Genomic DNA, 72,089 nt, shown 5'->3' with positions numbered 1-72,089 from the left:
TTGTTAACTTTTATGCATATTGATATTTTTTTATGAAATTAAATCATTGACTGATGTAAATATGTATGTTGTTATTTATCTTCATTTGTGTATGTTTGCCTCACAACAGAAACGTATACGTCTCTGCTCACAAGTAAGATTTATTATTCCCAGCCCCTATAGCTACTCAATGAAGTTTACAGAGGATGAATAAATGGAATGGTCTCGCCCTCCATTCCCATTAAGAAAAAGTGTTGGGTCCATTTCTGGGTACATCTAGGTAATACATGCATAATGATGGCATCAATGACACAGCTATAGGGACACTAACTAATGTGTGTAGATGCTGGATTTGACTTACATTTTAGACTCCAGTGACTTCCTTCTACATTGTACATCAGTGCACATTAAGAAAAGTTGTGTAAGTCCATATCTCGGTAACAAAAACTATTATATGGGTAAAACTTTAATTAATGATGGAGGTAGGGTTGCTCTCCTGAATGCATGATGAGGATGCTTAAGCTGACCTTTCATTAAACACTTCAGTGCCTTTCTTTTATTTTAAATATAAATGTAACAGGAAAGAGAATAGTGTGCTTCTACCGGGGATCAAACCCTTGATCTCCAGGTTGCTAGTTGCTACTCTACCACTGAGCTAAAGGGAAATTCCCTCTAGCTCGAAGCTAGGAGGCGACCTTAATCCTATGTACAATTGAACCCTGCCACGTACACTACTCCAACCTTTTAAAATGTGTTCGGACACCTGCGCAACCTATGTTCTAAAATATAACTCCCTGTCACTACAGGAAGAGCCACAGACACCATTTGTAACAAGAAAGAGAATAGTGTGCTTCCACCGGGGATCGAACTCTCGATCTCCAGGTTCCTAGTCGGACGCTCTACCACTGAGCTAAAGGAAAATTCGCTTTAGTTTGAAGCTAGAAGGCGACCTTAATCCTATGTACAATTGAACCCTGCCACATAAATAAACTTTAACCTTAAAAGGGAATTGCATATCTGGGTAATTGTAAATGCTGCATAAATGTTCAGTGTTGCAAACTAAATATATTTGTCATTATATTAGAGCAATTAAAGGTTATTTATTTGATTTGAATTATTCTGTTAGAAATATATGACCATTCACAATTGTATAATTAATACTACAGAATTAAGTCTGTGAATTTACTAAATTTTGACATGGACTTGTCTATGAAGCAGTGGATATTGATGACAGCACGTTTTTGTTGGGTTTGAAAGTATGTATGATTTTGTTTTGAACATTCTTATCAAAAACTCCTGTTTCATTGGTATGGACAAAAACACATAATGGTTTACTCTGATTGACTCTAAAAATAACTTGTTAAGTGGAGGAAGTTGGTTCATATTCTTCTCTTATCTTTCACCTATGGTAATCTTGCCCAAAAAGCCACTTCAAACTCTTCTCCAAACTTAAGCTAAAACGTATATATAAGAATAAGACATGCACAGTACAGGTGATAAAGAATTAATTGTAATTGGGGTGGTGGTGGGGTGAGATTGTCATATAGGGTGTAATTAAGAGATTGTTATTAATTACATATAGTTACTGCAACATTTTACCTACATAGATGTATGAATACATTATCTTATGATACAATTCCTTTTGCTTATTTTTTTTTCACTTTTGTTTTTAAATGTGTGTATTGGAGTGGGGAAGAAAAGCTCTACGCTCTGTCAATATTAGACTCGCATTAAGTTTATGTGATTATTTTCTGGACTTGAGCAAGTCTAATTGTTCTTCTTGTACGCCTTAAAATGTTTCTCGCACTGTCCCAGTCTACATCAATATTGACGGCGTCATTAATATGTTCTTGAACATATATTTAATTTATGCAGTAATGAATATAAGAACCTTAAAAATACAATAGTCAAAACGTAAACAAATAACGACATTGCGTCCGTACGGTGATCCGGATGCGGTTGGGGAGCGGTCCGTGTATATTTAAGACGATCGCAGCGCAGCTTGTCGTCATAATGAGGAAACCTCTCGTATTTCAACTGCTGGCTTACTCGTTTACTATTTGACTAGCTAGCTATTTCTGAATTAAAAGTTTGTTTCGAATTTCTGTTTTTACAAAAATGACGAATCACGTAAGTCTGGAATGGATTGAATACTACAAGCTAACACGAAATCGCGATCGGTAAAACTAGCATAGCATGGAATGAAAACTAGCAAAGCATGGAACGAACACGTAATAGATTTGTAAACGAGTACAACAACACAAATGTACATAGAATGGAAAAAGACACTTATCAACTAGGGAATTATATAATTAATACAAATGAACATAGAATTAGATTCCAAACCAGAAGTAACTAATTCTATAACTTATCAACTAGGGAAATAATACAAATGTACATAGAATTAGATTCAAAACCAGAAGTAACTAATTATATAACTTATCAACTAGGGAAATAATACAAATGTACATAGAATTAGATTCAAAACCAGAAGTAACTAATTCTATAAAAAAAAAATTATGGCGGTGATCCCCTTCCATAGATATCATAACTGCATGTGGTAGTGACTCTTATAAAAAAAAAATCCAAATACATTATAACATTTCATTATTTATTGAAGTAAAACGCGAGTAAATATATGAGTATTGTATGATATACTGCTTTGTTAATGATGTTTGATTTACAAATACTCCATCATTTTGTTCAAAGGCATTCAAACTGTCATCGTTATTAAGGATCCCTGTACCACTGACTATAAAACACGGGAGAATTCCACTGTTAGTTTCTGACCATACCGTATCCTCCCTTAGATTCTTATTTGTGTATAACTGTATTGCGACTAGGAAGTAAGAACCACTGACCAGGTACCAGTAGGTGTGTTGGTTGAAGCGTGCAGTAGTATAGTTACTGGAGGTCCAGGGTTCGAATCCTGATCTGGTTCCATTGTCACTCAGAACACTGTTAATAATTCTTTTAGTTTAGTTCTTTTTGATATGTTCAATTTTTAGATAAAAATCTGCAAGGTATGATTTTATTTTCAGAAATGTTTAAATCATGAGTACGATTTTGGGCAGTGGTACAGGGTTCCTTAAAACATTTTACTCAATTGTGTCAAACAATTTATTAATTACTTTAACACATTCAATACGAAGATGAAAAAGACGTGTGAAGGATGATTTCAAATGTACATTGTTCGAATCTCTTAAAATCGTGTGAATTTCTTTGGTAAGGCGTTGGAGGCAATCTCGGATCTGTGTGATGTTTTGATTTTTACACATCTCTAGGAAGACTGTGGTGTATTCACAGATGAGAGACGCCTCCAGATATACGCCGATCATACTCGTAAGGAATGGGTGGGTTTTATCCGTTACACAGGTGTGCTGGTGTGACTCGGGCAATTCAAAGTTTTCCAGTTCTGCACCGATCCCTGCATCCTGACGTCGTTTATATGACCTCAGTGTTCTACACATACCTCGAATAGTAGACGACATAACCTTCACCTTGGAAGGGTTGCGCCAAGAGCGAATCATCACGGCGCGTTTGTACCAGTCAGGTTGGTCATTATTGGAGCAGCCATTGATGCGTTGGACAATCTTCTCTTTTTTTGCTCGATAATTATCACCATCAGTACTATACATATCACCCTTGTAACAACGAGTCCGTGGATGAGAGTCACATGTTTTGAGACATCCCCAACAGAAATTAGTGCCGCATATGCATGACATGGTAAAACAACCACCTTCCTTTTCAATGAAAGTTTTGCAGACAGGGCAGCGCTTTCCGCGGACGGTAAACGTGAAAACTTTTTCAGTTTTGGCGTCTTTGTCAATATGTCCGTGTTCCTTTAATTTCTCCAAGTACTTGTCGTGGTCTCTACATGACAGTGGCCAATGAACTGGTTGTAAGCAATCGAAACAAAACGCTGTTCCGCACTCGCAAGTGACATTCATGATTTGTCCGATTTCCTTGTTTTTATATCTAATAACACGTCCACACTTTTTATTTGGGCACCACTTGGAGCTAGCTTCTTTGTCAGTCTCCTTGTCAATTAGACGTTGGAATACTTTTTTCACTATTTGTATATTTGATGTTGTAAGCAAGATGTCGTAATCAACAGTAGATTGGCATTTATATTCTGGGCATGTGATTCGCCTTGTGCTGCAACCGGCTGTCGTGATCACATGATCGTTCCAACAACTATCACAAAACCAATGTCCACAGGTCTGTAGGGCGGTCGCTGGACTATCAAGAATGGATTCAAAACAAATAGAACAAGTATCAGGTGGAAGTGACTCAAAGTCAACATTTACCATCGATGTATCATGTTTCTTTCTGTTTTCTTTCAGTATGTCTCTGATGGTGATGTTTTCTGGGGAAACAGATGTAATCTCTGTGGTATACAATTTCAAAATATTGTGGTTTGTTTTAGCTGGTATGGTTTTGGGCGACGGTATATCCTTAGAAACAAAGTTGCCACAGAGGATAGTTGCGATATAGGATATAGCCCCCTGAATTATTTCTTCAATTCCAAATACACCCTTTTCAGGAAGAGTGTTTAATTTGAGGCACGATTGCGTTGTTTTCATGTTGATGGAGACTTTGAATGAGTCCATGTCTGTACTGTCGAGACTTCCAAACATATCGTAAGCAAAGACTAAGACTGCTGAGAGTTCAACTATATTCATATCTCTATTTTGGAAAGCTTTAAATTTCAAAATTGTGCTTGTTACTTTCTCGGTAATGTCAATGACGAATTTACGTGGGAAGCAGCGACATTCGATATAATTTTCACCAAACACTTCCTGAAGATGTCCCGTTAGCACTTCTGTTTTTGGTATGAAGATAGTGATATGTCTTGGTATTGAAGTAGTTAAGGAAGGGCGTGTCATTGAATGACCCCCTGTCGCTCCATTCTCCATCTCTCGTTCTTCTGCAGGTGGATGTTTGTTGTATTGTTTTCTCAGAGCATCTGTACTTTTAGACGAGATCAGTTCTCTACAGAGTAATTCTTGCATGTCGTTAGAATGAAACAGGATGTCGCCGACGCACAACGTATTTGGACGTGGTTTGTAAGCGTCCTCGTCAGGATCTATATCATCGTCTTCATTCTCGGAATAGTCAAATTCATCCTGGCACTCATCCATTGCCATATCCATGAACATCTTCGTTCTCTGTGTCCTTGTTCTGTTTTTCAGACGATTTGATTCTTTGTGGAAAGTTTCGCTCGTGTCATCATCACCCTGTGTCGATGTGTAATCGAGGTATTTAGAATAACGTGCGAGTGAGCTCGTCGTCGGACACAGAGTTATAATCTCTACTGTAGGAGCTGATGTCTTACATTCGAGGCTATTCAAATCAAAGTAAGTTTTCTTAGGTGAAACCTTTCTCGGAAAGCCATCATTTGAATGGAACCGTGTGTATTTGATTTTGCGTTTCAGCTTATGACATTCGACAAGGTCAACTTTGAAATTTTCATCACTGTTGTTTAATTCGTGTTTCAGAATCTGAGGTACCAGCCATCGTCCTTTCTTGTTGAGAGAGTACGCGACATTGTTTCTGTTCAACCCAAGGTCATCCAAGACAGCTGGGTTGAGGTTATACGTTGATAGGCGTACCAGATTGACTGTCGTCTGTACAGGTGGCTGCCCCTATTAAATAGAAAGATCAGTAAAAACGTTGCCGAAACAAAATAAAGATGCACCGAGATATACAATTATATTTAAATATTTATTCATTTATTTTATATATATTATTGTTACGTTTTCCTATTGATAACATATATCTATTCAGTGTAAGTAAACAACATTTCCAGAAAGCAAACGATGTATTTAAAACTTTCAAATGTATTGACAATGGAGTTTTTTAACATGCATCTTAATCCAATTCATAAGACCAAGACGACGAAGGAGAACTTAACATGTTTTTTTTCTAGATAAGTGTTACATTTGTTGTCCTGATTTGTTTGAAACATTCATGGGCGATATGGTCTATATACCTTCATTGAAGTATGACGGATATGTAATTAACATCAGGTAGTTTTTGAAAACATATATACCAGGCATTAAGTAGAGTGGTCTTTTCTTACTCTCACTCGTGTAAGTGAGTGTAAGAAACGACAATTTTCGGCAGAGAACGACAAGGTTCTAGCCCTAAACTGTTATCATATTTTATAAAATGGAGTTACTGCCCTTCCAATTACATGCTGAATAAGGCAGTGGTAGATTGCTATTGAAATCGGAGAACATGATTGAACACGTTTCAGTTAAAATATAATTCAATCCACATAGGCATGTTTTGGAAATTGGCACTTATTTCGACAAGAGTATAATATGCAATTCCAAAAGTCAATTGTGTTGATCATATCTGAACATATCAGAATTACAGATGATTGCAATGAAAGTAGGGAGTCCAATATGAAAAGATACAAATGCTGGTGAGGTTTTTCTTCATTCTTCACAGAATAAGATGTAATATGTATAAAGGGATTGTACCTAAACCTTCGTGTTAAGTACTTTACACAATGACAACTTAAAACCATATGAAATATGTTTTATAAATGATATGAGACAGCCTTAATTGCTATTTTAGCTCGATCTATTCGTCAATGTTTTTACAACAAAGTGGCGATTTAATCGTACCTTAACAGTAGCCCCCAACATCAATCAACAAAATGTTATTAATTAAAAGTATCATACAAGTATAAATATATATATATATACATAGGAAACGTTGATTTTGAATAAATACAACTGTGAAAATAACATGGAAATCCCACGTTATACTAGTAAAACAAGTAGGGATAGCCACTTCAAGGAAACCCCTATACACTGTGTTAAATGTATAGCCAAACAACCTAGTATAAATAGCTCTCGTATAGATCAGCTGACAAGCTTTGCTGAACCTTTTCGTTGTCACACAAAACTAACCTTGTATTACATGTTCTAAGAGTATTTCCGGAACTGACATGACACCTGTCTTCCTTGTCCACCATGTTGAGTATAGTAGGTATTGTAGATGTACTCGTGCACATTGATTGATTGATTGATTGATAGGTTTAACGTCCGCTTAACTACCGGATGTATCGGTTATCTAGCAGACGATATACTCGTGCACAGCAGACGATCTCTATATAAACACCGTCTTGTGTTTACATCTGGTGGTGCAATACCCGATTGCGGCGTTTTCATTGGTTGATAATGTTGTATTAAACTATTTTTAGAATCACTTAGAATCCTATACGAGTTCAGTATTCTGTCTTCGCTGGTCCAAAACAATGTAATGTACTATATTTAGAATCACTGAGAATTTACCTATACAGTGTATATAATTACAGAAGCAGTATTCTTTTCAATTCAAAAGGAAGAAACTGAGCACATGAGTCCATATATTACTATCAATGGCGAATTTGTCTTAATGATAAAGTATGGATTATTTATTTGAAAATTATATACATTTAATTTTTCAGACAGGTAATATCTGCAGATGTGCGGTATTGTGTAATATTTTCTCATCATAGCAGTCTGTACTTTAGAACATTATTATTTAGTTCAAGCAGAACGGTATTTACCTGTACTTTTGAACAGTAATATTTAGTTAAAGCACAACGCTATTAATCCCCCTACGATAAATTAATACGTAATCTCTCAATGAACGGAGTCTAATGATTTGTTTTATTTACAGTTTATTCAAGGTGTAATATAAATTTTGTTAATAGTTTTTAAAGTGTACGTATTTACCTATAGTTTTCATTTAAAGTAGTTTCAACGACTTGTTTGTGTATGTCCGGTTTTTTTTTTTATTTGTAAGAGACAGGATATTGAATTATATATAACAGCTATTATGATAAATATCATTTGCAGGTCTGCTTTACATACCTGTCAAAATAAACGGGATTCCATTTCCCCATGATGCTCCAATTTAAAAGTAGGAAAAGTTCATTATGAAACTTCAGGGTGAATGAGTTAACCCAGTAAAATAATGTCCACCCATTGTATTACCGCTTCAACAGGTGTACTTCTGTTTCACACATCAGTGGTGAAATGTTTTAGCAAGTGCCACAACGTTTCCCATAACGTTTCACTTAGCATTTCACGTATTTTACTATGGTTCACTCAGGGTTCTAATATTTCACACAGTGCACATATGTTTGAGTCCTTGCATTGATTGTTCACCTTATTTAGTAATATTGCACCTAGTGTTTTAGTATATAACTCATTGTACTTATATTTTACCACGTGTATTAATGTTTTACCCAGTGTACTTATATTTCACTCAGCGTATTAATGTTTTATCCAGTGTACTAATATTTCACCAAGCGTATTAATATTTTACCCGGTGTTCTTTCAGTGTATTGGTGTTTTTACATCAGTGTATAAATAGTTCACTCTTTTGCCTATGTTTCACCCGCGTGGTAACTAATATTTCACCCGGCCTGTTAATGTTTTACACAGTGTACTTATAGTTCATCCTACGTATATATGTTTCAAACAGTGAACTAACATTTTACCAAGTGTAATAATGTTTCAGTCAGTTTAATCTTTTATCAAGTGATATAACGTTTCACGTGTTCTACTTATATTTCATTCAGCGTATTAATGTGTTAAAGGTGTGATTATGTTGCGCCTGTGTATTAATATTTCACCTGTGTGTCTTTTGTTTCATTACTAATGTTCTTATTACCAAATGTACAATTTTTTCACTCTGTGGGCTTACGTTTAACGTGTGTTACTAGTGAACTAATGTTTCATTTGATGTAAGAGCGTTCAATCAAGTGTAAATATATTCCTCCCGGGGGATTGAAATATTCACTGAATATCTTTTAAGTGACAGTGTTTTAGTTTTTCATTCAGTTTACAAATAGTTGACCGAATATAAATTTTGTATTGACGTTTTTACTATGCTTACTTATTTTTCATCATGTATACGACTAGTTTATTCGTTTTAGTATTGTTTAATTTATCGTACAGCAGAACGGGATATGTCCAATAAATCGTTTGTAGCTGATACTTCCATTAGACTTTGCTGTCTTCATTGGTATAAATCTTCGTTAAACGGTATCACAAACCAACAAATAAATGATTGCCATGCGTTATAATCACCGACACACTTGACTGAATACCTGTTCAATTTATTCCTCTGAAAGAAATGTAACGTCGATTGGTTTATTTTATTTATACTTTTGTATAGTTATGTAATAATGTATAGTATCGTTAGTTAATTTTGTAAAGCTGCTATTCTTTATTTATAGTTGTTAAGCTAATAGTGTCTACTTGATATTGATAGGTGTTGTTTAGTCAGTGGTGATAAAATACTGTTGTGTAGTTAATATTGTTTAGTGTTGTTAAGTTATAGTTTGTTAGTTAACTATGTTAAATGTTGATTGTTGATATTTTTGTGTATTTAGAGTTAAATTATAATTAATTTGTTTAACCTTATTATGTTGATTTTAATTTCTGCTGTTAAAGTTATAGTTATTATTAGATATTTATTGGTGAAGTTTAGTCAGTATGAACATACAGGTATTTAGTTAATGTTGTTTAGTTGATATCATTTTGTTACTGTTTTTAGGTAATATTATCAAGTTGATACTGTTTGGTGGTTTTAGTCAATATTAAGTTACTATTGTTTAGTGTTGTTTAGTTGGTGTTCTTTACTAATTTCTGTATTCTGTACTACACAGGTAAAATAGCAACGTACGGATGTTTACAAACAGACGTATTAAGGTTGTCTCCGTTTCTATACGTAATACAAACGCTTTACGTGCGTTTTACAGATGTACATCATGTAATTCACCACGGACGTACAATGGACGTAGCTATTTTACCTGTGTCGGTAGACATGTTCATGATTCACGTTTAAGTTTTATCAATGTCACGTATAATGATTCTCCTTGGTACTGCTTGTTCCAACCAGTTTACGATGTTTAAATCTTGAGTCGGTCGCTAATTGTAAACGTGACTTTCATATACACCACTGCATATACAAAATGCGATTAAATGTATTTCGCCAATGCATGTCACGGTCGACAGGTATACAAAAGGATTGTCCATAGTAACACAGTTTATTTTAGGAAATCATTGACGGTATATGTAATTTAGCTTGATCTGTTGTCACATATACATACACAATTTCGTCAGGTGTCCTCGTACTCTCGTTACCGGTATACGTGTACTCTATCTCTGGTAGCCAAGTATCAACGATACAAACACACATGTAATAACTGTTGTCACTTATAAATATAGAGTTTCATCAAGTGCTTTCTTGCTCTAGGTATCAATCTCTGGGATCAAAGATACAAATACGTGATGGATATCATAAACATCGTTTACTCTTTACCATTTATCTCCCCACCGATAACGTTAATTGCGAATGTGTGTTATGCTTTTATTTGTAACGTAATGAGCTATTATCCGATTTCCTTTCTTTCTATTTGGTTTATGTTGTGTGGGCGGTGCATAATCAAAAATAAAGAGCGGTAATCTAATTTATAGATTTTGCATTTTGAAGTTTAATTAACCATGTGGATGAATTCCCAGTCAACTGTATAAAAAGTACTTGCGTGTTGTATAAATATTTGTTGTAAACGAGCCATGTTTGTGTGAACAGGATATAAAAACTTAGCTTTATTTGCATCATTTATGATCTCCCTTTGCCTGGCTAAATTTCACGGAACAACCCCCCTTTCTAATGAATGGTAGGATCCTTTTCAAAGAGATAATACTTTAGCCATTTCTGCTTCATTAGACGAGCTCGATTTGAATATTTGGGACAGATGACATGACTATGTCTGTGATCGATGAATATGATTAGATTTGAAAAGATCTGTTCATGTGACGTATGAACGCACACTGGCGAACAATATTGACTTAAGAAAACAAAGGTGAATAACAAATCTGCCAACCCGATTAAAAAAAACATTAGTTAAAAAGAGTATGTCACGTACGGTTTACATTTTATCCAAATATAAATACTTTTTGATTCTTCAGACACTGTTTTCAAAGTTTTCAACATGTTTGACACCTATAACCTTGGAAGGTCAATATCATTGATATAAGGAATCTATATATAACACTTCACTGGACGCATTCCTATTTTGTGTGTGTGTTTATTTGTCATGGTCAATGTATGTGTGCAAAGCTGAAAAAAGGTAGTAAAGGAGCTTCAAATTGACGGTGAGTAAACAGAAACTAACATTCTTTGTTTTATCTATGATCAGCTTTGGGTTGGGTAGAGTTTACGTGCCATGACCTCATTTTTAGGTCACGTGAGCTTTGCTCTAGTGACCTATTCCGATCACATTCTGTCCGTCATCGTCCGTCGTCCGTCGTCCGTCGCGCGTCGTGCGTAAACTTTTTACAATTTCAACTTCTTCTCAAGACCAGTGGATGGCATTTTTTCAAACTTGGTCAGAATCATCCTTGGTACATGTAGATGAGGCTACAAAATTGTAAATTTGGAATTCCTACCCCAACGGGGCCCCAAAGGGAAAATTAACCAATATTTCAAAAATCTTCTTCTCCAGACTCGGAGGTACTACAGTCATTTTCTCTGCATGGATGGAGAGATCATGATCAGGAGCTTTATTTAAATTGTAAATTTCAGGCCCCCGAGCTATCCTTTCTCCCTTGGGGAGGGGGTAACGTTTACTATATTATTTAGGGAAACAACACTTTTGAGTATATTTTGACAATTTTCTGTAGGAAATTATTCTTAGTCAGAATCATCCTTGGTGGATGAGGCTACAAAATTGTAAAATTGGGATTCCTACCCCAACCCCTGGGGCCAGGGCGGGCCCCAAAGCGAAAACTAATCAATATTTCAAAAATCTTCTTCTCCAGACGCAGATGTACTACAGTCATTTTCTCTCCTTGGATGGAAAGCTCATCATGGGCTTTATTTAAATTGTAAATTTCAGGACCCCCGAGCTATCCGTTCTCCCTTGGGGAGGGGGTAAAGTTTACTATAGTTTATATAGGGAAACAACACTTAAGGGTATATTTTGACCTTTTTCTGTAGGAAATTCTACTTACTTGGTGAGAATTATCCTTGGAGGAAGATGGTTTTAAAATATAAAATTGGGATTCCCACCCCAACCCTAGGGGCCAGGGTGTGGCCCCAAAGAGAAAATTAACCAATATTTCAAAAATCTTCTTCTCCAGATTCAGGGGTACTACAATCAATTTCTCTGCATGGATGGAAAGATCATCATGGGCTTGATTTAAATTGTAAATTTCAGGACCGACGGGCTATCTCTTCTCCCTGTGGTTTAAATAGGGAAATAACACTTTTGAGTATATTTTATCCATTTTCAGCAGAAAGGTATTCAAACTTAGTCAGAATCATTTTAGGTAGATGAGAGTATTACTTTGGAAAATTGGGATTCATGCCCCATCCCCAGAGGCCATGTTGGGGCCCCAAAGGGAACATTTACCGATATTTTAAAATTCTTATCCTTTGATGACATGACAAGTATTGTATTTCACTTAGTTAACATGCTGATTTCCACATTACATCTAAACAATAAAATAAAGCTACCAGTACCTATGATATAACTCTGGTGACCGCTAAGGCCCTTGGGCCTCTTGTTTAAAAATGAAAGGACTTTCCACATAATTAGTAGCTTTGCTTTTACATTTGGTTCAACTGACGCTCCTTTGAAATAGTATGTTTTACAAAGGTGATAAAAGAAATTGGACACTTAAACGAAGCCACTGCTTTAGAATAAACACTAAAATGATAACTTCACAATCGTTTTCTTTCTTTAGGGAACAAGTTGTTTAAAAGCTTTTAGCTGAATTACCTGTGAAACAGATTTCGAAATTAGTAAAGTTACATTGCATGCTTGCTGCAATTCTCTCTACCACCGATGGAAACTGTGATACTGGTTTTATCTCGTTCAATCTGTTTGGCATTTCTAAATATATCTATTTGGGACCCCATATCAGATACTTGTTAACTATGCTTTTTTTCCCGAAATAATATGGTACGCGGGAAAATATCAGATAAGTATAAATACGCAAGATAGGGTCATTTCAGTCTAAGGCTAAGGACATGTGACATTCCAATCTCGTCATGCTAGAATTGTAAAGAATTTTAGCTAGCGACAAAGATATCCCCATATCGTTCAACTATATGTAATATATTGTTACATGATCAGATACCAGTACTTGTCTTGTTGCAACGCTTTCTTCGACAAGAAAGAAATACAGAAAAAAGTCTGATTGTTATGAAATAGTCATTTATTAAATTATAGGTAAAATTGTGAAACAACCAATTTACAATTATTATGATAAAATATTATTAATCTTGGAAAATACAAAAATATTATGTAAATTATGTTATTATGTAACAGCTAAGGTTGGGTACAAATTATAAGCTTAAGCAGTACACATGATATCAACGAGCAATAGTACACAGCCCCATATAAAAGCTCATGACACTCACAAACAACCATTACCAAACGAAGAAAAATATTGAAATTTCTGTAGTTCACCAAAATACATGGAACCGGTAAAACAACGGAAAAACAATGGCCTTAAAATAAAAATAAAAACCTGTTAAGACAGAAAAACGAGAGGATACGCAAACGGTGATGATTGGGCAGAGAGCCTGGCTTACTGTGTTGGTTCTATTTATCTAGTGTATGTCATTATTTGACCCTATTATCAGATATAGATAGCCAATAAAAATTGTATAACAATGTCACTACTCTTATTTAAGTCTTTCAAAAATATTGGTTTGGTTTTATTTTGTTTAACGTCCTATTAACAGCTATGATCATTTAAGGACGTGCCTCCACGAGTGTTGTGTATGTCTGCATGTGTGTATGTGTGCAAGGAGACAGGGTGTGTTGGGGTACTTGCCTCTTTGTGATATCGCGGATCTGATGCCGACTTTATAGTGCTATCTAATTGGAATATCATGCCGAAAGCACCCAGCACAGCATCCCGCCCAGTCAAATTATACTGACAACGGGTGAACCAGTTGTTGCCACTACCCTAAATGCTGAACGTTAAGCAGGGAATAACAGTCCAGTCCTGGGGACAGAAACCATTACCTTCCTCACCTGGGCGAACGCTTAACATTAAAGCCAGAAGTGAGGTATTGCCAAGCAATGCGCTAGGAAATAAAAGGTAAATAGATGTAGAAAGATAAAGTTCCCCAATGTTTCAACGGGTGAAGCAGATTTATTTTTGGTCGCTTATTGTGTTCCCAAGTAGAGGACACAAAAGCAAATCCCCAATTCTGCAGGAGGTTCCCAAATTAGTCGCCCCTTACGATACATGCAGTAGGTAACAGCAGGTGAATTTTTTTCTCCGACCTGCAGGAGTGTGAAAAATATTGGTATGTACGTTTTATCTAAATATGAATGTCATGCAAACATGAACATTCTTAAACAGCATCCAGTTCTTAGAAGGTCTTTAGTTAACCAAATATTTTATATTGATATATATTATACATATTTTGCCATTGAAATGATAACAAAATAATTCTGAAAAAAATATTCCGTTAGCTTGAACATGGATCAAGAACAAGAAATTGTATCAATTCCGTATAACAAATTTGTATAAAAATATAACTTACATACGGTCAAGCTTAGTGAGGAAAAAATTAAGGTATGTTGTAATCGACTTTGTATTTATGCAAATTTGGAAATATGAAAACTGCATATACTACCTTTGTTCTAGTCGTTTGATGGCATACATTTTCTAAGTTTTCATCATAAAATTAGGCAAAACCTAAACGCGATTATCGCTGTCATTGTTAAAAGTTGGATTTTTTAAACCACCTTTTATTCCACTTATATCCGAAAGATGTCCTTTATCTTTCGCTCTCCCTTCCTCGGCTTCTTTGCCATGGCATGTCTCATCTTCTTCTGTAGGTTTTTCCGCTTCTGTCTTTATGACTCTAATTCTTTCAGTCGTCTGTTCATCTGACAACTCTTCTGTTTCCCCTTGAATGCAACAGCACCCAGTGCATCGTGATTTTTCAATACATATTTTTTGCCAGACATTTGGCGGTTGGTCGTTATCATAAACGCTAGGATCGTTATCCATTTCGAAGTCAGCAACATAATAGTCCTTTTTGAATTTTGTTGCTGCGTTGTTTAATAATCTGGTCAAATTTGTATTTTCTGCTTTCTTGTGTTCAGGGAACAACACAGAATCAAAGAAAATGGGTATCAACCCGCCTAATACAGCCGCGGGTGCTTGACTGTATAGCGAACTATCGAAGTTTTTGGCTACCATATGTTGTACAAATAGTATTCCCGAAACAACAATTCCCCAGAAAATGAATTTAAGAATGCCCATCAAGAAATTCCATCTTAAATCGCCAGGGGAATGACTAGTGTCATCTCGGCAGAGGTTAAGAAAAAAGTCGCGATTGATCGCAGATTCTCCGTTTGGCAAATAGAACAAAACAAACCCTTTAAGTGTCAGAAAAAGTTTCTTTTCCTTTTGTGTTGGCCCTGTTTCGTCTCCTGGGTCTGAAGGAACTACTCTGTTTTTAAAGACGCGTGCATTTAGTGTATTGCTTTCATCCACTGACTTGGGTATGTGTTTCATGCACTTGTCAAGGAACTCAAGATATTCCGTATGTGTCTTCTGAAGTTGTTTGTAGCCATTGATAGAAACAAAAAGCACTGTTGAAGAAACTAGTGTATAAATATCCGATCCACTTTTCAATGCCAACCCAACAAGGATGATCACTATCACTCGGGCTAATATGGCTACTATAAAATACGCCAAAAAGAAAAATGTAACTTCCAGAATAATAAGTTGAGCGGAATAAACTATTTCGTGCCTGCAGAAACCAAGCGTAGCTTTTGTCACAACCATTGATATAGGGACAACAATAAAAATCAACAGACTGACGATTCCATCCAACAATGTATGAAACGGATCACATTTATAAAAAAGAAACACAGGTACAAGCACTCCGGCTGTGACTATCATACAGAAGAGAATGTGAAGCAGAAGGTGCAGACATGTACAGAGTCTAGGTACACAACAGCATCGCTTACACCATTTACACACCGTATCACTGATCTCCTCAACGGAAGCTTGAAGAAGGGACACTAGTCCGAAAGAGTTCTGTGATATCAGAGCATCCCTTTCAATGTCAAACCAAAACCCGGTGATGTTGAGCTTATACGTTGTTTTTTCGGTCGTTATTTGTTTCCATCGATCTGATCGTCGGCCTCCACTGCAAACAAATTTACATCGTTCGAATTTAAAAGCTGGAAAGTTGATTTTATTCGGAGAAAGTTGAACTTCGTCGGATTCACAAGAAGACCTTTCAACAACTTCACATGTTTTTGTCTTGGGTTGATGTAGTTTAAAAAGAAATAAACGTGCTTTGGTTTGAAACAAGCGTCTGTACATGGTTAATATGATAACACAGAGTATCGTTATGATTGTTACGCCATAATTTAAGATTCTCTTACCCAGTCGAACCAATGGATCTTCATTTAACATTATCCAGTCTGAATCTTTTATAGATGTTTCAGTACACTCGTGGTAATAGGTATCTCTGAACAAGAACCAATCGTCGGGTTCCTCGTAAGGTTTTGCTAAGCACACTTTCTTGACCAATAACTTTTTGACGCCGTCTTTGTCCTTTGTTAGTCCACAAAGAAGCCAGTTTTTCACTAGAGCATCGGTTATCGTTATGTTAGTTAAACATCCGGGGGGAGAGGGGATCAATTCCATAGGTTGTCGGTCTACTCTGTCGCTCAGGAGGGGAAGATTTATGGTAAGAAATTCCAGTTGTGATTTGAGTGTCAAAAGTGTCTCTCCTAAATCCGTCTTGACCAGGTCAAATCTGTGGCGCTTCCGAACGTTCGGGTCGACATCAGGAATGGTCAGCTCTAACACAAGAAGAGCCGTATCTTTTTCGATGAGCCCTTCTATCAATTTAAAAAAGTTAGGATGTTGTGGTTTCGCCTTGCAGGCAGCTCCCAATACCAATGTCTCGTTCACACATTCTCCCAAAACACTTTGAGCACTCGTAAGGTCGATGGCGCTGTAGGCTACACATACGACCAACAATAATACAACAAAGCTAACCTTCATGTTGCTCCGTCGAGTGTACCAGCCGACAAGGTATCTGTATGGCGTGGTTTAGAAATTGCATACAGCAATCGACCCTGTCTGTGTTAAGTAGGTCAGCTGTGTAAAATTCACTGAAATGATAGCTGACGTCAGCTAGAGGATTCAGTTCCCAAGAATTACCTGTGCGTACCTGTTTGCTTGCTGGCTGGCGGCTCGATGAGTCTATTGATTTGATGTTTTAACAGCTGAAAAGAATGTGCTAAAAACAAATGTGTATGCATGTTTTGTGCAAACTAAAGTGTGATGTGTGCATTGAAGGAACTGACCCGGTCGATGTATATACCACCAGTTAACAAACATAAGACAGACACACATGTGATTAATTAGTTGAAAACAAACGGTATCGCTAAACGATTTTGATTCTCATATTATGTCCTCTATAAAGCTATATAAAGCGAAGTAAAGCATGTACTTTCATATGAGTGTGATGTACAATAACCTATTAAAATAACGGGAAAATATGTGATATTGTGATGTACACATACATATTTCAATGACGTGTACATTTGTTAAAGTGTTGCGTATAGTTTGGTGTATACATACACATTACAATTACGACTGCAGTTGGTGTAGTGTATTGAACATATACATATTACAAGTAAGAGCACAGATGTTATATTATGGTGTACACATACATATTACAATTACCAGTACAGCTGATATAGTTTGGTGTACACATACATATTACAATTACCAGTACAGCTGATATAGTTTGGTGTACACATACATATTACAATTACCAGTACAGCTGATATAGTTTGGTGTACACATACATATTACAATTACCAGTACAGCTGATATAGTTTGGTGTACACATACATATTACAATTACCAGTACAGCTGATATAGTTTGGTGTACACATACATATTACAATTACCAGTACAGCTGATATAGTTTGGTGTACACATACATATTACAATTACCAGTACAGCTGATATAGTTTGGTGTACACATACATATTACAATTACCAGTACAGCTGATATAGTTTGGTGTACACATACATATTACAATTACCAGTACAGCTGATATAGTTTGATGTACACATACATATTACAATTACGACTACAGTTGGTGTAGTTTATTGAACATATACATATTACAATTACGAGTAATTAAAATAGTATGATGATACACACCATGAACAAGGGGAAGCAACACTGAATCATCCGAGTTACACAATAACGAGTACATAACTTATGATATATACTATTCAGTTTTTACAACTGTAAATAATACAGACACGTGTAAATGACCGTACCTTTGCAGCTGTCATATACTCTGGTAGGAGTTATTTCATACACACTATTCCTTTGGTATCAGACACCTTTAGACTTGTTTTTTTGGAATTAAGTACTATTTATAAGTTTTAAATGGACGAAACAGGATAACATTTCCTTTTTAAAGTATACAATAAAACATTACCAGTTAACTGGACCCGGAACAATATAACATTATGTGTTGATTACGTCATGGCCCTACTGTATAACCATGGAATTAGATTAGACCATCGAAATCCGTGATATAACATCACAAAATATCCCACGGATGGCCCCATCGCAAAATTATACTAACAAGTACCCTTACTAATCTCTTCCCTTCGCAGCAACTATACGGAAATACACTGTATATTCCTCCGTGTTCCTAAGACAAACATTCTAGCCACGTAAAATGCTTTTTAATACTTATTCACAACATGAACAACACTGCGCTCGATTCCACGTCAGCTTTATGTATCTTCCTACCGGATACTCTGCTTCCCAAACGTAATTTCGAATTTCTGCAGTATCTTTTAACTATTTGGCAACTCTTCGCTTCGTACGTAGCTGACGCGGTTAACATTTTCATTCACTGACACTTCCACTGCCAGCAATTTTGTTTACAATGAAATGGTGTGTTATGCGTAAGCGTTATCATAATGACACAAACTAATACAATATAAAATGTATGGTCAGACAGGAGAAGGGTTCCCCTCTGCTATCAGTAATTATACATTCTATGAATATGTGTCAGCGATTTCCTACCGTAATTTTCCATAATGAGACTCACTTGATATATTTATACAGTATTTGAAAAAAGGACATGAAACCCCGTAAGTTGATAGAACGTGTTTTGCTATTGTTGTCAAAAAAGAAAGTTTTATTAAAAACTTATTCTAATATTTGTGTGTATGTCATTATGTTTGAACTATTCAGTTTTGGTGAAATATTAAGTTAAGTGTAAATTTGTTTTGTAGGAATATCAAGTGTCATAAATCTTCCCGTATTTTGCTGTCCGTAAGTCTTCTATTATTTTGCCTGTGCCATTTTTGTTGTTATTGCTTTTTATATTTTGTTTTGTTAATTGAAGTACATTTTTTGACAAAACAAGCTGTGTTCATGCCAGCTTTTGCCGAATTGAAAATAATCATCTGAATGCATTTCCAGCTTGGAGAATTTTTCATTTGTCTTTGTCATTGTATATACAATGTGTTTCATCAATGGAAATAAATCAAACTTCATTGAGTGTTCAACACACTAATAACAACATTGTTTGTTTAACATATGATTGCCCTTGATGTGGGTAGATTGTACATGAAAGTGACCCCATTGTTACAAATGAGAGATTCTCCACACCATGCCTTAAATTTGGTTCAACCAACGCTCATTTAGTAATGGTATTTTGTATTTATGACACGGGTATTTGGACTTGACAACAATGCCGTGTCTTCCCTTTTAGAATAAAAGCTGAAATATTAGGTCAACGATTGTTTTCTTCTTGATGAAATGGTTTTAACTTTTACAAGTGTTTACTTAACAGTGCAAAAGATTTTGAGATTATTTACTGTCTCCTGTAAAATCGCTTTATACATACCCTTCTACGACATTGGATGTGTCCTCGGTTTTATGTTGTTCAATATGCCTGGCATCCTCACTCGGCGCGATATTGCACACGGTGACACATGATGAATTAATTTTCGCTCTGAAACAATATTTACAACCTTCATTGCAAATATTCTATTTGAACATTAAATGTATTGTTTTGATGTTATGCAATTCATGATATTTCAAAAATAATAGTATCCAGCTATTCTGTTGAAATAGTTCCTACTTTTGTTAGTACGGCTTACTTTGCTTACACGAAAGCTATTACCGGTTACTGAGCAAAATTGGGTCGTTTCAGCCGTGACATTCCAAATTAAGCATCAACCAATCCTTATACAAAAAAAACCACCCCAGTGAAGTCCTTTTCGTTGATCAGATCATTTGACGTTACCAAGACAGCTCGTTTGTATAACCACAGATCATGTTTATAAACAGTTAGGTAAAACAGACACTCCAATAACTGTATTACATCCTTCCGGACCAATAGCCGTTTTATCAATAGGTGAAACTGACTGCTCTTTTAACAAGTTAGCTAATCTGATAGTTAGATTAGGTCCGGTCATTATAATTTAGATGGACTGATTTTTGAAGGTGCGTTTATTACGGTTTGAAAAGAAATTATATTCATCAAATTAATAAGAACTTTTTATTACTAATGACAATTCGCAAATTAACGTCTAGATCGCCAACATAAACAGCATTATAGGTTGTGACTGACTACTCCAGTATTAATAATTTTGCAGAAACGAGTTACAAGAATAATCAGATGTACATATAGCAACCCCGTGGCCTATGAAGTCTTCACCCATTGTCGAGAAACCACTTCCCCGAAGAATGGCAAAAGAAATAGCATTAAAAGATTGTGCAATCCAGCACCACATGCAGTTTATTAATGGTTAAAATACATACACAATCGAGATATTTAAATGAAACAAAATAACAAGCAATTTGCGTACATGACTCAAAACCGAGAAAATGTGGCTTTTATTTTAAAAAACGGATCGGGATGCAGAATTTAAAAAAAAAATCCAATGTTGCTAGTTTTATATGAGATTAGTCATAGAGCAAAACTTGACTGCTTTGAAACTTGACAACAAAAACTTATAATTCAGATAAAAAACGACAAAATACTAGTAAAAATATCATCGCATAACAATTCGGCTATTTTGTATTAATTAATAATCAACAGGATAATTATTAATGAAAAAATATGATAAAATGTCTTCATTGTATAAATACATGTAGTGTCGTTAAATCCCTAGGGAGCAGATTTAAAATCTGGGGATAAGAACAGCTCTACAATCCTGATATGTGATACGGGCTTATTGCAAAAGACCCATTTTACAAACTATTTAATGAACATTTTCAAAATGACATATATATATAGTTTCGTTAAAGCGATATCAGGTTTTAGAGATAACAAAGTGATGGGTATATGGAACAAACAGTTTAACATGGCTTCAATGCAAACAATTGTTAATGAAGAAAGAAGTTATGTTATGCATATAACACAGCGCATGTGTTAAAGTGTGGTAGACACATACATGTATAACATTGATGGGTAGATATATCTAAGTGTCGTATACACATACATGTATTACAGTGACGAGTACATTTATCTAAGTGTGGTACACATATACATGTATTACATTGATGGGTAGATATATCTAAGTGTGGTATACACATACGAGATATAACATTGACGGGTTCATTTATCTAAGTGGTGTATACACATACATGTATTACATTGACGGGTACATGTATCCAAGTGTGGTATACACATACATGTATTACATTGATGGGTAGATATATCTAAGTGTGGTATACACATACATGGCATTACATTGACGGGTAAATGTATCCAAGTGTGGTATACACATACATGTTATTATATTGATTGGTAGATATATCTAAGTTCAGTATACACATACATGGTATTACAGTGACGAGTACATTTATCTAAGTGTGGTATACACATACATGTATTACAGTGACGAGTACATTTATCTAAGTGTGGTACACATATACATGTATTACAGTGACGAGTACATTTATCTAAGTGTGGTATACACAGCCATGATATAACATTGACGGGTTCATTTATTTAAGTGTGGTATACACATATGTGTATTTAATTGATGAGTACATGTGTAAAAGTGTGTAATTCACATACATGTATTACACTGACGAGTACATGTTTCTTAGTGTGGTATACACATACATGTATAACATTGATGGGTTCATTTATCTAAGTGTGGTATACACATATGTGTATTTAATTGATGAGTACATGTGTAAAAGTGTGTAATTCACATACATGTATTACACTAACGAGTACATGTTTCTAAGTGTGGTATACACATACATGTATAACATTGTTGGGTAGATGCATCTAAGTGTCATATACACATTCATGTATTACATTGATGGGTAGATATATCTAAGTGTGGTATTCACATACATGGTATTACATTGATGAGTACATGTGTTAAAATGTGGTATACACATACATGTACATGTATTACATTGACGAGAACATATATCTTAGTGTGGTATTTACACACATGTATTACATTGATGAGTACGTGTTATAGTGTGGTTTACACATACATGTACATATATTACATTGCCGAGAACATGTTTGAAAGTGTGGTATTCACATATATGTATTACATTGATGAGTACGTGTTATAGTGTGGTTTACACACACGTAACATAGCATTGATGGGTAATTTGAAACAGTGTGAAATTCATATAAATAACATTGATTAAATATTTCCTTTGTTATAATTTAATAAACACTGAGGGATAAGTATCCTATCATCGGATGTACAAAAACATATGATTAAATTCATAAGTTTATTTCATAATACATTGTGTACACCTTACATTGACGAGTTCAAATTAAAGCAGGATGTAAAAATACAAAGCATTGCATTGGCGATTATGTTTGTTATAATCTTTACATATGGTTTATTGATGAGGTCATCCTTTATGATGTAGTATATTTAAAAATATCATTACAACAACGACTATATATGATTCGTTATAATGTATATTATTCCAATAACAGGTTCATGTGTTATGGTGTGTGTACCAGTAAGTCACATTATTTATTATTTTATGAGAACAATAAATAAAGATATATGGCAATGACTTTGCAGATCGAATTTAGTCTTGTACGGTTTACAGGAAATACTAGTTTAAGACTAAATAATCTATTGTAGCCGATGTTTTAAAAAAAGTATTACTATTTATAGGGGTTTTCTATTGACATTACCTCTTTATCGTTATTTTTATATAACTTATGGATCATTGTTGACATGCATTTTCATTCTTTTGAGCTTTAGTACCACTGATGTGTCAACTGGAAAAAAATACAATAAAATATTTACTTTGCCTAGCGTTCCATATTCACTTGTGAAATTAAATAGGAACTTACTTACTATGTATGTCTTAAGCTTATTCATAGATAAAACAAAAATAAAAGTTATTAGGTAACAGTTACAGTCCTCACTTTATATATGCTAGAGTTATGTCATAAATAAAAACAAAACAAAATAAAAGTTATTAGGTAACAGCTACAGTTTTCACTTTGAATATATTTGTGTTATGCTATGGATAAAAACAAAACAAAAAAAGTTACTAGTTAATAGTTGAGATACTTACTCTGTATGTTTTATGCTAATTCATAGATAAAAAAAACCCAACATGAAAGTTATTAGTTAATAGTTGAGATACTTACTCTGTCTATTTTATGCTGATTCATAGATAAAAACAATATGAAAGTGACCAGAGAACAATTGCATTGAATCCATGTGGTATATCAGATCAGTCATTTGGCCTGTTACCGGTTCATCACACGATAACATTCAACACCGATTTCTTGGACAACTCGTACACATTTTACACCTTTGTGTATATACGCTTCACTGGTCATTTTTCTGATTAAGTTTGGTTTGGTTTGGTTTGGTTTAGTATTGTTTACCGTCCTATCAACAGCTATAGTCATTTAAGGATGGCCTCCCCTGTGTGGAAGATGTATGCGTGTAGTGTTTGTCTGATGAAGGTGACAGTGTACATATCGTACTAGTCATCGAAACGTTACATAGAACATTTAATTGGTTGTGTAAAAAGAACTTTTCATAAGATAACATTCAATATTGTCTAGAAACTCCGACTTTACATGTACGTCACAGTGATCATAAGACACTTAATGTCAGCTTAGTAGTACGTGGTAGAAAAGCGCCTGAGAGTTAATTTGATATAAAATACTGTTGGCATTTTTATCGCCATAGTAATACGAATAAATGATTTAGATCACACAAATACAAGTCCCTCTGAAAAGATTTAGATTACACCAATACAAGTCCCTATGAACTGATTTAGATCCCACCAATACAAGTCCCTCTGAAATGATTTAGACCCTATTTTTATCTTAAATAAAACAGATTTAACGATTAAAGATATGTCAGTCTGTGTGATTGAAAACAACGTAAAAGACAAAAACGTATACCGGTAAAAGTATCTACAGCACACATGGTACATTCTAAGGCGGACTTATTTCTCTACAGACAAGATGGTGATTACTGTGTATTTAGATATATTATTATAGTTTTTGTATATTTTGAGACAAAATGATCATGGTCAAATTGCTCTTAGTTAAATAGATAGAAAATGAAACCTCTTTTGTACAATGCCTTCATATTTGCTTACGAAGGCGATTTTAATAGTTTCTCAATTTCATTTTCATATAAACGTTAACATGTAAAGATCATAATATTGTTTTCATATACTAGCGATACAGGTAGCTGTGTGCACAGGCCACTTTCCATACCGATTTATTAGAGTTATTTCCCCTCCTTCGACAATTTTGTTTTAGTATATAACTCATTGTACTTATATTCCACCAAGCGTATTTATGTTTTACCCGGTGTACATATATTTCAGCAGCTTATTCATGTTTTAGCCAGTGTAGTTGTATTTTACCCAGCGTATTTATGTTTTACCTAGTGTTGTTATATTTTACCCAGCGTATTTATGTTTTACCCAATGTACTTATATTTTACCAAGCGTATTCATGTTTTACCCAGTGTACTTATATTTCACCCAGCGTATTCATGTTTTACCCAGTGTTGTTATATTTCACCCAGCGTATTTATGTTTTACCAAGTGTTGTTATATTTCACCCAGCGTACATGTATCTCCCCGTCTCTTGTTATACCTTCCCGTCTCTTGTTATATCTCCCCGTCTCTTGTTATATCTCCCCGTCTCTTGTTATACCTTCCCGTCTCTTGTTATACCTTCCCGTCTCTTGTTATATCTCCCCGTCTCTTGTTATACAATGTACCTTCCCGTCGTTTGTTGTACCTTCCCGTCTCCTGTTGATCCGAACTTTCTCCCGTTGACTTAATCATCCCCTGTTGTATCTGACCGTCCCCTGTTGTACTTTCCCGTCTCCTTTTGTTCCTCTTTTTCTGTTATAGCACTTCACCGTCGTCTATTGGTTTTGTATTATACTGGCCCTTCTGTGTACATCTCCGTCTCTTGTCGTATCTAGTAATCTTCTGACTGTTCTTGAAATTATCTAACATGTTCTCTGATTTTGAAGTCACACATATTTTTCTCCGTTAGTGTTGCACTTACGGTTTTGGGAAATCATTTGTTCCCATTTCCGCCCTTTTATATTAGTCCCCAACCGGTTCCCGGGAGCACTCCGTCCGTCCATCCGTCCTTCCGTCCGTCATATCTTCTATACTTTTTTACCTGGAATTTTACCACATTTGGTGTACAAGGACATCTTGGGATTGCGGAGTATAGAGTACAAGAATTAGGTCAATATGACGTCATTGTGACATTTTCTTTGACCTTTGCTCTCAACTTTTGAAAAAGTTGTCTGGGGCATATCTTTTGTACTATTTCACCTGGAGTGTCAAGATTTGGTGTAGAAGGACATTTTTGGATGGCAGAGTGCAAGAATTAGGTCACTGTGATTTATGATTTCACCTTTGACTTTTACTTTCGAAAAAAGTTTGACATAAGTGTACTGTTTGTTAACTGTAGAAATCATTGTCGGTGGGGACTATGGATTGCCTTGCAATACTTTTCCTTGTTATTACAACTTTACTCTCGGAAATGTAAATAACATGTGGTGTAATGTTATCGTTTTTACAACAGTAAGTAGGGCGTGTATCAACTTCAGATCTATCTGACAGGTTTAAATGACTGGTTTGCCTACCTGTGCTATCTATAGATAATTTAAACATAACCGCTACCCGGAAGCTTTTTTCAAACCTAAAATAGTGCCTAAAACTGTCAGGCTTAATAGAGAACGACGTAGAGTTTTGCTTGTTTTTCTTGAATAGAAGTGTAATTTTAGCTACCTTTTTGTCCAAGTTTAAGCATTAAATGTCTGGGTTTGTTTAAGTTTATTGAAAAGCTGTCCATTTTATCATCGAACCAGATATCTTTATCCCTAACAAGGCTTTGAAGGGCAAACCATATATTTTTATATGGAAATATTCAAAATATTTATATCAAAGAAGGTTGTTGTTGTATGTGCAAAGTGCGAGCCTGTCTCTGTCTGCCGAGGCCGTTTGTCTTCTCAGCGCGCCAGTTTGTAAACCTACACTCGATCGAAATCTTGTGAGTCGGCTTAAATTTGAATCTTTCAATGTTAAGATCGCATGAGAAAATCAATACAAACTGAACAGACCGATCGATTTTCCCGGTTTTCATCTACTTTTTTTTTTAAAGAGTTTTGTTTGTTCTCCAATGCAACGTCGCAGCCAGAAGTGTGTGCACGTGCCCTTCACGTGAGATTGGTGTCAACATTGACAACTGAAGCTCTTGCCAAAAGCATGCTAATGGTTTAGATTTTGCATGGAGTAGGGAAAGCGTGCATCTGTACAAGCGTGACTTCGTAGAACATATTGAAGTTGAAAGGGTCGATGGCTTGTTCAACGGAATACGAATTTAGTATGTATTTATGCATTTGCAGATATTGATTTGAGCACAAGGTTATGCCTTATAAGATAAAAAATAATTGACAATGCACGGATAAAGAAGTCGGCAGTTCTCGAGTGGTCAGGAATGTATTTGTCGTTGGGGATTAAAAAATAATTTCTGTACAATGCATTGTTCTGTACAATGCATTAACAGGAAGCTCCGCATTCCATTGGTTATATTATGTATGGTGGCTGACATACAAAATTACAAATGCATTTAACAAATAACAAAATCCGCCTAGTATTACAGTAGTCATTCCAATGCATTATGATAAACATTAGGAATGTCGCCAAACGTCTCGCTGATTTAACACGGGTTGCAAATGTATTGCGGTGTTTTCACGTCGGCGAAACGTATAAGGCCATATAAGGCCAGTGTCTAGTGACACGCTATGGATAGAGATATAGAGAAAATAACACCACTGTTCCCACAATGTGTAGAGGACACAATGGCACCCTGTAGAGCATATGTCCTACCCTTCAGGTTTGGGAAGAGAAATGGCCTGCTCTAATACACTGCATTAGCGTATTGCGCGACATGTGTGTTCGACCGCATGCACATTTCGGACACAAACAGACCAAAAAAAGATATTCTGCCCTTACTGTTATGTTTTAAACTTTTATCTTATATTCTCTGTGGTTTTAACACGGTCTCCTTTTAGAGGTGTTGCCCTGCCAGGGACATTTGGTTAGCCCATTGGCACGTGACCGGCCGATGTATCAAGATAATGCTCTTTTGGTGAGATGATAGATAGTGGCTTCATGTTTAGAGGATAGCATGGGCACATCATCTTTGCTGCTGTTAAGACGTAGAAGAAACAAAGAAATGGATTTCATCGACTTCATTTATTTTCAGTTATAATACTGAATAAGTTAAAAGCAAAAGACTTGAATACATGAACCTTACTCAAACCTAGTGCATTTTTTTGTCGACTGTAAACTAGTGTTAGTTGGGCAGACACATAAGTTAAGGACTGACCTCAAACAGCAGGTTTTATGACACCCAATCCCTAGAGGAGCGATTTATTTTTTGAAAATACTCAAAAAACGGATAAAATCTATTAATTAGGTTTTCCACTGAAATGAGTTTGTATTTGCAGTCTCGTGGGTATCGCTTCAAACCTTTTTCCGACAGTTGAAAATGTAACGGAGATATTTTGCATTCATGTTGTAAACGCAGATTTAATTGTTTTCCAATGAAATTGTGTATTTTCTAATGAAGCTGTAGTTTGAAGCCGTTTTCATTGTAATGATGGTAGACTTTTGGACTCCGTTTATCCCCAGTTTAAACGTTTTATGGTATGTTCGTCCGTTTGTCTCCAGTTTTCTACGCAACGTAAATAAAATTACTACAACTGCCATGTTAGAACGTGCTGTTGTTGAGTTCGTGCACACCAGAATGGTTTGTCTGTCTGTGGATGGTATCGATCTCTATGAAGGCGCCAACAAGCTTTCTGATGTAATCTCCTCAAAGTATACATAAACTAAAACCACGATGTGAAACACGAGTACACATATCATCGCAATTATTACTGTACATTGTTTAAACACGACCAAGCCAATTGTTGCGTCTAAGACACCGTCTATCATTGCATTTCTCATTTCACATTTCATTTAATTTAATCGTTGCATTCCATCTACCAGTGCATCTTTGATTTCATTTTTCATTTCATTCGCCATTGCATCTTTCACTTCATTTATCAATTTTCATCTATCTTGTGCATCTGTCATTGTACCTCAACCATCAGTGCATGTATCATTTCATCTATCCTTTTTATATTTAAAATTTCATTTCATCCCCCATTTCATCTATCCGTTCGTCTATCCTTTCATGATTCATCTATCATTTCATCTTTCATAATTTCATCTGTCATTGCATCTATCATTGCATTTCATTTATTAATACATGTAACATTTAAACCTATATTTCATCCGTCACTGCATCTATCATTTCATTTATCATTTTCATCTGTAATTGCATCTATCATTTCATCTATCGCTAAATTTATCAGTATTGAAACACGGTTAGGCCTATTTGTATCTATTATTGTTTCTAGCATTGTACCTGTCATCGTGACTATCATTACACCTATCATTACACCTATCATTGTATACTGTTAAAGTATATATGTGTATGGATATCACGGCATATAGTATTTGATACTTTAAAAACACGTTAACAGATAATCAATGACAATTATCATTGTACTTTGCTATGATGTATGATAATATATTGAAAACAACTAAAATAATATTACGAGATTTTTTGCTTGGTGTCTGCAACATAGTTTTTTCTTTCTGAAATTGAATCTCAACATTGTCAAATTGAAACAATAAAGAGACGTTTTGTCATTTGCAATATCATATTATCATGTAAAATGAAAGAACTCGGTTAATATCCCAAATGGTCGCCACACTATATTGAAGCTGTGGAGAAGGTGGACGATCACGTGGCCCCCAATAAACACGTGATATTGGTGCCAGTGAGACGCAGCAGTGTGATAAAATCGTTATATCGAATTAAAACAAATACATCAGTAATTCAAATTATGTGTGAAGCTAATCGAATCTAATCATAAACATAATTTTCATAAATGAATATCCCCCTAAGATTGGCTGTTGATGGTGTGTAAATATACGGAGTCGCCGAGATTTAGCGATATCTCTCAGGAGTAATCAGTTCACCTGTTAACGTTTTACCCGCGCTAATTGATTGCTGTGATTTATGGCCCACAATGACGTAGCAATTCCACATTAAAGCATGTGACTTAAGGAGTTTCCAACCCTTCGTAATACACATGTTTTTCTTGTCGTCTTTTCGTGTCGTCATTTCCGTATTGCGTATCGGGCATATCCATAACGTAGCGTAAACTGTACTAACACCGCCAAATGGAACTCTTCTGCGTGGGAGGGTAAAAACAAATACATTCATTTGGTGTCAATGTCAACAAACCGTTGTCGAGACGAAGCCGGAACTATGCATCTTGTTTTGTTTTTTGCCTTAAAAGGGTCACATTTATCCATACAATTTCAACTAAAAGCACTTTGTGTAATTTGTTTTATACATTTTATGATAAAAAAAATAATTGTTGACTAAATAAGCAAACCTTGTTTATATTTTTTAAATGCTGTAATGGTTCTGAACAATATAAAAACCAAAATAATATTAAAAAAATGCAAATTTGGATACAATCTCTTTTTTTTTGGTATTATTTCCAAAAAAAACGAAGGACTTCTTAGAAAGCTTAGATTTTCCCAAAATTATTTCTGCATGGTTGCATAACCATTATGTTCAAGTTTCAAGAAATTATGATGGTTAATTACGAAAGGGTGGAGCCTCCTTAAGTATTCAGTTATTAATTAAGTATTCATTTTGATCAAAGACATGTCATATATTGTCTATAAATGATGACTGGAAGCAGTTCAATGCTTACGTTTAACGCTCATTCCATTTTTCTTCAAAAGTATAATTTGAATATCTCGACCTTCATGACGAGGGTGCAAATCCCGGAACAGCCCAAGTAACAGCCATATTAAACAATAGTAATGCTGTCCATATTGGGTCATGGTATTCATAGCTGATATGAATTTCATCTGTATTTGGTAGAGATACATAATAGCATTGTCATGCCATGGTAAAATTTCGCTGATCTAACATTTATAGAGTTCGTTTCCAGCACAATCGCGAGATTAGGACTTCATGACTTTGCCTCTAATTACCGCGTTCTTTGGAGAATAATTTGTTTCCATGATGATATTGATGTATCAGCCTCTGAAGCAAGGAAAGTATGTTTATTGACTTACGACGTGGCTATGAAGTAAATTTCATAAGCGTACAATGTGGGTTTTCAAATGAGTTTGCGTGAAAAGTTCGTGAGTGTGAAATTACAGCAGATTATACACGCAATAAAAGTGTCTCTTTTGTAGAACGACTCGGTAAGAGCCGTGTGACCTCACCGTGTCTCAGAGGGTACCTGTTCATACATGACTCAATCTGTTACCCAGGTTTATACCTCGTTACCTGGTACATGATACCAAATCATTAACCTCAAATTCAGATCCTTCTGCCAGGGTGTGACCCGTTCAGTTGTCTCGTGATGACCCTGTCACGTGCTATATATTATGCGGTCGTAACATAAGATGATACCCTATCTCAGCAAAGTGAGCGCGAGACATTCCTTGACGGGACGAAATATGTATGTTCATGCTTTCTGATAACAAAACTGAAAATAGATTTTGTCTTGGTATATCTTACAAGGAACTTGATAAAAATATAGATAAAATAATAGCCGGAAAGCCTCGTTTTGGTTAACCAATGAGATCAAACAAATTTGTTTACCGGGACCAGCCTTTGTAAAGATCGATTTAATTTGTTGCGTGTAGATTCTGAAGTAATAATCACATTTCAATATTACCTGCCTTGCCGCAATGACTAAGTAATTTTTAATAACCATACCATTGAAGTACACAGGATTACAAAAAAAATTATGGTGTTATTGACGTACCGACCTTTCAGATCCATTGTCCACATATTCCCCAAATGGTATTTAGATGTTTAGTTTATATTTAACCTATTCTTGAAAGATTTAATTTTACCTTACATCCTCATGGTAGTCGTGTAGAAATAGCGTCCGGAATGCGGACCTGTCAATATTAGAATGATCTATCAACAACCGGTACGTGATTTCTTCACGACAATTTGGTAACCGGAGGACACGCAAAAACCACAAACCATTTCAAAATACTGTAGGGTTGAAACGCATTTTCCATATCAAAATAATTATGTAAAAATAGTGTCTCGACATTTTGTTAATTAGCTAATGGTTTAGTTGTTTAACTGCGATTAAAGAATAATAAAACTTTAATGAACATGAGTCACACGGCATTTGCACCGAGACGGATCTCTCCATTAATATATTCAAGTGCATGAGTACCTGTCTTGTCTAAATGTTAATATATGTGTCGTAAAAAGGTTCAAAGCTCAAACAAAATATGCCATAAGGTCAACGACATTACGAAATTTCAGGTTTGTTTCTATATTTTACAGAAGACCTGTGCGAACATTTGTTCTTTAAACAGGAAAGTAAGACAAATATCCGTTAGCACTTTCTTGTGCTGCTAGGTTGATAGGACAGAGGAGGAGGAGGAGGAAGAGGAAGAGGACTACGACGACGACGAAAACGACAGAGACAAAGGAGAAAAAACGGGGAAAGAGGGTAGATCAGAACCAGAATAGTTATTGAAGACCGTTACTTTTTTGTCTTTAAAATGAGACACTTTCAGTTAACGTCAGGTACAATCTCGTGAAAGACACTTCTTTACCAATCATTTGATAGATCTATGAAGGAATTTGATCACAAATGTGGTCTATTTGTGATCCTTCCTCTCTTGTTTTAAATGTCAATTTTCGATTCAATTGAGGCAATATTTTCAATATCAAATGACTAGGAGAAAAGCGTATAAATTGTTGTTTTGTTTGTTAGCTTGGGGAACAATTTTTGTGTTATTCTTTTTATACCAAAATATTTTTCAACCAAAAAAAAATTAAATTAATAACAAAAAAAGTTTTTGTTATTAAAACAGATACATCAGGAATTGTTCTTTCACTTTCGCTTCGGTGATCGTTTTCAATAACAGAAATGTTTTCAATAAGAGACACATTTATTTAACTAAATTCATGACCTATACTTTATTTGGTTAGTGTACATTTGCTTAATAGTTGTATGACAATGTCAGTAGGTGTATATGACCTAAGTGATGTAGTAGGTCTTTTATTTATGACATTATCCAGTACATCTATGTATCCTATAAATTATGTAGTTGGTCTCACTTATAACATGCTGTATAGTAGGTCTATATATATAACAAAATTGATGTTGTATGTCTATAATCATGATATAATTGATGCACTAAGTCTTATTAATGTAATTGGTACGATATATCTATTTCATGACCTACATTTTGTATAATTGATATGTTTAGTCTACATTTACTCGCATAATTGATGCAGGAAGTATTTATTTTAGATATGGCCTATAACTGATGCGGTAAGTCTGTGTTTATGACATAATTCATGCAATATGTATTTATTTATGATATGAACAACGAATTGCTGAAATCACGTCCTGGTCACAAGTTCTGAGAAAGAACAAGATTCCAAGAAACTAGGTGGACTTGTGACCACTTGATCCTCGCGCGCTGATATCTGTTAGACACTAGCTAGTGTAAGCACTTAATCGACTTGATGTCCTCTAGCTGGGCAACATACCACCACCTCAGCTTAAACCTGTCCATATCCGTCTCTTTATATCTGATAAAGGATTAAAAAAAAAAACAACACTTCCCGCCTCATTTGATTTTTAAAATTTCATTGACAATTCACACAATTTTTATATATGTAGTTTAATCCCAATTTGCGCCGGTTTTGAATAAGGGACAAAACTTAGTGTAAACATCCAGGTAAAAACTTGTTAAGAAAGGTGTAGTATTATATAGCAGATATATCCTATGAAAGGGCGCGTGTATCCGTGTGTAAAACTATATACACTTATAAAGCACATCGGCGAGACAGGTAAGTGTTCCCATGGTCGTAATACATGGCACCTGCAACTCTCTGCTGACGTCATACTCTACCTATTTCGTGGCCTGGGTACAATCACGACCGGGTATGAAGAGCTGTTAACATTCATCTTAAGATTTCACTTGACAAATATAATCTTGTTATGATACTACATTTTAAACCTCGGCGAATAACGTGTAAGATTTGTCAACTTAAGGACTCGATACACTCGATCCACTCGATGTGGTACGTATACCATGTGTTTTTTAATCAAACACGAATACCAAGGGAGATAATTCGTGCTCGGGGACAAAATATACGGGGTAAGATTTTCCCTTTACAACGGGGTACACCCTTGATATGTTTAGCAAAAAAAGACGAACTTTATTCTCATTGGTCGAAAATGGTATTAATAGCATATTTAGATGGACTTCAGGTTGCTTTAAATAGATGTCGGGTTTTTTTTATTTGCTGTTTGAGGGAGCTCGATTGAGTGGAAAACACGCTGCCGTGATCATGTCGTCAGCCATTTTCCTAGTAAGTTAGACGGCAACCTAGTTCCGAAAATAATATAAATGACGACTGTAACGCGTTACCAAATTTGATTTCGTTTAATTCTTTTGGAGATGAATATACAAATTTATCAATAAGTTGATAGGAATATGTACATCTGCGAACCATAATGGGATGAACTCGGGATAAGCCGTGATATCGGCATCTAATTCAGGTATATTGACGGCATATCTTGTATAAAGCGAGGTAACCGAATGGATCAAGTTTGAAAGCCAAACAGTTCTTCGTATGATGTAACTCAGCTTCTTCAGCAAAAAGAGTTATGGCTAACCTTGACTCCAGTCTCAACTGCATGGTAAACTATAGATGGTGTTGAAACAAAACAACTTACTGATTTAACAACACTACATGACGGAACTAACGAAGCACTGCTATACGCCACAGGCTTATTGGGACTAAAACTGCCCTAAGAAAACCTCACTAATGTCTCCATTGTGACATCTATGTCAAAACTTATGTAACTCCAAAGGTGGCCACCCCGCCAATTATGTAGCAGTTTCATTTCCCCCGACTATAATTGGCTCTATCAAGGTTCGTTTTCACTTTTACAGCTTCTGGAATTGAATAAATGAGCACAAGGTCTAAATTATGTATAAGGCCTGTTTTATTTACAATTATCACATAACTGGCCCACTTTACTATGCCATACGGCCATGTCATAAATATGGTATTACACACACGTAATAAAACCTAATGGTGCTGTGATTGGTCAAAACCGTGGGAAGATATTCCTGCGCCACTACAAGCACTACTTTTATTTACTACACCGTAGTAAAAAAAATGGCTGACCAGATAAACATTTGCGACACGGTTACAATGGACAACAAAGGAACCGGTACTGTAAAGTATATTGTTCCAAGAGGTTTTGCAACATTGTATAGTGTAGACGTTTCTGGAATTGATTTTAAAGTCGAACTTGAAAGGGATCGTATTGAGAAGGTCACTGTTACACAGGCCCGGTCAGAACAGCAACCGGAGCAAACGACAAATTTGGATGCTGGGCCTGGGGCTGACAATCCCAAAACAAACAGATTTTTTTACAGTAAATGAAGACGAAGTGGGAAATTTTATCCTCAACCAATCTAACAAAAAAACACTCTTAGCAAAACAGTCCACGATGTGAAACCTTTTTATCAATTTTTCAAGTTGCCTGAAGTCAATGAAAGTAGACAAATCCACGATATCCAAGTAATTGAACTGTCCTTAGCTGTGTAGATTTTTATAGGTATCAGGAAAACGGATGGTTCTGAATATGAACCAACCATTTTACGGGGGATGATGTCAAGTTTTGATCGGCAATTACGTCGCAACAACTACGGTCACACAATTGTTAGCAGCCCTATGTTTGCCCAAGTGCGCGAGGTTATGAACAGTAAACAGTGTCAGTTGAACCGCGACGGCAATTTAGCACACAGAAGTGATCCAATAAATGACATGCTGTGGAATTCTGGTCAACTAGGTTCAAACACACCTGACAGCTTACTACAAACTTTGTGGTTTTATAATATCTTTCAATTTGGTCTCCGGGGCTCGGCATAACATAGGGACATGTTAATGGTTGCGTAACTCTGAGAAAAGATGGGGATGGGCACGAATTTCTGGAATTTCCTGAACGCCAAACAAAAACAAGAACTGGAGAAAATCCTCGCGATATAAGAGCTGTTAAACCAAAACTGTGGGCAAATTTGGAAAACCCTGACAGGTACCCCGTGACAATTTATAAACTTTACCGTCCGACTGGCTACGGTGCCCCATCTGATCCTTTTTACGCAGCAACCAAACAAATAAACCTAATATTCCAATTTGGTTAAAAAATAAATAAAAAAAAACAGCCAGTAGGAGTCAATAAAGTGTGCAGCATGATGCAAAGAATGATCAAGTTGTCGGGAATCGAAACTGAAAAACATCTGTCAAATCACAGTGCTCGGAAATATCTCGTTCAAAAACTCAGTGACAGTAATGCTCCCCCCACCAAAATTATGCAGATTTCAGGACACAAGAACATTTCATCAATAAACAACTATAGCCATATCAACACAGATCAACACAAGCAGATTTCACGAATCCTGAGGTTCGGAAAATCCGTTCCCTCACCTGCCAACATGTCAACGCCGTCAAGTAGGCCTATTTCCACGTGTTTCACAAAATCGTCATCTTCATCTTCGATGTCAGAGATAAGTGCCGGCTTTAAATCAATTTTCAGTGGTCCGATTAGTGGAGGGAACATTAAAATTAATATTTACCAAGGTGGTAATCAATCAGAACCACCAAGAAAACGTATCCGAAAAGCTATCATTGAAAGTGACAGCGACTCTCAGTAGGCCTGTTGTGACTGCCTGAGAAGGACATATGAGGCGTGACGTCACAAAATTGTACACTTTTCTGATAAATATAAATGTCTTATCTGTTAAATGAATTGGAAATGTTTATTTTTGTCATTTAAATAAACAAATATGGAACGGCTTTACATTGCGCGAAACAGCAATACTATGATCGGAGTACTTTGTTTTTGACCTATAAAGAGTCAGCGGATAACGCATAGTTGTGTTTGAAGTTATTTTCAAATAGTGATTGTTATGTGATAAATAGAATCTTACACACGTGTCCATGTCATATTGAATTTATTAAACTCGTTCAATAATTTGATATGACACTCGCCTTTAACACATGGACACGAGCGTATGATCATATATATATAACATAATAACAAACAATGATTACAGCAAAATATAATAGCAGCACAAACATTGACATACTACTTAGACTGCGCCAGTACTATAACAGTTTTAACTTTTATAGATGCAATCAAACGAATGCGTCTTATCTTCATTCTTTACATACCTTATACTTCGCAATACTTCTAAACCTCACCAAATAGGTTTTCTATATTGTAAATGAAACTATACCAGTGCAATTTCGCTTCTATTACCTGAACAGTTTTCATTTCCTTAAAGGCAACAGTACCTAGCGCATACATAATTAACAATACATATTTTTTGCTTGACGTGCTCTGATTTGTTTTCACTATTATCTACGGGCTTTGATATGTTTTTTACTATTATCTGCTGGCTTTGGTATGTTTTGACTATTATCTGCGGGCTTTGGTATGTTTTGACTATTATCTGCGGGCTTTGGTATGTTTTGACTATTATCTGCGGGCTTTGGTATGTTTTGACTATTATCTGCGGGCTTTGGTATGTTTTGACTATTATCTGCGGGCTTTGGTATGTTTTGACTATTATCTGCGGGCTTTGGTATGTTTTGACTATTATCTGCGGGCTTTGGTTTGTTTTCACTATTATCTGCGGGCTTTGGTATGTTTTGACTATTATCTGCGGGCTTTGGTATGTTTTGACTATTATCTGCGGGCTTTGGTATGTTTTGACTATTATCTGCGGGCTTTGGTATGTTTTGACTATTATCTGCTGGCTTTGGTTTGTTTTCACTATTATCTGCTGGCTTTGGTATGTTTTGACGATTATCTGCGGGCTTTGGTATGTTTTGACTATTATCTGCTGGCTTTGGTATGTTTTGACTATTCTCTGCGGGCTTTGGTACGTTTTGACTATTCTCTGCGGGCTTTGGTATGTTTTGACTATAATCTGCTGGCTTTGGTATATTTTGACTATTATCTGCGGGCGTTGGTATGTTTTGACTATTATCTCCGGGCTTTGGTATGTTTTGACTATAATCCGCCGGCTTTGGTATGTTTTGACTATAATCTGCTGGCTTTGGTATATTTTGACTATTATCTGCGGGCTTTGGGATGTTTTGACTATTATCTGCGGGCTTTGGGATGTTTTGACTATTATCTGCGGGCGTTGGTATGTTTTGACTATTATCTGCGGGCGTTGGTATGTTTTGACTATTATCTGCGGGCTTTGGTATGTTTTGACTTCGAATTCATAGTCAATGACAGGATACTTTTTTTTTGCTTCATCGTTCATTTATCGAGCTAAATTTGCATCATCCTCTTCTGGCTGTTCTGAAAAAACTTATAATTGAACAAAATAGGTATCAACCCGCCTAATACAGTACCGGGTGCTTGACTGTATAACGAGCTGTCGATACTTTGGCGACGGTACCTAGCACAAATATTATGGCACATACAAGGAATCTCCAGACAATGAATTTGTGAAGGTCCATAAAGGCGGTCCATCGTAAATCCCCAGGCGAATGATTATTGTCACTTTTGCAGAGACCCAAAAACAATTCTCCATTGATTGCAGATTCTCCGCTTGGCAAATAAAACAAAAGACACTATTTAAATTTCAGAAAAAGTGTAATCATCTCTGGTGTTTGCCAATCGATCTTTTCATCTGCCGTAATTGAAGGATGAATAATGTTTTTAAAGACGGGAACATCTAATGCATTGCTACCATCCACTGAAGCATTAATGTGTATCATACATTTGCCAAGGAACGATTGGTATCTCCTATGCGTCTTCTGAAGTTGGTAATAACCATTAGCAACAACAAAAAGCACTGTTGAAGAAACTAATGTGTAAACATTGGATACAGTTTGAAGTGACAATCCAGTAAGAGAAGGATTACTATCACTCGAGCTAAAATGGCTACAACAAAAAATGCCCAGAATAAAACATATTGATCCAACATAATCCGTTGACAGAAATCCCGTGTAATGTCGAAGCCAAGCTTAGCATTTGTCACAAACATTGACAAGGGGACAATAACCAGAACAACTACACTAACGATTCCATCCAAAAATGTATGAAACGGGCCTTGCTTATAAAACACGAATACTGTTACAAGGACTCCGATTGTGATTATCGATAAGAATGAAATAAACAACCATTTGAGAGCTTTACAACAGCAATTGAACAACACCTCTGCCATGGAAACTCGAAGAAAAGTCAATAGACCGAATGAGTTGTTTGGTATCAGGACATTTTCTTCGATGTCGAACCAAACTCCAGTTATGTTGTGCCGATACGATTTTGTTTTGTCCGTAATTGTTTTTCATTTGGCGGATCTGATGCCTACGCTGCATTCAATTTTACACCGTTTGCATTTCACATTTTTGCATCGTTTCCAGTCACAACTAAATAGATGAATTTTTACAGGAGGAGAGTTTATTTTATCCGGAGAAAGTATAATGTCGGCTTCCTTAACATCAGACCGTTCAGCAACTGTATATTCTATTTCCATGTTTTGTTTTAGTTTACAGAGAAATATACGTGCCTTGGTATGCAACAAGTGTCTCTAAATGGATAAAATAATCATAAATTATATGGTTATAGTTGTTACTCCATAGTTAATGGATCGTTTCCCATTCAGAACGAAGGTATCTTCTTTTAACAGAACCCACTCTGAATCTTTGAAAGGCGTATCTTTAAACAGGAACAATTGATTCGGTTCAACATAATCTGTTTGAAAGCACAGTTTCTTGACCAATAACTTTTCGATCCCGTATTGTTTCTTTGTTAGTCCACAGAGAAGCCAATTTTTCACTTAAGTATCGGTAATCGTGATATTAACTAAACATCCAGAGGGATTGGGTATCAGTTCAATTTATCTTCGGTCTACTTTGTCGCTCAGCAGGGGAAGATCTAAAGTAAGAAATTCCATTTGTGATTTTAGTGTCAAAAGAAACTCTCCTAGATCCGTCTTGACCAGGTCAAATCTATGGTGATACCGAACCTCGACATCGCCAATGACCAACTTTAACACTATTAGAGCTACACCTTTATCGTACTAGTACAACTCAACCTAGAGCTCCACATTGCCAATCTTTTGACGAAACGAAGTTTGTAATTCCAAAACTGCAATGTTGATCAAAACTATGCATTTAAAGAGTTGGATTAAAAAAAAAAACATCCGAAGAACAATCACCTTAATCCAAAAAAATTTAACATGTGGATTTTGGAGATTCAAAAAATTAAATTGAACCATATTCTAAGAATCAAAGTTCATATGACTACTTATTCAAAAAAAACTCAAGATATGATGGTATTTCATTCATAATACACCATTTTGATTTCAGTTTATGAAACATCTCAGTGTGTGTCGAGGAGAGGGGATGGGGGCTTAGGGGTATAATAAAAGTTTGATGACATACCTTTACCATCTTTTTCAGATGACACACATCTTCATTTAGTGGTGTCACTCTTTCAACTGGATATGCAAATTTAAGAGAAATACAAGTGTATCTAAGTCTTAGCCAATGAAAAAAAAAAATCATCAAGACAAGACAGTGTGTTGTTATTTATACTTTTCTAATAAGAATGTTACATAAATATATATTGTATGTACAGAAAAAATAATCTTTCACCCTTCACAGTGGTCTTTAGGTTATATATAAACTATATTATACTTTACTTTAGTTCTTGTACTTTCTTATCCTCCGTAATGAATTAATAATAAAACTGTTTTGACCTTTTTGATTTGAACCTTGTTTCTGTATGCATCACAATACCTTCCCTTTAAATGGTTTACTTCAGAACTTAAAAGTAACGTTAAGAAATATGATCGACTTGAGAAACATTAACCTGACAAGGACCTGCACAAACAAAGGTAAAATAATGTAATCATCACCCATGCAGCTGCATTACCTCTGGATCTGTCAGGACTGGATCTTGATCTGTCAGGACTGGATCTTGATCTGTCAGGACTGGATCTTGATCTGTCAGGACTGTATATTCCTCTAGGTAATGGCTGCTTGAGCATGTCACTGAAATATAACAAATTTAAAATCAAATCAAATGACAAGATAATCTGCATACATTTAAAACTTATAAAAATATAAATGGTAATCGACTAATTGTAATCAACCAATTTAAAAATTATAAATTTTGAAATTAAAATGTACTCTTTAAATTGGCCAAATAACATAATTGTGTGTTTCCTATTCAGTTTCGTTGACCTTCAGAGGGATGATGGATCAAAGTACATTGAAGATATTTAAAACATTTGATTTAAAGGTCACCGGAAAATAGTTTTCAGTGTTGATTTTTCATTCTGAATCGATATATAGGTGTAAAAAAAGAAGATATTTACGCAACACTGACTGTTCTGAATTCAACAGGTAAGTTGTTATTTACCTGTAATCTACCCGTCAAAGGAGTTACTTGCCTTGCCCCTTGCACTACTCGGTAGAATCGGCAGAATTTTGAAAGAATTGGTTTTGTTTGACAATGGAGACTGATCCTAGTGAAAATGACGTCGAGTTTACGGTTGCTCCCTATCAGTTTGAGCAAATTTTGGTGGCAACTGACGCAGAAAGCGAGGACATAACAACCACCGGAGAAGAAAGTGAAGTGAGAGTACCGCCGGTAATGAGGCCCATGTTCGTCAAGTTGATCAATGGTAATATTTTAATCGCACTTCGTAATTACTAAATATATGTATAGTGAATTATTACATCAAAATTCAGCCACATGATAGTCATTCCAACCAACTTTGAATTTGTTCCCACTGAAAGTAAACAAAATATACCCAAAAGTGTTATTTTCCCATAAAAACTACAGTAAGACCAAAAACAAGATTTACATATGTTTCCGTAACCTGATCATGACCTACCTGAAATATTTCCTGTGGACCTTAGAGAACATTTCATCACCTACTTTGTATCCATGAAGATCATTTTAATAGTCCGGCAAATATCACATACACTTTCTTCTTGTTATGGTCATGGGATCCTTACCACATTCTTGATAGAATAATTACAATTGAAATGCATAGACATTATTTTTTTTTACATTTGTTATTACCCTGTGAGTATATATTGATCCAGGAAAATTAAAAAAAAAAGATAAAATTGCCTGCTTACTGACCAACCCAATTTTACTCATTCCATCTTTTTTGTTGAAGCTTAAACATTAACCCTTTCTAAAGGAGGAATGAATGATCCAGAGGTAGCAAAATATTCATATATTTGAAATAGGCCAACAGGACCTTTCCATCTATGAAGAGTATGGCATCTCTGTGCCTGAATAAGAAGACTGCTGAAAATTTATTCAATTTGACCTCTTTTGGGCTCAAACCCCTGGCAGATTAGATCTACATGTAATTCATAAATTTGGCTTGCATTTGACCATGGAACTTTCCTTCAAAAATTAAATGAAGTAGTTATTTTGACAGACAAAAGGCAGGCACAAGAGGTCAACACCAAGACTTTGATAACTAAAAAAAATCCATTTTCTAGCTTAAGTTCACAAATCAAAAATATAATACTCACTGCTTACTAACATGTTCAAATGTCCTGTTGTTGTATGAATACAGTAAAGAACAAATTAACAAAGATACATATATTTATATAAAATGTACCAAGTAATGGGACATATATAATTAGTTGTTAATGTTTATATGTGTTTCATAGCTCAACTAGAGCTACAGACTCGAGCATTTATTCATATTGATGTAAAAACTTTGGGAAAAAACATTCAGATCTACCCTAAGCAAGATATTGATCTTGAACTAGTTCAGGGGTTTGTTAACGGTTTTCAATTAAGATATCATGGGCCTCGTGTAGCTGCAATTTGTAAAAACTTAGTTTCAATTAAGGAAAATGAAAGTGCAGCCTTGGTCAAAGTGTTAAAAGAAGTAGAACTAGGGAGAATTGCGGGTCCCTTCCCATCCAGACCCTTGACTAATCTCAGGTTGTCGCCTATAGGTTTAGTACCCAAAAAAGATGAAAGTTGGAGATTGATTCATCATTTATCTTTTCCAGAAGGTTCTAGTTTAAATGATTTTATAGACAGTTCTGCTTGTGCTGTACAGTATTCATCTGTAGATGAGGCCATTGATATGATAAGTAAGCTAGGTAAGGGTGCTTATCTGGCAAAAATGGATATCAAATCTGCATTCAGGCTGTTACCAGTCAACCCAGCTGATTTTGAGCTTGTAGGTTTTCACTTACATGGGTCATATTTTGTGGATAAATGTTTGCCTATGGGTTGTTCTTATTCATGTGCTTTGTTTGAAAAAATTGCCACATTTTTGGAATGGCTGATTAAATATCGGTCCAAGTTAGAGTCTATAGTCCATTACCTAGATGATTTCTTGTTTGAGGGGACTAGTGGTAGTAGTAATTGCCTCACACTGATGCAGGTCTTTACAGGTATTGCTCACGAACTAGGTGCTCCTCTTGCTGAGGACAAAACAGTGGGTCCTTCCCATATCTTAGTTTTTCTCGGGTACGAATTAAATACTTTAGATATGACATTTCGAACCCCAGTTGAGATATTAGAGGTACTCCGGGCGTTACTCACTGGGCTTCTTGTTGTAAAAAAACAACCTTAAAAAACCTTCAGTCAGTTGTAGGTGTCTTGAATTTCTTCTCCAAAGCTATCCCTTCTACCTGGGCGTTCAATAGGCGGTTTTATGACGCTATGTCTGCGGCGTCAAGGCCGAGTCATCCTTTTAGGATCATTCAGGGTATTAAGGAAGACATACATGTCTGGTTAACATTTCTGATTTTTTTCAATGGTTGTTCCTACTTCCCAGACAGTTTCTGGTCAAGTAATGATCAAATTAATTTGTTTACAGACAGTGCAGGACAGGTAAAATTATGTTATGTGGCTGTTTTTCAGTCACACTGGGCATATTTTCAATGGCCAAAGTCCTGGGCAAACTCTGATCTTATGAGGGACTAAACTTTCCTGTAACTGGTTCCCGTCCTTCTGTCACTGATTATATGGGGTTCACTTTTAGAGAACAAAAAAATCGTCTTGGACATAGATAATCAGGCCCTGGTCACAATTCTTAATAAGAAATCTTCAATATCAAAGAGGGTCATGCAGTTGGTCCGTCCACTTGTGTTACATGCCATGTTGGGTTATATACAATTTAAGGCTGTTCATATTCAGGGTATTCATAACAGTGTAGCAGATTCTATATCTCGTCTACAGTGGGCTCGGTTCCGGCAACTAGCACCAATGGCAGATCCGGAGCCAACAGCAATTCCAGTATCGTTCCAAATGTTGGTCTCTAATTTGAAACTACAAAATTGATTTCAGCCTCTATTTCTGAGAATATTACTAAAGCATTTGTTACAAGTCTAAATGTATTCGAGGCTTTCCGTCCACAGTATCATCTCGCCAAGTCCTGGCCTCCGCCATTGTAAGATTTTATCAAGTTTTTATCATATCTGTCTGTCGGCAGTTATGCTCCCAGCCTTTAAGCGTAAATTGTTAGGCAAAGAGGATAATACACAAAATGTTATCATCAGTAAAATGTAAGCAGGAATGCAAAGGTTGTCAAAACGGGTAGTAGTTAGGTTGCCTATTACTCCTGAATTGTTGGTAAAACAATATCTGGCAGTCAGACCAAGTAAACCAGGTCCATTTTTTTTGTCATTTTGGTGGTTTACCGGTATCAAAATATCTATTTAATGCAATGTTAAAACAATCTCTGAACACAGCTGGAGTATCTACAGAGCGATATAAATCTCATTCTTTTAGAATAGGCGCTGCTACTAGGGCTTCTGCAGTTGGTGTGTCTGATGCTGAAATAAAAGAAAACTGGATAGATGGGAAAGTCCCAACCATGGAATTGTGCTGAGGCTTGAAAGACTCATACAGTACCTTGCAGTAGTCTTGGGTGAAATTACTTAACATTGTATACATGAATTTGGGAGCTTCCAACGCAAGTGAATAAATGTATTTCTACAGTTTATTTTAATTAAATTTTCTAGAGATCACCTGTCAGCTTTGCATATGCTTGTCAGTTTAAGACTTGCAGATGTCAGAAACCATATTTGGATCGTGGAGTCCTCATTAGTTAAAAGGTCCGTTTTCCATGCAAGGAAGTCAGGGGATGGAGTTATTCTTGGGCTGAGCCGATACCATTCTAGTGTATGGTGGCAAGGGAAAGGTGGCCTACGTTGGAGAGAACTAGAGCCTTGCGTTAGACATCTGTTGACGGTCGAGGACATTCCCCACATTGTGGTAATTCACTGTGGTGGGAATGATCTTGGGCAACTAGTGAGTTGTGATCTCCGCCACTCTATATTAAAAACAATGGACAGTTTAATGAAGTGGATGCCAGAGACAGTATTTGCTTGGTCGCAAATTTTACCTCGGTTGGAGTGGTGAAATGAAATTGTTCATGAGGCTGTTGATAGGGCCAGTGTGAGGGTCAATAGCAAAGTGGCCAGTCATTTCACAGCCATAGGAGGCAGTTATATTAAATACCCTGAGATACAGGAAGATTGCCCTGATCTTTTTGTGGAAAAGGTCCATATGTCTGAGTTGGGCAATGAAATTTTCTTGTACCATTTGCAGCAGGGTCTTGGAAATATTCTTTCAAAAAGTATTGATATGTAAATTAGTATCAGGTTTGTGATTGCGATTACGATCATTGTGATTTTTTTTACCTAGGGGGCATATACACATCTTTTATAATTATTCATGTTTTGTAATGTTTCATTTTGAGAACACGGCTACTCCCCATACAAATTTATCATTTATAACCATATATCATTTGTTTACAAAAAATAAATACAATTAACGCCTTCATTAAATACAGATACATTTAAAGGGTAGAACAAATATTAGAAATAATAACGTTAATGGTAAAAGACATTGTACATGTAAAGGGGACTTAATGGAATGCTTGATGTTTGTCATTTTTTGTAAGTTTCGTTGTTTTTAATTAAATAGAAGAAACTGATAAAAAAAACTTGTCAAAAGAAACTTTTTTCAACAAGTCTAAATACGTTTTGTGCATTTAAAAAGCATGGCGATGTATTTTCCTTAACACATTACAAACTACCAGCAATTGGCCTGCCGCCTTATTATATTTTTATAAATGAATCTCGAATCCCTCTCGCTTCCCACCATGAACCACAGCGGATCAATTCGTTGTAAATGTCTGAAATACACCATATGCTATGCTGATATGGGTCACAGCATTATATGTGCTGTGAGCCATATCAGTATAGCATATGTGTATTTCATACATTTGTAACGAACTCCTGTGATTGAACCGACTGACTTGAAACAAATCGCACAAGGGTGGGGAGGGGGACGGGGGAGTCATGTTGTGACACAAACACGAACTGACAAAGTAGGCTACGCATACTTACGTTTAACCCACACATGCGCGTACATACATGTATCTCAGGCGGCTCATCAGCATTGTCGTTGATAAACAAAGAAACTCTTCGTCTGACCGGCTCTCCTTTGCACTGAAGTATTTGCATGCTTTCCGGTGAAGTTTTCTGTTCCTTTTTTTATACCAATCAGAATGTGGCAAATTTTGAAGCCCGCGATTTTCAAACCGCAGATATTTTAATTGCGAAACCTGATTCGTCAAAAACGACGATAACTTTAATTGTTAACCCTGTTTTAAGGAAGAAACACTTTAAACCACAACGAATACGTTTGCAAAGTTCACGTGAATAAAGTACGATTTGAAACATATTTTTTATTCCCACAGAGATGTTTAAAACGGCGATTGTTTAGCTTCTGATCTATTAATAACCAATCAGAGCGTCGCTAATATTAAAGTCTGTTCTGCACGATGTAAAGAAAGATCGCATAGTATTGTAGTTTCGTTTTTGTTACTATATATAACTTTTTGGTTGAACTATATATATTAGCACGAGTACGATATAAAAAGCAATAGGGATTGAATCTGTATTTTTCCGGTGTACATGCAAGTATGAACGGCGGAAAATACTAAGCGAAGGCCGTTTATGTGGAGTGTATAAGTAATTTTTTCCCTGTTTATACTTGCAAAAAAATACTTACACACCACATGAGCGGCCGTAGCAAAGCGAAAGCCGTTAATGAGAAGTGTATAAGTAAATGTTTCCCGTTCATATTTGCGTGAACACTGGAATATCCAGGTTCAAGCTCTATAGTTCCAAATCACTATCAATGGGAGGGAAAACTAAAAACATCATTCAAATTACAAACTTTTTTCTTTCATTCATAAATTTGGTTTAGTAAGATGACGTAACATCGCAGTCATTTCGGGGATCTCGAAACTAATTCACGCGAAAATATTCCCACGAGCGCTTCATCCGGCTTTACCGATCTTGTTGAGGAAAGCTTTGAAAAAACAGTGGTTTAATTTGCGAATGTACGTAGAAAAGGTTTACAACAGTGTAGCCTCGAGTAAATGTGAAGTGGAGAGATTATGATTCTAGAGTAAGGAAAGGCCATCGGTTTCAATCGGTTTGACAAAGCGGTGTTTATTAAGACTGGAAATACATTAGCTAGACTCGTCACGATTTTTGTTCCATGGATCATTCACGGATATAAAATATGAAAGAACTTTAATTTGTATGTCGTGGGAGGAACATTATGTGTCGTAATTCCTTCCCCGCGTCTCTCGTAGTTTGGTTGTTTGTAGTCTCAGCCTCGCTATGTGAAGCGTGTGTAGGCTAAGTATGTACATGCCGCGTTCGTCATGTTCGTGAAAATGCATGGATAGTATAGTATATATGTAAATATATTCACCTTAATTGATACTTTCTAATGTTGGAAACATCCAGATTTATTCCTTATATCGCTACAAGTTTGATCACTGTGTGCAGACCTATACGTGACATCGAAGTGCCAATATCGTCGATACGTGTACGTCAGACGATAGAACGTGTCACTGTTGTAAATACAACTGTACTTTAAACTTATTTGTTTTTTCAATACCTATGATAATAAACAATAAGACAAAGATGCATTAAGAAAAAAAATGTTAATCAATAGATCTAGCAAATTTTTTTCACAGCGAGTTCAGTTTATGCCATGGGAGACAAATCGAACGACAATTCAATTGCTTATTGAAAAACGGGGATTGGGAAAATTTTAAAAGTTGCCCTACGGAAAAAACGGCCGTTCAAACTTATACGAACCGCTGTTTTGTGGGTCACCTGTGCTACTATTAGACTTTTCTCATTTTGAGGCAGACCTACCAAGAAGCCAGAGACGGACACTGAGAGTAATAAAATCAGGGAACATCTCAAAATCATTTTTGATTTCATCTGCATTAAGGATTCCTGTCCCCTGCTTGCGACAAAACACCAGAGAACGATCTTTTAAATTATGGTTTATACTGAAAACAAAGACTCGGTGCATGCTAGAGTTGATTGCAGTAGTATAGAAATCCGAAAATTCACTCCCTGAAATGATTTCTAGAACCGTCTTCTAAGAATAGCATAAAATGATTTCCCCCCACCTCCCCCCACCCCACCCCCACCATATTTACCATTTTGGTTGTGTTGCATGGAGAACATTTCATGAAAGCTGTCGATTTAAAACTAAGTCGACAATAGCAGAAAACTGAATAAATTTCTTCTTTTTCTCTGTTGTTATTTTTCAGGAGAATAAACAAGAACTCTGGTACAATACAAACTTCTTCCAACTGATTATTTAGGCTCGGGAAATTTCTTTTAACACAATCGGCGTCAGCAAAAATACAAACAGACGTCCCGGGTGAGATCCTTAACGGAGATATTGAAATATCAATTACCACGGTCGCAGACTTTCAGCATTGAGCCACGAAAAAGACTATAACGACTGTGGTTACCGGTTACATAATTTCTTACCTGTGTCTCCATATCATGTTACCTGTTCGCTTACCTGTAGTCACTTAAAAGTGCGTCTACACACTCTGACATACCATATACGCTACGTTCCATATAAAATTATTTTTGAAATGACCCCTGTATTTGCTTGTCTAGGTCTCTGTCTCGACGCTCCGTGCTAGGTCTACCCCAAAATGAGAAAGGTTTATAATAAACCAATCCCAGAACCTGTAACAAAGCACAAAATCAAGTTTGGAATGGTATATATATATTACGTAAAGATGTGACATTCGTGATTCAATTCCTATAAGGTAGACCAGTGTTTTTTTTATGACCAGCTATAAACATATGTTCCCTACAAGGATCCATCAATGATGTCGAAACCAGTTAGACATGGGACCGGAACTCCCTCGACGAGTTTATTGGGTATGGGAGCGTATCCCATCCCATCATCAAATTCACAGGGTATATCGGTGGTCGGATGGCGCTGTGGATAACGCACTAGCCTTTCACCAAGGCGACTAGGTTCGATTCCCCTGTGTGATGTATACATTTTGGCTACCAATGACATCCTTTACTTTTTTAAGAGTAAAACAGTGTTTATATTCAAGTATACATATTTTCTTTTGTTTTTTTAATTAAAACATACACATCAAGTTGTTAAACTTCCCAGAACTACATTATACGTTGACAGCCATAGATGTGTTCTGGGATTTAATGTAAAATAATCTGATAATAACCATAATGTCTTTTGAATTTTTAATCTGAATGATTAGGATCACAATTGCAATGACTTATCAACAACAGTTCATGTTGAATGCACCCGAGGTGCATCTGAATAGCGCATGTCAAAGGTTGTCGAGCCGCGTTTAAAATTCTTTTAGGAATGTTCATATATAGGTATAAGGCTTTGTTAAGTTGGACACGTTAAAGATAATGCACACGGTAATAAAATAGGCCGCAGTCTGTGTAACGAGAGCCAATACTTTGTTGTCAAAAGGTTTTGTCGGTGCCTTATTCATGTATATAGAAGCATGTCTACCATACCGGCGTCACGTTTGCATATCTATCTTGATATAAGGGCACCTTGAGAATAGCGTCAATTAAAACAATGTTTCTATTTTTCAAATCTGCCTTCCAATTTGGCCAGAGGCTTGACAATAATTCTCCACCTATGTTTTCTAATAACAGATAAAACTCAATCATCATAAGTACTGTCTTGTCTACTGAAGTAATCCGCGTAGATATACATGTATGTAAACATCCTCAGTGTAGTTATATTTCACCCAGCGTATTCATGTTTTGACCAGTGTACTGATATTTATATTGAAGCGTATTAATGTGTTAAAGGTGTGCTTACGTTGCCCCTGTGTATTAATATTTCACCTGTGTATCTTTTGTTTCATTACTAATGTTCTTATTACCAAATGTATTAATTTTTCACTCTGTGGGCTTACGTTTAACGTGTTTTACTACTGAACTAATGTTTCATTCGATGTAAGAGTGTTCAATCAAGTGTAAATATATTCCTCCCGGTATCTAAATATTCGCTGAATATCCTTAAAGTGACAGTATTTTAGTTTTCCACTCAGTTTAAATTTAGTTGACCCAGTGTAAAATTTGTATTGATGTTTTTACTATGCTTACGTATGTTTCATCATGTATACGAATAGTTTATTCGTTTTAGTATTGTTTCATTTATCGTATCGCAGTAGGGGATAGGTCCAATAAATCGTTGCTGATATGTTTTTTTATTTGACTTTTCTGTCTACAGGGGTATTGATCTGCATGTGACGGTGTAACAAACCGACAAACATATCATTGCTATGCGTTATAATCACCAACTCACCAACTCGCTGAATACGCAAATAAACATCAATATTTCCCTCTGAAAGAAATAGAACGTCGACTTGTTTATTGTTTTTTCTATTTTGTATACTTAATAATGTTTAGTGTCGTCAGTTAATTTTGTATAGTTGATATTTTTTAATTATAGTTAAGCCAATATTGTTTACTTGATATATATAGGTGCTGTTTAGTCAGTTTTGTTAAGTTATAGTTGGTAAGTTATTAATGGTAAGTGTTGTGTAGTTAAGGTTGTTAAGTTGAAGTTATTTAGTTGATATTATTCAGGAAATATCATTCTGTTGATATTTTTTGTATACTTTACCTAGTGTTATGTTATAAATTTCTTAATTTTGTTATGTTGATATTATTTAGTTTCTGCTGTTTAGGTTATAGATATGATTTGATATTTATTGGTGTAGTTTCGTCAGTGTGAACATACAGGTATTTTGTTAATTTGTTTAGTGTTGTTTAGTTGATATCATTTTGTTACCGTTTTTTAGGTAATGTTATTAAATTAACATTGTTTAGTGTCGTTCAGTTGATATTATTTAGTTACTATTTTTTAGGTAATCCTATTAAGTTAATATTGTTTAGTGTTGTTTAGTTGGTGTTCCTTACTTAATTTTATATTCTGTACTAGGTACAAAATGTAGGCCTCTTTATGATACACGTTTAAGTTTTACAATATCACAACTCACTATTTGTTTGTGTTTCTACTTGTTACTGATTGTTCCACTCAGTTTACGTTGTTTAAACCTGAAGTCGGTCGCTAATTGTAAACGTGACTGTCACACTCAGATATACAGTAAATAGGAAAATACACCACTGCATATATAAAATGCGATTTAATTTCCATAACCCGATGTAACAAACGATAATGTTAATTGAGTTTCGTGGTTATCGCGTCCTGTTTGAATGTGTTCTATGTTTTTATTTGTAACGTAATGAGCTATTCTCTTATATCCTTTCTTTCTATTTGGTTTATGCTGTGTGTGCGGTGCATGGTCAAAACTAAAGAGCGGTAAACTAATATATGGATTTTGCATTTTGATGTTTAATTAACCATGTGGATGAATTCCCAGTCAACTGTATAAAAAGTACATGCCTGTTGTATAGATAATGGTTGTAAACGAGCCATGTTTGTGTGAAAAGGATAAAAAAAAACTTATCTCCCTAGAGCTAGCTAAATTTCACGTGACAACCCCCCTTTGTGATGAATGGTAGGATGTTTTTTAAAGACATAATACTTTAGTCATTTCTGCTTCATTAGACAAGCTTGATTGGAATATTTAGGACAGATGACATGACTATGTCTGTGATCGATGAATACGATTACAGTTGAAAAGAGCTGTACATGTGCCGGCATGTTTGACACCTATAACCTTGGAATGTCAATATCATTGATATGAGGAATCTATATTTATCACTTCACTGGACTCATTCCTATTTTGTGTGTGTGGTTTTTTTTCTCTTGGTCATTGTAAAGTGTGCAAAACTGAAAAAAACGTGGGAAATTAGCTTCAAAATGGCGGCGAGTAAACAGAAACTAACATTATTTGTTTTATCTATGATCAGCCTTGGGATTGGTACAGTTTACGTGCCATGACCTCATTCTTTACAAATGAAAGGACTTTCTACACAATAAGTAGCTTTGCTTGTAAATTTGGTTCAACTGACGCTCCTTTGAAATAGTATGTTTTACAAAGGTGATAAAAGAAATGGGGCACTTAAACGAAGCCACTGCTTTAGAATAAAGACTAAAATGATAACTTCACAATCGTTTTCTTTCTTTAGGGAACAAGTTGTTTGAATGCTTTTAGTTGAATTACCCGTGAAATAGATTTCGAGATTGGTAAAGTATTGGTTTTATCTCGTTCAATCTGTTTGGCATTTCTAAATATATCTATTTGAGACCCCATATCAGATACTTGTTAACTATGCTGTTGTTGTTTTTCGAAATAATACGAGAGAAAATGTCAGATATGTATAATACGCAAAATTGTCATTTCAGTCTAAGGCTAAGATCATGTGACATTCCCATCTCGTCTTGCGTATATTATACTAGAATTGTAAAGAATTTTAGCTAGCGACAAAGATATCCTCATAACGTTCAACTATATGTAATATACGGTTACATGATCATATACTGATACTCGTCTTGTTGCAACGATTTCTTCGACAAAAAAGAAATAACGAAAAAAAAGTTTGATTGTTATAAAATAGTCATTTATTAAATGATAGGTAAAATTGTGAAACAACCAATTTACAATTATTATGATAAAATATTATTAATCTTGGAAAATACAGTATATTATGTACATTATATTATTATGTAACAGCTTAGATTGGGTACAAATTATAACCTTAAGCAGTACATATGATAGCAACGAGCAATAGTACAAAGACCTACATAAAAGCTAATGACACTCACAAACAACCATTACCAAATGAAGAAAAATATTGAAAAATTCTCAAGTTCCCAATATATAAAGGAAAAACAATGGTCAAATAATATAATCAAATATAAGATAAAAAAAACAACCTGTTAAGACAGAAAAACGAGAGGATACGCACAGGGTGATGATTGGTCAAAATGGGTCCGCTGACCAGAGAGCACGGTAACAATATCTACTGATCATGCGTGTATCTCCCAAGGCAGAGAGACTGGCTTACTTTGTTGGTTTTATTTATCTAGTGTATGTCATTATTTGATCCTATTATCAGATATAGATAGCCAATAAAAATTGTATAACAATGTCACTACTCTTATTTAAGTCTTTGAAAAATATTGGTTTGGTTTTATTTTGTTTAACGTCCTATTAACAGCTATGATCATTTAAGGACGTGCCTCCACGAGTGTTATGTATGTCTGCATGTGTGTATGTGTGCAAGGAGACAGGGTGTGTTGGGGTACTTGCCTCTTTGTGATAGCGCGGATCTGATGCCGACTTTATAGTGCTATCTAATTGGAATATCATGCCGAAAGCACCCAGCACAGCATCCCGCCCAGTCAAATTATACTGCCAACGGGTGAACCAGTTGTTGCCACTACCCTAAATGCTGAACGTTAAGCAGGGAATAACAGTCCAGTCCTGGGGACAGAAACCATTACCTTCCTCACCTGGGCGAACGCTTAACATTAAAGCCAGAAGTGAGGTATTGCCAAGCAATGCGCTAGGAAATAAAAGGTAAATAGAAGTAGAAAGATAAAGTTCCCCAATGTTTCAACGGGTGCAGCAGATTTATTTTTGGTCGCTTATTGTGTTCCCAAGTAGAGGACACAAAAGCAAATCCCCAATTCTGCAGGATGTTCCCAAATTAGTCGCCCCTTACGATACATGCAGTAGGTAACAGCAGGTGAATTTTTTTGTCCGACCTGCAGGAGTGTGAAAAATATTGGTATGTACGTTTTATCTAAATATGGATGTCATGCAAACATGAACATTCTTAAACAGCATCCAGTTCTTAGAAGGTCTTTAGTTAACCAAACATTTTATATTGATATATATTATACATATTTTGCCATTGAAATGATAACAAAATAATTCTGAAAAAATATTCCGTTAGCTTGAACATGGATCAAGAACAAGAAATTGTATCAATTCCGTATAACAAATTTGTATAAAAATATAACTTACATAAGGTCAAGCTTAGTGAGGAAAAAATTAAGGTTTGTTGTAATCGACTTTGTATTTATGCAAATTTGGAAATATGAAAACTGCATATACTACCTTTGTTCCAGTCGTTTGATGGCATACATTGTCTAAGTTTTCATCATAAAATTAGGCAAAACCTAAACGCGATTGTCGCTGTCATTGTTAAAAGTTGGATTTTTTAAACCACCTTTTATTCCACTTATATCCGAAAGATGTCCTTTATCTTTCGCTCTCCCTTCCTCGGCTTCTTTGCCATGACATGTCTCATCTTCTTCTGTAGGTTTTTCCGCTTCTGTCTTTATGACTCTAATTCTTTCAGTCGTCTGTTCATCTGACAACTCTTCTGTTTCCCCTTGAATGCAACAGCACCCAGTGCATCGTGATTTTTCAATACATATTTTTTGCCAGACATTTGGCGGTTGGTCGTTATCATAAACGCTAGGATCGTTATCCATTTCGAAGTCAGCAACATAATAGTCCTTTTTGAATTTTGTTGCTGCGTTGTTTAATAATCTGGTCAAATTTGTATTTTCTGCTTTCTTGTGTTCAGGGAACAACACAGAATCAAAGAAAATGGGTATCAACCCGCCTAATACAACCGCGGGTGCTTCACTGTATAGCGAACTATCGAAGTTTTTGGCTACCATATGTTGTACAAATAGTATTCCCGAAACAACAATTCCCCAGAAAATGAATTTAAGAATGCCCATCAAGAAATTCCATGTTAAATCTCCAGGGGAATGACTAGTGTCATCTCGGCAGAGCTCAAGAAAAAAGTCGCGATTGATCGCAGATTCTCCGTTTGGCAAATAGAACAAAACAAACCCTTTAAGTTTTAAAAAAAGTTTCCTTTCGTTTCGTTCTGGCCATGTTTCGTCTCTAGGGTCTGAAGGAACTACTCTGTTTTCAAAGACGCGTGCATTTAGTGTGTTGGTTTCATCCACTGACTGAGATATGTGTTTCATGCACTTGTCAAGGAACTCAATATATTCCGTATGTGTCTTCTGAAGTTGTTTGAAACCATTAAAAAGAACAAAAAGCACAGTTGAGGAAACTAGTGTATACATATTTGATCCACTTTTAAATGCCAACCCAACAAGGATGATCACTATCACTCGGGCTAATATGGCTACTATAAAAAACGCCAAAAAGAAAAATGTAACTTCCAGAATAATAAGTTGAGCGGAATAAACTATTTCGTGCCTGCAGAAGCCAAGCGTAGCTTTTGTCACAACCATTGATATAGGGACAACAATAAAAATAAACAGACTGACGATTCCATCCAACAATGTATGAAACGGATCACATTTATAAAAAAGAAACACAGGTACAAGCACTCCGGCTGTGACTATCATACAGAAGAGAATGTGAAGCAGAAGGTGCAGACATGTACAGAGTCTAGGTACACAACAGCATCGCTTACACCATTTACACACCGTATCACTGATCTCCTCAACGGAAGCTTGAAGAAGGGACACTAGTCCGAAAGAGTTCTGTGATATCAGAGCATCCCTTTCAATGTCAAACCAAAACCCGGTGATGTTGAGCTTATACGTTGTTTTTTCGGTCGTTATTTGTTTCCATCGATCTGATCGTCGGCCTCCACTGCAAACAAATTTACATCGTTCGAATTTAAAAGCTGGAAAGTTGATTTTATTCGGAGAAAGTTGAACTTCGTCGGATTCACAAGAAGACCTTTCAACAACTTCACATGTTTTTGTCTTGGGTTGTTGTAGTTTAAAAAGAAATAAACGTGCTTTGGTTTGAAACAATCGTCTGTACATGGTTAATATGATAACACAGAGTATCGTTATGATTGTTACGCCATAATTTAAGATTCTCTTACCCAGTCGAACCAATGGATCTTCATTTAACCTTATCCAGTCTGAATCTTTTATAGATGTTTCAGTACACTCGTGGTAATAGGTATCTCTGAACAAGAACCAATCGTTGGGTTCCTCGTAAGGTTTTGCAAAGCACACTTTCTTGACCAATAACTTTTCGATACCGTCTTGGTCCTTTGTTAGTCCACAAAGAAGCCAGTTTTTCACTAGAGCATCGGGTATCGTGATGTTAGTTAAACATCCAGGGGGAGAGGGGATCAATTCCATACGTTGTCGGTCTACTCTGTCGCTCAGCAGGGGAAGATCTATGGTTAGAAATTCCATTTGTGATTTGAGTGTCAAAAGTGTCTGTCCTAAATCCGTCTTGACCAGGTCAAATCTGTAGTGATTGCGCACGTTCGGGTCGACATCGGTAATGGTCAGCTCTAACACTATAAGAGCGGTATCTTTACATCTATTAATGAAACTTTCTAACAATTTAAAAAAGTTAGAATGTTTTGGTCTCGCCTGGCAGGTATCTCTCAATACCAATGTCTCGTTCACACATTCCCCCAGAACACTTTGAGCACTCGTAATGTCTAAGGCGCTGTAGGCTACACATACGACCAACAATAATACAAAACAGCTTTTCTTCATGTTGCTCCGTCGAGTGTACCAGCCGACAAGGTCTCTGTTTATGGCGTGGTTTAAAAATTGCATACGGCAATCTACCCTGTCTGTGTTAAGTAGGTCAGCTGTGTAAAATTCCCTGAAATGATAGCTGACGTCAGCTAGCGGATTCAGTTCCCAAGAATTACCTGTGCGTACCTGTCTTGCTTGCTGGCTGGCGGTTCGAAGAGTCTATTGATTTGATGTTTTAATTGCTGAAAATAATGTGCTTAACATAACTGTGTATGCATGTTTTATGCAAATTAAAGTGTGATGAGTATATTTAAGGAAGTGACCCGGTCGATGAACATGCAGCCAGTTAACAAACATAAGACAGGCACAAATGTGATTAATCAGTTGAAAAAAACACGGTATCGTAAAACGATTTTGATTCTCATATTCTGTCGTCTATGAAGCTATATAACGCTAAGTAAAGCATGCACATTCGTACGTGTGTGATGTACAATATTGCATTAAAATAACGGGTAAATATGTGATGTTGTGATGTACACATACATATAACAACTACAGCTGTTATAGTGTGGTGAACACATACCTATTACAATACAAGTACAGCTGTTATATTGTGGTGTATACATACCTATTACAATACTAGTACAGCTGTTATATTGTGGTGTACACATACCTATAACAATACTAGTATAGATGTTATAGTGTGGTGTACATACATATTACAATAACGTGTACAGATGTTATAGTGTGGTGTACACATACATATTACAATTACGAGTACCGCTGTTATAGTGTATTGAACACATACATATTACAATTACGAGTACAGATGTTATGCTGTGGTATATCCATAATACATTTTAATGCTTTTAAAATCGGTGCAATATTCATTGTGCACTTTTGTTTAACAGTTCTAAGTTTCAATTTTACGTGTGTAGTATATGCAATAGCGCCTTTCACATTAAGATATAAGGCAAATCGAAAATATAAATAACAACAAAGTCAACCGGATGCGATGCTTGTTCCTAAACTGATATGAAATATCAAATCTTGGACATTAGCATGCAATTAATTTAACTGCTTACTTTTTGGTCACACGTTACTGAGAAGTTGATGGACAAATATATTAATGAATGAGCGATAGTAATACTTAAGGGAAAAAGTATTTTGGTATGACCATGGAATTGAATTCCGTGTATGTGCTTGGACCAGTTGCCACCCGGAATATGAAAAAAGATGCTTAACTATTAGACTCTCGGTACCGGTTCAAATGTGATCTTATCCTTTGTCTCCCCACAAAAGATGCGTACTACGTGGCGTGGTCTGGGGTCTGCAGAGATGACGACATTTGCGTTTTAATCTCTTCTTGATGAAATGTCATTGCTTGTTGAAAAGTAATGGATGTATTCTTGTGTAACGATGAGAGTTATCCTTGTCAGATTGTTCAGCATGGTGTTGACTAAAGGTTGAAATTGGTTCAGGGGTTTTGGAGAAGAAGTCGAAAATGTAAATTGTTTACGGACGGACGACGGACGACGCCAGACAAAAGGCGATCTCAATAGGTCACTTGGGACTTTGTCTCAGGTTACCTAAAGAGACATGAAACCCCGTGATGATCTTTGATATAAGTTGATAGAACGTGTTTTGCAATTGTTGTAAAAAAGAAAGTTTTATTAAAAACATAAATCTTCCCGTATTTTGCTGTCCATACGTCTTCTATTATTTTGCTTGTGCCATCTTTGTTGTTATTGCTTTTTATATTTTGTTTTGTTAATTTAAGTACATTTTTGACAAAACAAGCTGTGTTAATGCCAGCTTTTATTGAATTGAAAATAATCATCTGAACGCATTCCCAGCTTGGAGAATTTTTCATTTGTCTTTGTCATTGTATATACAATGTGTTTCAGAAACCGAAACAAATCAACCTCAATTGAGTGTTAATCACACAAATAACAATTGTTTGTATAACTTATGATTGCCCTGATGTTGGTAGATTTTACGTAAGAGTGACCCCATTGTTAAAAATGAAAAGATTTTCAACAAAATGTCTAGTCTTGCTTATAAATTTGGTTTAACCAACGCTCATTTAGTAATGGTATTTTGTAATTATAACACGGGAAATTGGTCTGAATATCAATGCCGTGTCTTGACGTTTAGAATAAAAGCTGAATTATAAGGTCAACGATTGTTTTCTTCCGGAATAAATGGTTTTCATTGTTTCAAGTGTTTACTTAATCGTGCAAAAGATTTTGAGATTATTGACTGACTCCTGTAAAATCGCTTTATACATACCCTTCTACGACATTGGATGTGTCCCCGGTTTTGTGTTGTTCAATACGCCTGGCATCCTCATTCGGCGCAATATTTCACATGGTGACACATGATGAATTCATCTGCGCTATGAAACAATATTTACAACCTTCATTGCAAATTTTCTAGTTTAACATTAAACGTAATGTTTTGATGCTTTGCAATTCATGATGTTTTTGTACAATGCCTTCATATTTCATATTCATATAACGTTAACATATAAAGAGTATAACATTGTTATTATATACTTGCGACAGCATATGCCAAAGGTTGTCGCGCTGCGTTTAAAATTCGATTAGGAAAGTTTAAATATACATATTAGGCTTTCACCAAGGCGACTGGGGTTCGATTCCCCTGTGTAATCAAGAAGATATTTGTTTGGCTACCAATGCCATCCTTTCCCTTTTTTAAGAGTACCACAGTGTTCATATTCAAGTATACATCTTTTATTTTGTATTTTAATTAAAACATTCACGCCAAGTTGTTAAACTACCCAAAACTACATATACATATATATATATACGTTTGACAGACATAGATGTGTTCTGTGATTTAATGCAAAATAATCTGATAAAAACCATAATGTATTTTGAATTTTTAATCTGAATGATAAGAATCACAATTGCAATGACTCATCAACAACAGTTCATGTTGAATGCGCCAGAGGTGCATCTGAATAGCGCATGTCAAAGGTTGTCGAGCCGCGTTTAAAATTATTTCATGAATGTTTATATATAGGTATAAGGCTTTGTTAAGTTGGACACGTTAAAGATAATGCACACGGTAATAAAATAGGCCGCAGTCTGTGTAACGAGAGCCAATACTTTGTTGTCAAAAGCTTTTGTCGGTGCCTTATTCATGTATATAGAAGCATGTCTACCATACCGGCGTCACGTTTGCATATCTATCTTGATATAAGGGCACCTTGAGAATAGCGTCAATTAAAACAATGTTTCTATTTTTCAAATCTACCTTCCAATTTGGCCAGAGGCTTGACAATTCTATAGCTTAGTTTTCTAGTAACAGATATAACTCAATCTTCACAAGTACTGTCTTGTCTTCTGAATTAATCCGCGTAGATATACCTGTATGTAAATATCCTCATTCCATAAAATGAATTTAACAAGGATAACGTGAAAAGATTTATATTCCAACAGATGCTGCAGCCGCGAATGTGAGGTGGCCTAAGAGCCACTAATTGCCAACGTAATCTTTTCTAATTCCTTTATTTGTACTTTAAGTTCAAATGCTGATATCGTGTTTATAACTAACAAAGAAATTAATTTACCACAACGATTTACCTTGCTATAACGTATTACGTTGTTAAGTACAGTACTGTGTGAGTATGTCGCACTCGACTCGACAAACATGGGGTTGTTCTGAATATCACGTTTTCCATAGTAAATGTCGAATACTAAGGGACAATTCTACAACATATAAGATAATAGGGTTTATTTTCTGCAAAGCGGAAAGCACCGATTTTTTTTTCTCTCATGAGTTTAGGATTCCATGTTACACGTTTCTTTCTGGAGATGTAGTGACAAGATATTAGAGGTTCTGTCAAGCGGATGGATACGCCATTATGTGTGGGGTTTGGCGCTGTTATCACCGACAAACTCCTGTAAATTGTTTGCAGTGTTTGTAGTGCTGTAATAATAATCAATATTTTTTCCCTGAATGAAGAAAATGTCGACTATTTTGGTTATGCAAAATGTTATTATTTATACTGTTCATTAAGGCTGTTTAATGTTAGAAAAAATAAATAATGGGCGGGGACAGCATGTATTTAAGTCTTACACCATATAATTTGCCATTCAAGATGATAATATAGTGACAGCTTTCTACGTTGCAAGATTGATCACACTTCATTATATAGTATGATCCGAGTGCAAGTACGTAACTGACAGAAGTAACCTTGTCAAGTATGTAACTGACAGAGTAACCTTGTCAAGTATGTAACTGACAGAAGTAACCTTGTCAAGTATGTAACTGACAGAAGTAACCTTGTCAATGAGAAAAATATCAATTAGACAAAGAACATTGTAATTACGTTTTTTGTTTAATCAAGAAAATACACAGCACACAATAAATGACATTTCATAGGGCAAAAGTTGCTTAACAAAATAAAATTAAAAAAACGTTTGGGAGAATTTAATTCATTAATATTGTACGAAGTGCTCTACTGTTTAAAAGGAAAAAAACAGCTTTTAAAACAGGAGATGAAGGCCATGAAACAAATAAAAAAAAAATACGATTTAATTTGTAAAATATGGGGTTTTAACGAAATATCCATTATAAAATCTTTATATTCTATTATTGAATAAAATGAGCCCCAATAACAGTGTAGCCGAGTTTTAATTTTTGAATTATCAACACACTAAGAGAAGTAATAGTTTATAGGTGTGGACCTCACAAATTATCAAAACAAAACAAAGGATAATGTACCAACCGAACAGATTCAAATTAATAAGTTCAGATACTACAGCCTTGTTTGTGATTATTTCTTTTATTAAATATTCATGCCACAGTTAACCACATATCATCAAACCCTGACAGCCTTAACTTGGATTACAATAAAAACTAGTACTAATTGTAACGGATGGGGCCGTTACAAAAGTCCCCCAACGACCCCTGTTGGACTTAGGCAAAATCAGACAACAGCTAAATTGCGACCAATAAGAGGACTCCAATGTGTTACCATGGCAACTGAGCTGTTCGAAACTGTTACCATTGTGTTTTGCATCCCTTAAAACCCCTATGCACCAATTCTGGGCAGAATCAGACAACATTTAAATTTCGACCAATCAGAGGGCCACATTTTGTTACCATGGCAACTGAGTTGGTCGAAACTGTTACCATTGTGTTTGGCATCGCTAAAAACCCTTATGTACTTATTTTGGACAGAATCAGACAACTTCTTAATTTCGACCAATCAGAGGCCACCATTTTGTTATCATGGTAACTGAGCTTTTCGAAAGTGTTACCAATGTGTTAGGCATCACTCAAAACCCTTATGTACCGATTCCGGGGACAATCGGATAACATCTATATTTTGACCAATCAGAACCCAGTATATGGTGGCCATTTTGTCAAATTAGAAAACAAATGTCGCAGTTGAGTTTGCAATGCCATATTACACATACATACTAAATTTAAACTAAATCGAACTACAACGGAGCTTAGACCAATCAGAAACCAGTATATGGCATCCATTTTGTTTAATTAGAAAACGGATATCATAGTTGTGTTTGCGGTACCACCATACACCTACATGCCAAATTTGGATTGATTGGAAAATATATGTAAAACAAGTAAAAAAGGATAGGTGACATTGGCTAACCTTAGCGCACACCTTTAGAAATTTTAAATTCCCAAAAAATTCAAAAATTCATGGAGGCCATCTTGGACCTCCGAACGAGATAAAAATAGCTTGTTGCACACCTATACCACCTAATGAGTATATGTGTGTAGTTTCATAATGATCCGCCCAGTAGTTTCTGAGAAAACCTCTGGACAAGTTCATGGCTGAAGAATAAGAAGAAGAAGAAGAACACAGAATAACTAGTAATAATTGTAACGGATGGCCGTTACAGATTAGTCCCCCAAACGACCCCTGTTGGACTTTGGAACATAGGCAAAATCAGACAACAGCTAAATTTCGACCAATCAGAGGACTCCATTTTGTTTCCATGGCAACTGATCCGTTCGAAACTGTTACCATTGTGTTTGGCATCCCTTAAAACCCCTATGTACCAATTCTGGGCAGAATCAGACAACATTTAAATTTCGACCCATCAGAGGCCTCCATTTCGTTACGATGGCAACTAAATCTTTCGTAACTGTTACCATCGTGTTTTCGCATTCCTAAAAACCCTTATGTACCAATTCTAGGCAGAATCAGACAACATCTTAATTTCGACCAATCAGAGGCCTCCATTTCGTTACCATTGCAACTGAACTTTTCGAAACTGTTACCATTGTGTTTTGCATCCCTTAAAACCCCTATGTACCAATTCTGGGCAGAATCAGACAACATTTAAATTTCGACCCATCAGAGGCCTCCGTTTCGTTACGATGGCAACAAAATCTTTCGTAACTGTTTCCATCGTGTTTTCGCATTCCTAAAAACCCTTATGTACCAATTTTCTACGAAATCAGAGCCAAAAACTCCAAAACCAGAAGTAAGGTTCTGGCGGCCATCTTTGACTTCCGGTCGTGATAAAAATAGCCTGTTGCACACCTAGGCACCCTAATGAGTATGTGTGTGAAGTTTCATGATGATCCGCCCAGTAGTTTCTGAGAAAACCTCTGGACAAGTTCCTGGCTGAAGAATAAGAAGAAGAAGAAGAAGAAACGGAGAAAAAACAATAAGTCCAAAAACTTTGTGTTGGGGGACTTAATAAGAAACGGAGAAAAAACAATAAGTCCAAAAACTTTGTGTTGGGGGACTTAATAAGAAACGGAGTAAAAACAATAAGTCCGCAAAACTTTGTTTTGGGGGTCTTAATAAGAAACGGAGTAAAAACAATAAGTCCGCAAAACTTTGTTTTGGGGGACTTAATAAGAAACGGAGTAAAAACAATAAGTCCGCAAAACTTTGTTTTGGGGGACTTAATAAAGAACATATTAAATACATACTATCAATAAAAACCTGTATATGCTTTATGAAAAATAGATATTTCTATTATTCCTTAGTATAATTAAATGATAACCTTACACCATCATTGTTAACACGTTAAATTGTTCACACAATAAGTTTACAATACATTATATATAGATTTACATATTGTGCCATAGACGAAATGGATAAAGAAAATAGATTGCAGATATACATTTGCCAAGTATAAAAACAAAACCATGAACAATCTCAAACCATATCTAGTCAACAAACAATAGCAGGCCCTAGGTTTAATGTTTCAGCAAGTGAACGCAGGTTTATAATGTGAACTCTAAATGAGACTTAAAAGTGCTATTTCAAAAACATATAAGACAATCCCCTCTCCCAAATTATCTTAAAACTAAATATCGTATAATTTTGTATGCTTATCATTATAACTTCACCTGGCGATTCAGTGACAAGAAGTTGTAATGTATGTTACTTGGTTGATAACATTTTAATCACAAACCCATATAGAAACTCTTTTAATTCTGCATCTTTTGTTACTTTTAAGGGCTTTGTACATCCTTTTATTAAATCAGTTCATATCTTGATCAGTTATTAAGTTTATCATTTCATTAAGTTTCATATTACACCATGTATGAAAATCAAACTATGAAATTTGAAAGACAAGTTTGGGGCCCCTGCGGAATCGGGGGCTTTCATCTGTGGCTTCTGCTAAGGGGACATTGAAAAAAACACAATTGATCTGCTGCACCCATTGCAACATTTTATATATGTTTGATAAGGAAATCGAGTGTCATCGTCAATTCTGAAATTTAGATTTTTAATGCCTACAGTTGCTCAGCTTTCATTTGATTTAATTGTCGCTATTCATTTTTCTGCTTTGTTCAAATGTAAATTGTATTTGTATATCACCAAATTTCCATCCCAATGTTGAAATAGGAACACTGAACATGCTACCTTTGCTCTGATCGTTAAAGCCTTTCTAGGTATACATTTTCCTGTTGAAATCAGACAAAACTTAAACGCGTTTGTCGCCATCACCTTTAAAAGCTGGATTTTCAAACCTTTGTATAACCCCTCCGTATGTACGTTTTCCTGTATTTGGCGCGATTCTCTCCTCATCTTCTATGTTATGGGTTGTCTTGTCTTGATCTTCTGCTTTCCCTTGAATGCAACAGCACCCAGCGCATCGTGAATTTTCAATGCATATGTTTTGCCAGACATCTGTCGGTTGGTCGTTATTATAAACGCTAGGATCGTTATCCATTTCGATGTCAGCAACATTATACTTCTTTTCGAATTCTTTTGGTGGGTTGTTGATTAATCTGGTCAAATTTGCATTTTCTTCTTTCGGATGTTCAGGAAAAAACAAAAAATCAAAGAAAATGGGTATCAACCCACCTAATAGAGCACTGGGTGCTTGACTGTATAGCGAACTATCGAAGTTTTTGGCTACCATATGTTGTAGAAATAGTATTCCCGAAACAACAATTCCCCAGAAAATGAATTTAAGAATGACCATCAAGAAATTCCATGTTAAATCTCCAGGGGAATGACTTGTGTCATTTCGGCAGAGTTCAAGAAAAAAGTCTCGATTGATCGCAGATTCTCCGTTCGGCAAATAGAACAAAACAAACCCTTTAAGAGTTAGAACAAGTTTATTTTCCTCCTTTACTGGCAATGTTTCGTCTCCTGGGTTTGAAGAAACAACTCTGTTTTTAAAGACGTGTTCGTTTAGTGTATTGCTTTCATCCACTAGCACTCTGATCTGTTTCATACAAATTTTAAGGAACGCGTGATATCTCGTATGTGTCTTCTTAAGCTGGGAATAGCCATTAGCAAGAACAAAACACACGGTTGAGGAAACTAATGTATAACAATTCGATCCACTGTTAAATGCCAACCCAACAATGATGATCACTATCATTCGAACTAATATAACTACTACAAAAAACGCCGAGAAGAAAAATGTAACTTCCAGAATAATAAGTTGAGCGGAATAAACTATTTCGTGCCTGCAGAAGCCAAGCGTAGCATTTGTCACAACCATTGATATAGGGACAACAATAAAAATAGACAGACTGACGATTCCATCCAACAATGTATGAAACGGATCATACTTGTAAAACAAAAACACAAGTACAAGGACTCCGGCTATGAATATCGTACAGAAGATAATGTGAAGCATAAGGGGCAGATATGTACGGCAGCATCTAGATTCACAACAGCATCTAGATACACAACGGCATCGCTTAAAAAAATTACACACCGTATCACTTATCTCCTCAACGGAAGCTTGAAGAAGGGACACTAGTCCGAAAGAGTTCGGTGATATCAGAGCATACCTTTCAATGTCAAACCAAAATCCTGTAATCTTGAACTGATACGTTTTATTTTCGATCTTTATTTGTTTCCATCGATCGGATCCTCGGCCTCCAATGCAAACACTTTTACATGGTTGGAATTTTAAATCTGAAGGCTCCAAAAGTTCATATTCGTCGGATTTACTGGAAGACTTTCCACCACCTTTACTGCAAGCTGTAGATAGTTCGAATTTAAAATCTGGAAATTTGATTTTATCCGGTGAAAGTTGAACTTCGTCGGATTCACAAGAAGACTTTTTAACAACTTTACATGTTTTTGTCTCGGGTTTTTGTAGTTTTAATAGAAATATACGTGCTTTTGTTTGATACAAACGTCTGTACACGGTTAATGCGATAAGACAGATTATCGTTATGATTGTTACTCCATAATTTAGGATATCCTTACCCAGCAGAACCCATGGATCTTCATTCAACCTAACCCAATCTGAATCTTTGATCGACGTTTCAGTACACTCGTGGTAATAGGTATCTCTAAACAAGAACCACTCGTCGGGTTCCTGGTAAGGTTTTGCAAAGCACACCTTATTGACCAATAACTTTTCGATGCCGTCTTGGTCCTTAGTTAGTCCACAAAGAAGCCAGTTTTTCACTAGAACATCGGGTATCGTGATGTTAGTTAAACATCCGGGGGGAGAAGGGATCAATTCCATACGTTGTCGGTCTACTCTGTCGCTCAGGAGGGGGAGATTTATGGTTAGAAATTCCATTTGTGATTTGAGTGTCAAAAGTGTCTGTCCTAAATCCGTCTTGACCAGGTCAAATCTGTAGTGATTGCGCACGTTCGGGTCGACATCGGCAATGGTCAGCTCTAACACTATAAGAGCGGTATCTTTACATCTATTAATGAAACTTTCTAACAATTTAAAAAAGTTAGAATCTTTTGGTCTCGCCTGGCAGGTATCTCTCAATACCAATGTCTCGTCCACACATTCCCCCAGAACACTTTGAGCACTCGTAATGTCTAAGGCGCTGTAGGCTATACATACGACCAACAATAATACAAAACAGCTTATCTTCATGTTGCTCCGTCGAGTGTACCAGCCGACAAGGTCTCTGTTTATGGCGTGGTTTAAAAATTGCATACGGCAATCTACCCTGTCTGTGTTAAGTAGGTCAGCTGTGTAAAATTCACTGAAATGATAGCTGACGTCAGCTAGCGGATTCAGTTCCCAAGAATTACCTGTGCGTACCTGTCTTGCTTGCTGGCTGGCGGTTCGAAGAGTCTATTGATTTGATGTTTTAATTGCTAAAAATAATGTGCTTAACATAACTGTGTATGCATGTTTTATGCAAATTAAAGTGTGATGAGTACATTTAAGGAAGTGACCCGGTCGATGAACATGCAGCCAGTTAACAAACATAAGACAGGCACAAATGTGATTAATCAGTTGAAAAAAACACGGTGTCGTAAAACGATTTTGATTCTCATATTCTGTCGTCTATGAAGCTATATAACGCTAAGTAAAGCATGCACATTCGTACGTGTGTGATGTACAATATTGTATTAAAATAACGGGAAAATATGTGATATTGTGATATACACATACATATAACAACTACAGCTGTTATAGTGTGGTGTACACATACCTATTACAATACTAGTACAGCTGTTATATTGTGGTGTATACATATATATTACAATACTAGTACAGCTGTTATAGTGTGGTGTACACATATATATTACAATAACGTGTACAGATGTTATAGTGCGGTGAACACATACCTATTACAATACAAGTAAAGCTGTTATATTGTGGTGTATACATACCTATTACAATACAAGTACAGCTGTTATATTGTGGTGTATACATACCTATTACAATACTAGTACAGCTGTTATATTGTGGTGTACACATACCTATAACAATACTAGTATAGATGTTATAGTGTGGTGTACATACATATTACAATAACGTGTACAGATGTTATAGTGTGGTGTACACATACATATTACAATTACGAGTACCGCTGTTATAGTGTATTGAACACATACATATTACAATTACGAGTACAGATGTTATACTGTGGTATATACATAATACATTTTAATGCTTTTAAAATCGGTGCAATATTCATTGTGCACTTTTGTTTAACAGTTCTAGGTTTCAATTTTACGTGTGTAGTATATGCAATAGCGCCTTTCACATTAAGATATAAGGCAAATCGAAAATATAAATAACAACAAAGTCAACCGGATGCGATGCTTGTTCCTAAACTGATATGAAATATCAAATCTTGGACATTAGCATGCAATTAATTTAACTGCTTACTTTTTGGTCACACGTTACTGGGAAGTTGATGGAAAAATATATTAATGAATGAGCGATAGTAATGCTTAAGGGAAAAAGTATTTTGGTATGACCATGGAATTGAATTCCGTGTATGTACTTGGACCAGTTGCCACCCGGAATATGAAAAAGATGCTTAACTATTAGACTCTCGGTACCGGTTCAAATGTGATCTTATCCTTTGTCTCCCCACAAAAGGTGCGTACTACGTGGCGTGGTCTGGGGTCTGCAGGGATGACGACATTTGTGTTTTAATCTCTTCTTGATGAAATGTCATTGCTTGCTGAAAAGTAATGGACGTATTCTTCTGTAACAATGAGAGTTATCCTTGTCAGATTGTTCAGCATGGCGTTGACTAAAGGTTGCGCTAAATTAATTATTGATGAATAAACTTTATTTTTACAGTAATTAAAACAGGTTTTATCTTCCTGTATTAAACGCTCTTGTTGGTCCGGATATAGCGCAAAGGATGTATTAACGTTGAAGAAACCCAGAGTACCCAAATAAATCTCATATGATCGGGCAAGTGACCCTATACATTATCACGCCCGATCGGGTAATCGAACCACAATCGCCTTTGTGGGGTTGTATTTGGACAATTTCTTATTCTACTTTGAAACCAATGAATAAGATTTGCACTCAGTCCCTTTTGATAAAATCACACGTGCAGTAATTATGTAGCATCATAAGTTAGTTCTACGCATGCCAATATTTAAATGAAGAAATCTTGGCATTTCGACATTTTATAAGAAACCAGAAGACTTTTATTACCGGGATAAGAACGGGGTAAATGGACACGGGAATAAACTTTTGTTTTTTACAAACTTTCACGACCATAGGACAAACTTTTCTTTCCAAAGAAACCTTTATGAGATTAAACACTATTTTCATAAAGAAAATGCAATGCATTGACAAGTTAGATAACCTTGTTTGCTAAACTTCTGATTTTCTTTTAACTACTTCACTTGATTTCCCATTTCAAGTTTTTTCATACTCTTCTAATACTTCAACTCAGTTGAGTCATCATACACAATAAAAAAAATAGTTTGGCAAATTCAAAGACATGTACAAGTAGATTGTGTCAGATATGCAACGTATATGTATCATATGTTTTTTATAACGTTTTTATTGTAATTATATATTCTCTTGTAATGGGACACTGACTCTTTTTAACACAACTACAGGCAGTTATTGTTTGTTTTTGCAAAAGATTTTGAACCGATCCCATCCCGGTAATAAATATGCCTCGTCCCATATATCAAGAACTGTGAATACAAGTATTGCCATACTCTGACTTCATTTACTATTGTCCGAAACAGAAGGCACAATCCAAGGCCGAAAGCGTTATTTTTACATCGTGAACAAGTGACATTATTTCGGTTTTCTAAAGTCTTCTGATACTGTCTGAACTCGTAAATTAATCATGCATTTTATTGTTAAAAGTATACAATAAAACCACACCAGTTAACTGGACCCGGAACAATATAACAATATGTGTTCATTACGTCATGGCCCTACTGTACAACCATGGAATTAGATTATACCATCGAGGTTCGCGTGGTATAACATGACAAAATATCCCAAGGAGGGTCTCATCGCAAAATTATATTAACAAGTAGCCTAACTTATCTCTTCCCATCGTATAAACTATATTGAAAGACATCGTGACTTAAATCCGCTAAATGCCTGTTTACATAACAAAGTATATTCATCCATGTTCCAAAGACAAACATTCTAGCAACGTAAATGCTTTTTAATACGTATTCACAACGTAAACAACACTGCGTTCGATTCCAAGTCAGCTTTACATAACTTCCTACCGGATACTCTGCTTCTCGAACGTAATTTCGAATGTCTGCAGTATCTTTTAACTATTTGGCAACTCTTCGCTTCGAACGTAGCTGATGCGGTTCATTCACTGACATTTCCACTGCCAGCCATTTTGTTTACAATTAAATGGTGTGTTATGCGCATGCGTTATCATGATTACGCAAACTAATAAAATATAAATTGTATGGTCAGACAGGAGACGGGTTCCCCTCTGCTATCATTATACATTATAATTATACATTCTATCAATATGTATCAGCGATTTCCTACCGTTATTTTCCATAAGGAGACTCACTTGCTATATCTATACAGTATTTAAAAACAAGAGGCCCATAGGCTTTAAAGGTCACCTGAGTTATGTAAATGCTGATGTTATCGATGTTGTCAAATGAAAAAGAAATCATTTTGTAACAAAGGTAACTTGAACTACATGTTATGCAAAAGTAGTGTGAAAGATCTGGGTAGTATATGTACTATATAAAATTATGTACAAATAGTGGTTCTGTCAGTCAGCTGGGTTGTGGTAAAGCACCTTAAGACCTTTCCATCTATGAAGAGTATTTGATTTTACCATATCTGAATCTGATCTGATGTGATTTCCCTATATAAACTATAGTAAAGTTTACCCCCTCCCCATGAGTAAACGTGAAACCCCAGGGTCATGAAATTCTCAATTTGGTAAAGCACCTTCAGACCCTTCCATCTATGAAGAATATTTGATTCTACCATATCTGGGTCTTTAGAAGAAGATTTTTGAAATTTCAGTCAACTCAACCCATTTTGGGCCCACCCATCAGCCCCTGGGGGTCAGTCAGGGCTGATTTGTGCATATTATCAAACTGCTATCAAATACTGATAATGCTAACCAAGTTTGAATTAATTACAATGGAAATTCAACAAATGTCGGTCCAAAATGTGATTTCCCTATATTAACTATAGTAAAGTTTATCCCTCCCCAGGGGGAAACGTGAGACCCCAGGGTCATGAAATCCACAATTCTGGTAAAGTACCTTATGACCCTTCCATCTATGAAGAGTGTTTGATTCTACCATATCTGGGTCTTTAGAAGATTTTTTTTGAAATTTCAGTCAACTCAACCGTTTTTGGGCCCACCCATCAGCCCCTGGGAGTCAGCCAGGGCTGAATTGTGCATATCATCAAACTGCTATCAAAAACTGATAATGCTAACCAAGTTTAAATTAATTCCAATGGAAATAAAACAATTGCTGGTCCAAAATGTGATTTCCCTATATAAACTATAGTAAAGTTTATCCCCTCCCCAGGGGGAAACGTGAGACCCAAGGGTCATGAAATTCTCAAATTTGGTAAAGCACCTTCAGACCTTTCCATCTATGAAGAGTATTTGATTCTACCATATCTGGGTCTTTAGAAGAAGATTTTTGAATTTTTAGTCAATTTGACCCTTTTTGGCCCTGCCCCTCAGACCCCTGTGGGCCAGTCAGAGCTGATTTGTGCATATTATCAAACTGCTATCAAATACTGATAATGCTAACCAAGTTTGAATTAGTTATAATGGAAATTAAACAAATGTTGGTCCAAAATGTGATTTCCCTAAATTAACTATAGTAAAGTTTATCCCTCCCCAGGGGGAAACGTGAGACCCCAGGGTCATGAAATTCACAATTCTGGTAAAGCACCTTAAGACCCTTCTATCTATGAAGAGTATTTGATTCTACCATATCTGGGTCTTTAGAAGAAGATTTTTGAAATTTCAGTCAATTCAACCCTTATTGGGGCCACCCTTCAGCCCATGTAGGTCAGTCAGGGCTGAATTGTGCATATCATCAAACTGCTATCAAAAACTGATAATGCTAACCAAGTTTGAATTAATTAATATGGAAATAAAACAAATGTTGGTCCAAAATGTGATTTCCCTATATAAACTATAGTAAAGTTTACCCCCTCCCCAGGGGGAAACGTGAGACCCCAGGGTCATGAAATTCTCAAATTTGGTAAAGCACCTTCAGACCCTTCCATCTATGAAGAGTATTTGATTCTACCATATCTGGGTCTTAAGAAGAAGATTTTTGAATTTTTAGTCAATTTGACCCTTTTTGGCCCTGCCCCTCAGATCCCT

The 72,089-nt window shown here is 35.8% G+C and overlaps 2 protein-coding genes across 3 annotated transcripts; both read right to left on the bottom strand.

The window, feature by feature from the left end:
- Positions 1-2,582: 2,582 nt before the first annotated feature.
- On the bottom strand, positions 2,583-17,253 carry LOC110461492. Of its 2 annotated transcripts, none has more exons than XM_021514965.1 (2): positions 16,427-17,253; positions 2,583-5,627 (listed from the first exon to the last, which is right to left on the bottom strand). In XM_021514965.1, the coding sequence occupies exons 1-2, from the start codon at positions 16,448-16,450 to the stop codon at positions 3,078-3,080; spliced, it is 2,574 nt and encodes an 857-aa protein (XP_021370640.1). In that variant the 5' UTR covers positions 16,451-17,253; the 3' UTR covers positions 2,583-3,077. The 2 variants fall into 2 exon arrangements, 1 of the variants encoding a protein (XP_021370640.1); XR_002464137.1 differs by lacking the exon at positions 16,427-17,253 and adding an exon at positions 6,906-7,153 and having other exon boundaries at positions 5,543-5,627.
- Positions 17,254-37,123: 19,870 nt separating this feature from the next.
- On the bottom strand, positions 37,124-56,570 carry LOC110461491 (skin secretory protein xP2-like). The gene is made up of 3 exons (XM_021514964.1): positions 55,937-56,570; positions 40,668-40,786; positions 37,124-37,975 (listed from the first exon to the last, which is right to left on the bottom strand). Exons 1-3 carry the CDS (start codon positions 56,568-56,570, stop codon positions 37,124-37,126), a joined length of 1,605 nt encoding a protein of 534 aa, XP_021370639.1.
- Positions 56,571-72,089: the final 15,519 nt, after the last annotated feature.

The sequence above is a fragment of the Mizuhopecten yessoensis genome, unplaced genomic scaffold (genome assembly GCF_002113885.1).
Source record: "Mizuhopecten yessoensis strain PY_sf001 unplaced genomic scaffold, ASM211388v2 scaffold10627, whole genome shotgun sequence".
Lineage (NCBI taxonomy): Eukaryota > Metazoa > Mollusca > Bivalvia > Pectinida > Pectinidae > Mizuhopecten > Mizuhopecten yessoensis.
Note: the sequence above shows the minus strand (reverse complement) of the source record. Positions and strands in the feature narration are given on the sequence as shown.

Excerpts from the sequence above, each read along its gene's own strand:
- LOC110461492 (XM_021514965.1), bottom strand. The coding sequence starts at position 16,450 with ATGAAGATCCATTGGTTCGACTGG. Across the intron at positions 5,628-16,426 it reads AGATCCATTGGTTCGACTGG|GGGCAGCCACCTGTACAGAC; the intron begins GTAAGAGAATCT and ends TCTATTTAATAG.
- LOC110461491 (XM_021514964.1), bottom strand. The coding sequence starts at position 56,570 with ATGAAGAAAAGCTGTTTTGTATTATTGTTGGTCGTATGTGTAGCCTAC. Across the intron at positions 40,787-55,936 it reads AGATCCATTGGTTCGACTGG|TGACATGCTCAAGCAGCCAT; the intron begins GTAAGAGAATCT and ends GTTATATTTCAG. Across the intron at positions 37,976-40,667 it reads CAGTCCTGACAGATCCAGAG|CCCGCAGATAATAGTCAAAA; the intron begins GTAATGCAGCTG and ends AACATACCAAAG.